Source organism: Manacus candei, unplaced genomic scaffold, assembly GCF_025592945.1.
Source record: "Manacus candei isolate 608988 ecotype Guabito, Panama unplaced genomic scaffold, ASM2559294v1 h1tg000037l, whole genome shotgun sequence".
NCBI lineage: Eukaryota > Metazoa > Chordata > Aves > Passeriformes > Pipridae > Manacus > Manacus candei.
Window position 1 is genome coordinate 18,332,908 of NW_026138085.1, and position 67,360 is coordinate 18,400,267.

The window sequence follows — 67,360 nt, forward strand, 5'->3', positions numbered from 1 at the left end:
GACCTTCAGGGAAGAATCTAGCTATTTGCTCAATCACATCAAGTCATTTTGACAATTTATGAAGACCTGACATCTTTTAAAGAAACACTGTTAAGAAAAACACCAAACAATATTTCCTATACTTTATCAGGAGCCTAATTAGGTAGAAAAAAACCTAGAAGATAAATCTTGAGCTTTCATCAAACTTACAAAATTAGTAGAACTAAAGTTAATTAAAAAGATTCTAATCATCTTCACCCACATTGTTTTGAACATTACAATTATCAATGCTTTTCACTGTTGACATCTTTTGCCAGCGCTTCCCAAAAGATACAAGATTTCACGTTTTATCTCCCCAAAAATACCCCACTTCATGTCAGATGTTTCATGACTTCTTTTTGTTCGCTATATCCAATAACTACGTTTAAGATAGACCACGCAAAGGAGATAACACTCTAGTCCTTTGGAGATAAGATATAAGATACATTGCTTTCTTTCTCTCAACTGACAAACAGCAACAAATTGAACCTTCAACTATCTGCTATTAAAGTTGTTATTTTTGACAAATTCTAAAAGAAAATAGGAATAAAATTTATCTACAAGGAGTCTGTATATCATAGAATCATTAAAGTTTGAAAAGACCTCCAGGATCACGTCCAACCTTTGACCAAAATGATGATCCACTCCACGTACGTTTCTATTTATAAAAGCCTGAGCGTGCCTTCCGGCACATTACAATAAACACGAGACAACTGACAGAGGGTGTAACACCCCACAGCAGAGCACTAGAGGAAGGGCATTGTCCGGGTCAAGGAGCTTGGGATGACAAGACTTTAAGCAAGTTCTCCAAATGGCCCCAATGGCCCAAGTTCAAAATGCCACAGAGAAAGATAAAAAGCATTCACAATCACATACAAATGGAAAAGAAACGTAGTCTGTTAACCTCAGAATATACTTTCAAATGAACTTACAGCTTGAGCCCAGAAACTTGCCCAGAGTCATGAAGAGCACATGAGGTAAAAGTTCTTTAAGTCCTATAAAAAGCCTTGCCACAAGCCTAACCTCCTTTCCTTCCGTCTCCTTTTTTTTCCTTCCTTTACGCACTGAGACATGATCTGAACTTCAATTCAAACTTTAAAATACTTGAGGCAAGAAAATTATAAACTTGCAGTTAAGGCTGCATTAAAATGGTTATACTTGACTTAAAGCCTTATTAGTTGAACTGGCCAAAACCTAGGGAGAGAAAGTAGAACAAGAAGGTACAATCATCATATACAGTTTCTTAGAGCCATCTAAAAAACTGAAGATACAGGATCTAAACAGAGAAGGAAGAATATAGCACCAGAGGTTTTCTTTGCCATGCAGAATTAGAGTCAACTTCTAAAACAAAGCCTTCTAACACATGAACAGTTGTTTTACTTGAACCCATTGTTCTCGATGCTATAAGAACACACAGCAATACAGGAGAACTGAAACAGGGTAATATGATTGACAGAATTCTGCAGGAGCTGCTTGTAAAGAAAAATATAGAAGAATTTTGCATTGCAAAGGCCATTGAAAAGCTGATAAATGGCTATTAGGTTCCAGACAATAATCAAAAATTTCACAAGACAGAAGTGATAGCACAATGAGGATAAGTTAACAAGTTCTTAAGGCAAACCCAAATAATCTTACTAGATTGTTAAGATAGCACATGTTAATCACTTCCATCGATGTGACCAATCCAAAGAGCAACCACACATCTCAGAAAATATAGATAGTATTATGAAGTTTGAATTCAGGTTAAATAGAAGACGCCTACCAATAGAAGATTCCTACTTAAGGACCGTAAAGTCCTTATGCAGGAATAGTTGAAACTATCAAAAAGAAAAGGGAAACTATTCCAGAACTTCAGCTATAAGAAGAGTATCATCGATATAGATAATTCATGAAGTAAATCACCTTAGTAAACTGTTTATTGCTTACCAGCTTCAGTTAAAACAATTTTCTACATCTTGAGCTTCCATGCTCAAGCCTTATCACCAAGAATCAGAAAATATTTATAAAAACCTACCACATCCATTTATAAGGAAAACACTGATACATAATTAGACAAAACCGTGATTTAAACAGGAATGTACCAAGTAACATGGACTGGAAATAAAATATAGCTCCATCGTATCTCTTCATAGCAGCTCAAGTTCTACAGATGCTTCAAACAGAAGCAAGAAGACTTGTGCACACACCCTCTTCTAGTTCCCTTGGCAGGCACACTGACTACCCCAGCAGCTGCCAGTTTGGCTTTCTGATCTCTAACAGATCAGTCTGAAGCCCATTTGCCCTTTTAATCGCAAGCCACTTTGTATCCCTGTAGAAAGGCTTATTCTTCCAATAGTGAGGGAAGTTATAATCATCTCTTCTACATGAGAGGATGAGTAGAGCAAAAACCAAATTGGCTTCTGTCGCTCAGAGCTTTGGATTTATTTAAAAGCAAAAGGGCTGAGTGCAGATCCTGGTCTCCCCAGGCCAGGAAGTTTGCAGGTGCATCTTTTCATCAATCCAGACCTCGACTCCTTCCTTTCCTGTAATGTCAGCAGTTTCATCTACAGGTGACCAGTACTAAGCCAAGATGAAAGCTTGCATCTGAAAGCAGCAATCCGTGTAACAGCCAACTACAGCCAAACAATCTCTACTCTAACCTTCAGCCTACCAAAAGGAAGGGAAATTACTAATGCTATAACAACTTTCAGACACAGGAAGCCACCCTTCAGTCCACAAAGAAACCTTTTTTTCATAAGAAAAGCAAGTGCCATAGCACCTCTCCAACAAGGCAAAGCATAGCTAGAGAAGAGAATAAAGCCCTTGATTTAGCAAGGTTTTAGATTTCAAGTGTAAAAGCTGTTCAATGTATGCAAGATAACTCATGACTCGCATGTTTCCACCTGGGCTTTACAGCTGCCTTCCTTGAGAAAGGGAATTCCATTTTTTCATATTTTATACTGCCTTTGATCTTCCACGAGATACTCAGATCCAACAAAAGACGACTACCAATCAAGGGCAACTAAACTCATTATTGATACTGTATTATCCACAGATGCCCAACACTGTCCCAAACTAAACAGTTCTCACTGAGATGTAGTTAGGATTTAGATGAAAGGTTTACTGCCAAGTCCTCTCAAAAGGTCAACCACACAAAGAAACTTGAAGAAAACAAGGCAATGGTAACCCACCCCTTGGGTACCCCTCTAAGACACTGCAGAAATAGCTGTCATTGAAATACAGTGACTGCATCTTGAGGTGATGCCTGTCCTTTCTAAATGACTACATGCTCTGAGCAACTAACCAGTATGGGGAACTTAAATTAGCCCTTTCCTTCATCTAAAAATTTCAGGCTCCTATTTCCTGACTAGATAGCATCATAGTGAACTATAGCAGTTAACTAGTTTCAAACAGTTCTTAGAACTGTAATTTTAATTTCCAGTTCATGGACAGTTGCCTGAAATTTGGTTAGTTCATTGCCCTTCATTTGATCTGGACTGTAATTTTTCTTTAGCTTGCATTTAGTGTAGTTCCTTGCATTATGAGGAATAATGCCATTTCCATGCTGGGCATAGATGCATTTGGACTACAAACACAGAGGGGCTCTGTAACTTCCCAGTCTAAAAGATGTGACCGTACTTCCCTCCTAGAGATCTGTGTGAAAACTGTTCCAGTTGTGTTTTGCAAGACATTCCAGCCCCAGAATAATAGAGGTAGTACTAGTCCACACAATAAAAAGTACATTTTTCTGTGTTTATTCACTAACAAGGCAGAATTCTCTTTTCATCATTCAGAGATATGAACTGACGGAATAAAGTAAAAAAGTCATCTATATGTTCTGGTGGAAACATTCTTACACAGAATATTTTTTAAAAAACACAGAAGAATTTCATAAGGAAAGAAAGAAACAATTTAGTAAAGAACAGCTATGAAGGAAAACCCAGTTAAGAACTGTTTCAGCTTTAAGCTGCTTAGCATAGCGCAAACTGCCTGCTGTGGCACACAAAGTGAAGCCCAACTTGACTTCCCAATCATTTCTTTTGCTCATTTCCTATGAAGAGAAAACCAAATCCATACAGAGTGATTGCAGAGGTCTTCTAGGAAAACATGATTCTTCAATGGTTTTATTTGGACTTGCCTGTTGAGCTCTCCTCTAGAACATAGTTTATTACAGAAGCTGAAGTTCTGTTGCAGAAGAAGAAAAGGATTAAGAATGTCAAGCTTCACTAACACTTTAATGAAAAATTACCTAGGCAGGCTTGTTAGATCTTTTTCCCTTCAATTGAGCTGTGCATTAGGATAATTCATTGCATAGTTTCCAAAAAACCTTTTAGTCAGAAGCACTTCTGCCTTAGGGTAAGAAAAGCCTCCTGCCTTCATCTCCCACAGAGCTTTAAAAGCAGGTCTGATTACCCTTCATGTGAAGAGTTGCCATCTAACTTTCACTAAAGGCTAGATTAGGTTTAGATCTGAATCTGTGGCTAGTGAAGGGAAAAAAAACCAACACAGGAATGAATGGTGTCAGCTTGAGGGAAAATCTAAACATAAAAATACTGCATCATGCAGCTTGCTTTCCTTCTTCCTAGTGCACCAGTCTCTATGACTCTGCAGTTCACTACACTGCAGATCTTTGTTACCGCATCAATTCTTTCCATACTCTCATTCAAGGGGTTATCTGTAAGTTTAGAAGAAAGTGACCACAGGTTATCACTTGTGTTGCTCTAATGCACGAGAGCAAAGCATAACATGTATTGCCGTTAACAGTCCATTCAACAAGTGCTCCACTCTCCCTCTCTCAATAGAAGAGAGATTTGTATGACTTGGCAACAAGCAGCTCAGGGAGCTGCTCAGCTGAAAACTAATCACTAGAGACAAAATCCAAAGTCGTGGCTTAGATCAGTTAAATCAGATCACCTTTGGGTCATATGCACACTGAAGCCAAAAAGAACATTTGACAGGGAAAAGCAGACCTTCAACCACACAAAATTAAAACTGGCTTAAATCCCTGCAAATTCATACTGTCAGATTCCCTTTGCATGCCTAGATCAACTAAAGATTAATGCTGCATTGATTATGCAAGATGATTGACTAGATGCTGATTTCATTCTGAAATTACATCCCTATTTTATCTCAAAATGCAGCCAGGCCCATGCTTACACCCTTCAGGTTTTAAAATTCTTTAAGTGAAATACTGATATGAGGAGCAGGGCTGATGATATTTTACTGCATAATTTACATTGAGATAGGACTTCTGAGCTCTGAATTCACTCATTTTCCTGCAGCCACATAAATCGCATTCCCTGTACCAAAGTGAAGGGAGTTACTGTTCTGCAGTTCCTGGTCACAGGTTTCTCTCTCCAATTTCCCTGGTGCATTTGAGTGTTCCGCTGAAATACAGAGCATGAAGCAAACACATATCTTGCAGAGTACAAATTCAAGAGAAGGATTTTTGGGATCTTGAAGGGTTTCATCCACCTCTCCTCCCCCCGTGTGACTGGGAAATAAAGACTGTCCATGGATGTGAAGTTTTAGATGCAGGAAAGTCTTAGATCCAATCACATCTGCTAAGATTTTAATCCTAGTGTAAACTCCTTATATAAATAAAAAAAAAAAAAAGGAAATTACTTATATAACTTCAGTAGTTCATAAAAACCAGCAAAGTCTATTGTATTGTAAAGTAAAATAGGCAGGAAATTACTTGTGTATACAGTGTTAAATTATCAGTTTAGTCTTGCTTCTCTTAAGAACCGGTCACCAGAAGTTTTTCTTTTCTCAGCTTCATCCAGAAAATGCTTACATTTTCCAGAGTGTACTCTAGATTTCAGACCCTTACTATTTTACATCCTTCTGATAAAGGCTGGAAGATGAATAATCATGAAACCCAAGAACTAGGATAGCTCACTTCTTCCTCAGCCATTCTCCCATGAAAAAAATTTTGTTTGGCAGAGCTGTTAAAAGAAGTTGTTTGTACTGCGAGAAACTGGTTTCCAAACTTAGTGAACACTAGGGTCATGTCCCATAAAGGGAAAAGAAAGTTAGGACTCCTTTAGTGATCCCACTCAAGCCCTGAAAACCTATAGGAGGGAGGATCTGTGTGCTCAGGCAGGAACAGAGAGAGCATCGCTTCTGCAGCTTTGCTACTTGGGACTCACTTAGCGGCATCGCTCCAGTTGTGGCACAGCCACTGCCTCACTTCCTCACCAGCTAATTGCTACGCTAAGTCCTGGGATTAAGGAGTTGTGAGGAAATATTGAGGGACACAAGTCTTAAAAACTGAAGAAAAGAAGAGAAAAAATAAATTTTCTTTTCAGCTGGTGCCATCCCCTGTCTCTTCCCCTTAATCCAGACATTCCCAGCTGAAGTTTGAAAGGGTTGGGATTTGCCTCTCCAAGACAACACAAGATTGCCACCTGCAGGACTTGGGAGCCAGAAGGACAGCACTCAGCAGCATGATACTGAAGAAAAATAAGAACAAAATGGTTGTATTTTCCATATAAATTCAGTCCGTTCTTTTTTTTTTTTTTCATTCTCAATACTTTGACTTGGAACACTAATCTACAGTTCTCAAGTAGAGAAAAAAGTTAAGACCTTTTTGCTATGGCACAGAGAGATTAAGTAGATGTGATAAAATTCTTTTACATATTCATGCCCCGGTTCTTACCATTTTCTTATTGCTTCTGGAGATTGTGATATGCTTTTGCCTTTTAGGTTTTTTTATACCTTTACTTTCCCTGTTCATATTTTGGTAATAAAGCAGAAGCTTTATTACCCAGTCCACCAGGACTCTCATGCACAGCAGACAAGATAATCATAAAATTGACTTGGTCCACACTGACTTTCAGAAGAAAAAGAGTTTTTTATTACTATTTTTATCCTGGACTGACACTGAAATGATTATTATCAGCAGGCCCGTCTCTGCAGACAAAAGCCTGTATCCTGGTACGCCCACAGTGAATACCAATTACACATAATATTATCGAAAAGTAGGAAAAGACAGCAGAGATTTGCTTCATATATGCTCTGTTTACTTTGAGTGAACTTAAGTTTTGAAACATCTTTTTATTGTTACACTTTTCTCTGTAAGACATGGTAGAAGAACATGGTTGGCAAAACAATGACCAATATGCCACTAAGTAGGAAGCACATAGGAATCAAAATGGTCAATTCTACACACCACATACACAGGAAATAGTTACATGGTGAACACTTCTCTGCTTCAAGGACCAAGCAAGCTTGAAGAAAAGCCCTTCACAGCAGTAATTCCAATCCTTAAGACAAAGAGCTGCATTAAGTCATGGCTCAGAGCATATACTGTGGCTCAAGAAAAACAAATGCTACAGGGATACCAATACCCCCTACAAACCAAGCACCACAAATACAAGATTTTCAAAACTAAATGCATCAAGAAATCTCAAACTCAGCCAGAAGCAAAAACAACAGCCGGTGCTTCTTAACTTACACCGGTACAGCGACTTTCTGGAGAACTGTATTTTCTGTATTTTTTTCTCTTTATGAAGAAAGGCCAACCAACCCACAGAACTTATCTAGCTACTCATCAAAAAGCCAGAAACTTAATAAATAAATGAAAGCATCTTCATACAGGACCATGCACTGTACATAGAAAGCACATTCAGACAAAGTGGAATGTCTACATGCTATTGAAGTGCCTTCAGCACGTGAAACTCTTTCTAAACATTTAGAGATGTGCAAATCTTCCCATTCTGAAAAAAATACAGCCACTATCACATTACAACTCAACAAGCACATCTTCTTCTGAAGTCATGAAACATGGGACAAAGAAATGTAACTGGGTTTATTTTCTATTTCCTTTTGCACTGTTTTTAAAACTTCTAACCAACCATTAGAGATTTCAAGAGCTTACCTGAAACACTGAAATCATCCTGCTAGATTTGGTCAACAGTGAATTGAGTACCAGAAACCAGTGATCCAAGTGTAACATGGTTAGTATCGCACCATCATTTTAAGAAAACAATGAAAATTCAAGAATATTTCAGCATAAAACTTTAAAAAACTTAGGCTCCAAGCTGTCTTTCCTGGGGAAAAGGGCTGTCATTCAGTTGCAGGAGCTCTACAGTGAAAATGCCAGTCTGAGCCCCCAAAAATCACCACTGCTGGAGATTCCTCCCAGCCAAAAGGTGCCAGGACAGAAAGCTCTTGCTGCCTATGGAGTGCCTGGGTTTCTCATCACCTGCACCTGAGACCCCAAGGGTGAAGGCTTTCTTTGCTGGTGGAAAGGGTTCTTATTCACTTGCAGGAGCTCTGGAATGAAATTGGCCATCTGAGCCCCCAAATTGAACATAGATGGAGATTTCTCCTAGAGAAAAGGTGCCAGAGCAAGAAGCTCTTGCTGCTTATGCAGTGCACAGGATGGCCCACCACCTGAACCTTTCACCTTCTCTGATAAATTACTTTTTTGCCTCTCTGCCCAACAAACAAGAAGTTTAATTTCTTACCTAGTCTCTGTTGTTTTGGTGGGTATAGCTGCAGAAAAAGTGTCTTCATTCTCATTAGCTGTCTTTTTCTGTATCAGGCCCTTCACCCATCCTGAAGTTAAGTCAGAGAGACAAAGCAGGCGCTGCTCCTTCCAGAGCCTTTATACTTCTGGTATTTGCCTCCTCCCTTTCCCCGGGGCCTCATGGGAAGGGAGGTGGGTGTGGCCAGGGGTATATTAGCCCCAGCCATTGGATTCAACAGAATGAGAGTTCTTTCTCTTTCAGTGAAGGGCATCTTTCAAATTTTTTCAGGTTTCCTAAACCACCAGCTTTGGTATCTAAAGGAGCAGAGGTGTATGTGGCCATAAAGAGGATTACAGGCTTTTTGAAATTATTAATTTTATGTCATTTGCTCAGGGATGGTAAGGTGCTTTTGTAATTTGCTCTTTTTTTTTTTTTTTCCCCCCCCTTAGGAGCATTGTGTCTTTTGGGATTTCTTGATCACTTCAACTGTAACTTGGCATTTTTTCAAGCTTTCTCTTGTGAAGCTAATGTGTGTTGAAGATGGCTCTAGGTTTTTGAATAATCAGGGGTTATAGCCTAGAGATGTAATGAGAGCTAGGGTATCGAGTTAGGAATTGCCAGGGATGTTTTGAAGGTAGTACAGGCGGAAAGCAGTATTTAGGAAGAGCCCCCTAAATGCCTGTGAAGGAATCTACTGACTTTTCAGATGTACCACTTGTTTGTCTCTTGTGCACCCAGATATTCCATGCGATGACAGCTGCAGTCTCCAGCTATGGCTGCAGGCAGTCACCCTGGGTGGTTTGCCTAAAGAAAAGTGACACTTTTTCAGCTCTCCCTGTGTATCTGGGTGACTTTGGTAAATGATTTCTTTGCAGCATCAGAGGGACAGGAGGTAAAGCAGAGATGACCAGAAGAGGTCAGAGGAGCACAGCAACAAACTGGTCAGTTACCTGACATCAGCACGAAGATGTGACTTTAGGCTCTATTTTGGGGGGGGGTTGGTTTGGTTTTCCGTTTTGTTTTTTTGTTTTTTTTTTTTTCTTAAGATGCAGAGCCTCTGGCCCAGCAGACAATAGGCACTGGAGGGGAGGGGAACCTGGTGAGTACCAGTGAGCGAGATGAGCATTGACTCCAGGACTGAAGTAGATGCTCTTTTACGGGTGTTGTGGTTTTGGTGAATCTGTGATCATCCTTTGTTTCTTGTGTTTTACAGGTAGTCTGCCAGCTTCTAACAGACGGTCCAACGCATCAGGGATTGTGCTGGTAAGAGGTCACTGTTGAGAAGAGGCAGGCAGGCAGGAGCTAACCCTGAGACACCATCATTTCGGGTAGTATCTCGGTATGGACATTTGCCTATGATTTTATTTTGCAGGGAATGTGTGCAGCCTCAGAGGGCCGAGGCCACATGCTGATTAAGTTTGATGGTCTTCAGCTGTCCTTGTGAGTAATCTCTTAGTACTACAAGGCTCAGCAATTAAGCCTTGACCTTTTCTGGTTGCAGGTGCCATCTGGCCTGCATTTAGTAAAGGAGGAGGATTTGTGCTTAGTTTGCAAGGTAGCGAGGAGGTGCTGGGGTCTCCCTTACTTTCAGAAACACCACGTAACTTTTTTTTTCACACAGTGACGGCAGCAGCCTCCGACTGGGGTCGGAGCTAGTGGCCCGAGAACCTCACAGCTTAGGGGATGGTGAGTAGCCAGTTGCGGGGTTATCTCCCACGTGCTGCTGAACTCTTGCATCAGTTTCAGTTTTCTTTCTCGTAGTTGACCGAGTCAGGGATCACAGGGCCCTCTGAGCCAGCCAGGTGTCCTTCCTTCACGGGGGAGGCCGTGCTGGGGCTGAGGGGCTGCTGCTCTCTGGGCCTCTCGGGGTTTGCCTTGGAATCCCAAAGCCTGGGCCTGCGCGGGGGGGAGGAGGCAAAGGTGACTTTAAATTGGTTTCTTGTGGAGTGTTTTGGGGCCGAGTTAATGCTCTTGGCTTGTTGTGTGTCAATTCCCAGCCTCGGTCAGGGAGGGCTTCGCAGGGAGCGTTGCTGCTGCTGCTGCTGCCGCCAGGAGAGAGAAATCCTTTGGGAAGCTGGGCTAGAAACAGCAACTCTGTGAATTGCTCAGCTTTTCCTAGGGAAGGGCAGGTTTTAGGGAAGAAAGGCCCGTCCTCGCGAAAGGCGCCGCGGGTCTCGCCAAGGGGGGGGGGGGGCGCGGCTGCAGTGCCGTTCCCGGCCGTGTCCGCCAGGCGGCGACCGCGAGGCAGCGCCCGGCGGTCGGGGCGGGCTTGGAAGCGGCGCCTGCGCAGAGCGAGGCGTTGGCCGGGCCGGGCCTGAAGCGCTCGGGGCCACCGCGCAGGGCAGTGGCGGCGACCGGCCGGGGCGGGGGGTGGGGGTAAGAGCAAGTTTTAGGGAAGAAACGCCTGTGGTGAGTAATCAGAAGAGAAGGGTGAAAGCCAAGAGCCTTTGACTTCCCCAGTGCACTTAATTTTCTTGTTCTCCTCTCTTTCGGGACAGGGAAAATCGTTGACTTGGGTCCAGCAATGCCGAATGTGTTGGGGTGTGAGCAGCCAAAGGCAACAGGCTCCAGCACCACCGACCGGTGCTGGGGGCACCTGGTGCAGCCCGTGGGGTGGGGTGGGGTAAGTCAGAGGGACACGTTTCTCTCCTCCTGGCTGTTGGCATTTGCTCCCTGGGCACTGGCTCTGTTTCCACTGCAGGTTGGTCCTTGCCGTGCTGGGAAGGGTGGAGAGGAAGGGGTGAAGGGCTGGGTGAGCGTGGGGTCCCCGAGCTGTGGGGTTGGGCTGTGCTGAGTGGGGCAGGTGGGTCCCCGTTGGTGAGCCTGAGCCTTGGCTTGGGGGTTCAGGAGCCCGGGGGGCTGAGCTTTGCAGCTCTGCCAGGGCTGGGGCTGACACAGCGCTGGGGGAGAGCCTGGAGCTGGGCTGGGCCGGGGGACAGACGCAGGGGAGCTGGGGGAGGGTTTGGGACTCCCTGGGGGAAAAGGAGGGATGGATGGGCTGGATGGAGCCACGGGCCTATGTTCCTGGGAATACACTTGTCCAGGGCACTGGGATCTGGGTCAAACTCTAGTTCCCCTCGTCTCCAGGGGTGCAGGGTCTGAGGGATTGGATTTCCCTGGGGGTTTGCAGGAGACCAGGAGTGAGAGGAAACGCGGTGCCAGAGCAGGCCGTGCTTGCCTCTGAGGACAGAGAGCCTGTGGGCTGAGGTGAGATTATTGCTGTGAGTGTTGGGATGAGCATTCCAGGGAATGGGGAGCTTGGAATTCCAGGTGCTGATGGAACCATCGCCTTAGGTGTGTTTAGTTTGTGTCTGTGGGAGCTGGGATTCAGGCTGGAGAGCTGTTGCTGGGAACAAAGGGTGGAGAAAACCTGCTCCCACGGATGTGTAAAGAAGGATGAAGTAGCAGAGAAGGGGAGTATTTCTATTCAGTATCAATATTCTCCATGTGGGATGGAGCAGCAATGGGGGTGGTTGGGTTTGGCCTGGACCAGTCGGGATCTGCCATAAATAACCCAACAGATCCTGGACCCTCACTGGACATGTCCAGCCCCTCAACAGAAACCCAAGTTGTTCATTAACTGTTACAGAGGAAAAATGATTGGTAATTGCTTCGGATCTGTGGAGAATCTCCTTTGGAATGATAAAGCAGAGAGCGTACCAAGGCAGGCAGAGCATTTCTTTTGGCTTTTTTTTTTTTTTTTTCTGGTTTGTCATTTTCTCTTTGGCTTCAATGCATTTTGTGTGCTCCTGTTCAGGAAGCAGCATATTTTTACCTTGAAATTCAGGGTGGTTTTGTTTGATTGTTTAGGGTTTTTTTCTTTCCCAGTTGAATCAGGCCTTCCATGCATAGTCCAGTGTTGTCCTACAGGACTGCTTTGGTGCTGGGTCAGAGAGAGAGAAGGGGAATGACTTTTCATTCTCTTCCAAGCACAAGTGGGAGGTTGTCTTGTCCCTCCCCAAAGCACTGCAGGCACATGGGAGTAGCTCAGTGCTGGCCCAGTTCTTTGAGAAACACCCGTGGGGGAGAGGTTTAAGTCTTAATGACAACGCTCTGGTCTCTTGATGGCAAAGACTGGGTCCTCCAGTCCCAGCCTGATGAGGGAGAACAGGAACCTCTGTTCTTCATGGCAAACCTTCTGTTACTCCTTGTGCAGTCTTTTCTTTCTGTTGTATGTGTTACTGTCCAGAATCTCTCTAAGGAAAGCTGTTAGAAATTTAGAGGTAGGACTGGAATTTGGGTCTGTTCCCTACAAACTCCTGCGACACCTGAAGGACCGGGCTGATGACTGCTCTTAACAAAGGTGGTTTATTAATATTCCGTCAGATTTCCCTCAGCTCTGGGCAGGGCAGGCAAGGGATAGGGTTGGGAATTGTGCAAGCAAGACCTGTTATTTCTCCTGTGCGTGTGTCAGTTTGGCAGGGCTGGGACAAAGAGGACTCGTGCGGGCACCTCCAGAGACAGCGGGAACGGGAGCGTGCTGCGGAGAAGGGAAATTCCAGGGGGTGGGTGCCGAGAAATTTGTCCTTCCCTTGCCCTGTGCTCTGCACTTAGCAATGGGTCGAGTGCAGAAGTTTCCTGGGGACCCTGGGAAATGATGCCGGGTCTGCTAAGAAAAGTGGGGCCAAAGGAGCAGGACCTGGGTCTGCCAGCGTGGGAGAAACAAGGGACGGGTCATCCTCTGCCTCCAGGAGGGAGGGCAGCAGGAAAGGCCACGGACTAAAGCACTGAAGTGCCATTCCCCAGGGAGCCCCTGCCCAGCACTGAACTTGCTTCTGCACTTGCTGTCCCTTTCCCAGCGGAGCCGAAGCGTCGGGTGCGGCTGCCGGGGGGATGGAGCTGCCAAGGACAAACTGGGAGGGTGTTTGCGAGGGAAGGGGGTAGAAGGAGCTCTTGATGTGCTTTTTTTACTTCTTCATCCCGCAGAATTGCCACGAGAGGAAATACTTCAGAGGGGCTTCCCTCCAGAGAAGCCCTGAATATGCCAGGAGGTTTCAGCCGGGAGGAAAGGAGCTGTGGAAGAAAAGCAGCCTAAAAATAGCCAGTGGGGATCATCAGGTTTTCCAGCCAAGGAGAGAGATGAGGGAATGGGGTTCCAACTCCTAATGATTTGGTGGGTGCAGGAATGATTTCTGTGTGTTTTCCAGTCCCTTTGGATTCCTGGGATGATTTTAAAATGATGGCTTTAGCAATCAACTAAATCGCAGATGTTGTTTATGAGAGGAAATGATGCCAAATAAATGCAGAGTTTTGGGTCAGTTTTTGGGATGATTTGGGTCAGTTTTTGGGGTCATTGTTTGGGGTGATTTGGGTCAGTTTTGGGTCAGCTTTTGGGATGATTGGGGTCAGTTTTGGGTCACTGTTGGGGGTGATTTGGGTCGGTTTTGGGTCAATTTTTGGGGACTTCTGGGTGTGACTGGGGGTTGTTGGGGAGCACTGGGTGTGACTGGGGGTTGTTGGGGAGCACTGGGTGTGACTGGGGGTTGTTGGGGAGCACTGGGTGTGACTGAGGGTTGTTGGGGAGCACTGGGAGACCAAATGAAAAATAAAGAGAATAAAAAATAACCGAAATAAAAAAGGAAATAAAATACAAAAGAAAATAAAAAAAAAGGCAAAAAAACTAAAAAGGAAATAAAAGGGAAAGGAAATAAAAGAGAAAAAAAAAAAAGAAAGCCCTTCTTGGGCACCCCCTTTCCTCTCCTCCCCCCTCCCGAACCGTAAATTGCGGGGTCATCACCCCTAAAATGTGAGACGGGGACCCCAAAATGTGGGTGGGGGAACCCCAGGGAGCCGAAAAAGTGGAGGGGGAGCCGCAGTAAGAAAGCGAAGCCGGGCGGTCGGGCGGCAGGGTGGGGCGGGAAGCCAAGGTGGCGACGCCAGCGCATGCGCAGTCGTCGGCAAGACGCCGGCGATCACGTGGTAAGTACGGGCAGGGGGGGGAGAGGGACCGGCGACGCATGCGCAGTGGCTCTCGTGCCAGGGCAACGCTCCCTGCTCGAGTTAAGGGCCGGTTCCGGCGGCAGGGCGGGACTCGCGGCCTCCCGTCTCTCCCGGGGTGTGTGTGGGGGGAATAACATGAAGATTTTTTGGGGTGAAAGCGCAGAAATTAGCGAGGAGGGACGCTAATTTGGGTAAAGTCGGTCACCGAAAGTAGAGAGCGACCGGAAGTCCTCCAAGGCCCCGGCCCGGAAGTCCGCCAAGACCACAGTAAAGATGGCGCCACCAGGACCGGAACGACCACACTACAGACGCCGGGCCCGGCCCAGAAGTCCGCCAAGCCCACAGTAAAGATGGCGCCGCCAGGACCGGAACGACCACACTAAAGATGGCGGCCGCGGTCCGGAAGTTCGCCCCGACGCCACACTCAAGATAGCGCCGCCAGGACCGGAACTTAGCCCAGGCCACACTAAAGATGGCGGCGAGAGGCCCCCTCGCCTCAGAGAGGCGTCTATCCTGTTGCCTGACCTCCGCCGCGACCCGGACCCCCGCCCCGCGCCCACAGCGCCGTCTCTCCGCGCCGCTTCCCGCTGCGGGGACAGGGCGGGGCGCTCGGCGGCGCCGGGCGCGGGCGGCAGGTTCGTGGGCGGCGGCAGGCACTGGCGCGGGCAGCCCCCGTCTCAGGACCCCACGCGCCCACGCCGCGCCGCGCCGCGCCGCCCGCTCGTCCCGCTCCGCTCCGCTCCCGCTCCCGCCCCCGCTCCCGCTCCCACCGTGCCCTGGAGATGCTATCGGGGCTGCGCCGCCGCCTTCCCCCCCCGGAAGCGACCCACGCCGGCAGATCCGACGGAGATCGGCCCCGGGGTAAGCTGGGCGCGTCGGAGGGGGGGGCGCGGCCGCTCTTCTGCCTCCCCCGCGGCCATCGGGGACTGCAGGCCGGGGAAGCGACAGGCAAGTTGCTCGCCTCTGCGGAGAAACTTGCACCTGCGTGCCGCCGCAGGGGAGGGTTCGGATGTGCCCTGGCATTGCACACGCACCACACCCCCCCGCGGGGAGGGTCTCCGCTGCCTCGGGGACCCCGTCTGTGCTGCCGGGAGAGAGAAATCCTTTGGGAAGCTGGGCTGGAAACAGCAACTCTGTGAATTGCTCAGCTTTTTCTAGGCAAGGGCAGGTTTTAGGGAAGAAAGGCCCGTACGCGCGAAAGGCGCCGCGGGTCTCGCCAAGGGGGGGGGCGCGGCTGCAGCGCCGCGCGCGGCTGCAGTGCCGCTCCCGGCCGTGTCCGCCAGGCGGCGACTGTGAGGCAGGGCCCGGCGCTCGGCGGCGCTCTTGCAAGCGACGCCCCTGGCAAAGCGGCGCTGCTTGGGCACTGCCGGCCTTCCCCCGGAGTGCCCGGGCTGGCCCAGCACCTGGCCAAACCTCTTAGGGAAGAGGCAAGGAACAACTGCGCTTCTTCTACCCTTTCTTTAGCCAGGGACTGGAACACAGACAAAATCAAGGGGCTCTTTGACCTGTGCAGGCTCCGAGCATTTCTCAGCCTTCCTTAGCAGGGCATTCTCACCCTCCGAAAAGCTGAAAGGCTTTAACATCTGGAGACGCGCCTGCAGCTGTGCAGATTAATGTAGTTTCTTTTAGGAAACGAATGGGAAGTTTTCCTGTTGTGAGCCTAAATACCGAGTCTACTCTGCTTTTTCAATCAGGTGGCGAAGCTTATGGAAAAAAAGACCAAAGGCCTCGAGGTGAGTACATTCTACCGAGTTCTGCTTTTCTGGCATCGGTTTGGGAAAATCACATGAAATTCTAAAAAGCTTCTCTCCCTGTTTTCTAGTTGTTTTTTCAGCCTTGGTGTAAGTTTCATGTAGAAAAGGGCATAGAATTATTAGAACAGACAAACTAGACTTCCTCGGGAGAGATGGAAGAAAAGTCTGCTGATTCCAGTTCTGCTTTTCTTGTCTGCCCTTCGACTGTCATTTTCTCTCCCCTGCTGTTCAAATAGGCAGCAGTTAATTGCTCTGCTGAAGAGTTTGCTGTCCTAAGTGTCTGTCAAATTGATGCCTTCAACTCAAGATAGCACCTGCTCCTTAGTTACAAAAAGTTCCTCACAGGAAATTTTCAGGCGTGCCCATAAATCTCCTCACTGTTTGTCTGGGAGAACAGGCTTTTCTCGTCTGTAACAGAACAGTCGTGGCATTTGCTATGGAATGCTGGTGGCAATCTAGTCAGAAGAGGACCCCGTGCTTCACTAATTTTCCCTTTTTGTTGTTGGGGGTGACTTCTTCCCAGGCATGTTATTCTTGACCCCCCGGGGCAAACGGAGGTGTCAGCGTCAGGAGCCATCCTAACTGAGGCCCTGGGAGGTCAGTGCTTTTTGTGTGACTGGACGGTGAAGCCGTCTGTGGGAATGACCTGGCTATGGCTCAGTGTAGTCCTAATTAAGGTGTCTTTTACTCCATGTTCCCAGGCTCCCTCTTTCCCTTCGGTCGCCGTGGGTGTACCGGACGCCTCTGGCAGGACTAACCCTGTGGCTTTTATGTCCAACGTGCTGTGCTGTGTGCCTGCAGGTAAGAAAAGCTGGGAGTGTAGTCCCTCTGCTTTGATTGCTGTGTCTCTTTGGGAGTGCTTTTGGAAGCGGCGCCTGCGCAGAGCGAGGCGTTGGCCGGGCCTGAAGCGCTCGGGGCCGCCGGGCAGGGCAGTGCCCGGCTGGTGGGTGCCCCGCAGAGAGAAGAGCCCGGCCCTGGGAAGGCAGGAGCCTGGGCTCGAGCTGCTCTGGACCGCTGTGGGGATGGGTTTGAAGTTTTGGGATCGCTTGTTTCTGTCCCTACCTTCCCACTGAAAACAATAACTTAAGAAGTCCTCATCTGGACTGGTCCAGAGAAACTGTGGAGTCTCCATCCCCAGAGATGCTTAAAACACTTTTGCTCAGGCAGAGTCGTGAGCAACCTATTCTACCTAATCCCTCTTTTTGAGCAGCAGAGATTGGACTAGATGATCTCCAGAGGTATTGTCCAACCCCCACCATTCTGTCCTTCTGTAAAGGGGCTTTGCACTGCCCTTTTGAACTGTAATCTGTTGATGACCTGTGTTGAGGTCACACTGCAGCTTGTTACACTGCAGCTTGTCACACTGAATGGCAGCCTGAATAATTTAATATTGAACTGAGATTAATCACAAGATGAAAGCTAAGATAGGCTGGTAAGAGGCAGTGTTCTTTGCTGCAGCATTTCCCACCTGAGGTAATTTTCCTTGTTCCGAAAGTGTCAAGTACAGTTGGGCAATGTACTACATAGGAAGAAGGGAAAGAATCTCAAAAACAAATAAATGAACAAAAACCCCCTTTATATTTGCTTGTGCAAGAAGAAGATTGTTCTTCCACTCAACCAGGTTTTGAGAGGACAAATTAATTGTTTCTCTGACAACACTATATGTTGGAGGCTGTTAATGATCCCATAGTCTGTGCTAAAGGTTTTAGCTGATTGTGTTTGTCATCAGCTTTTACTAAGAAAAAGCAAGCCTTCTCAGCTGTGTGGATATTACAGGAACGAAATTATTCCATTCATGTAGATAATGATAACAGAGCCAAAACAAAAATATTGTAAGTGTCCTGTGTGGAACAATATACAGAATTTCAAAAGGGATTGTAGTGGTCCCATATACAGAACTAACATACTTCCTGTTCCTTATTTGCTGATCAGGTCATATTTATCTGCCTATTAGAACTCTTGGAGCACTGGATGGAGAGCAGGTCCTATGAAGAGGATTACGGAGTAAAAGGCAGCTTGTACTTAAGTGCAGGGAAAGTATAAATATTTTATATATATATATATATATAAATATTTATATATATACAGTGCCTGGCCTTAATGCTTAAAATTCTTTGGAGAGCTGTCTGCATATTTTCTGTATTAATGATCAAATGCAAGGCTGTGTTGGGAAAGGTCTTCTATTTGGAAGTCAGTAGTTGAGACTGTCTTGCCTATGAAAAAGAGGGAGAATTTTCATTAGAGGATGTAGGATTCTGGCTGGTAATAGTCTTAATTCAAGGTATTTTTAGAGAATTGATTTAATACAAGCAGAACAAATGGCCAGAAGTGTAATGAGAGACAAGTTGAAATTAGAAAGTAGATGAGCATTTTGAATGTATTGTCATAGCAACAGATTAAATTCTCCCTCTCTTGCTGTTCTGGGGAACTTTTAAATGTGCTTTGGCTAAATAAAAAGTATTAGACTATTTCAGAGCCAAAAGGTCAGTTCTTGTTGTCTCTTTTGCACTTTAATTCTAGTACACTGATACTTGCTAACCACTTACAACCCTAGATGCAGAATGAGAACTTGGGTTATTAACAATAAACAAGTAAACAGCAGAAAGACTTGACCTTTCTTTTGAATTGCCCTACAGTGTTAAAAAATACCAAACAAACCTCCTTCCCCAAAGAAACACCCCCCAAAATACCCCAACAACTCACCAAACAGAAAATCACCGACAACCAAAAAGCAGAAGTAACAAACATGAACAGCAAATGGAGGAAGAGTTTGAAAGTGGGCTGGACAGAAGCAGAAGTGTTACTGCCCACTCTTAGGCCACTGTGCTGATTAGATGGGTATTGTTAGGTTTAGATTAGTAGTTATTTGTTGTTGAGTTTTTCGGTGGTGTTGTTTTTTTTGTTGTCATTGTGGGGGATTGTTTGTTTGTTTGTTTTTATTTTGTTTTTTTTCTGTATTAAAAATCTGGCTCAGTTACTCTCTAGTTCTGGTGTGTTTTCTTTTCCAGGTGGTTGGTGTTTCTGCAGTGTTTGGCACAGGACTGGGTGAGTTTTTTACCCAGCTTTCTAAAGCTGTAGATGAATAGGAGAGGTAAGGGGATAACTTCTGGTCCGTGACCCAGTGACCACTTCCTGAAGGTCCTGATTCATGAGTCTGCTCCTTTGATTTGAAGGAGTGTACAGTTGCCATAGCCAAGGTAGCTTAGGGTGTCCAGTATCAGCATAAAAAGCAGCAGTAAAAAGGAACAATTCAGAGATGAATTTTTGTGCTGTTCTGTGAAAAAGTAAAAGCTATCTGTGCCAGCAAGTCTGTGAAGTAATTTTTTTCTTGTAATTCCATACCAAGTTTTGAATTGTTGCTGTTTTAATGAAGTATGTTCATTGATTTTGCATCCATTGGTTTCAGAATCCAAATCTGGGGAAAAAAGTACTGTTAGTCTTTCTGAAATGTCTCTCAAACATGAAAGCCTAGAGAAAACTTTTTTTTTGAGTAAAAAGAAGCCTCCAGGATGATCCTTATGCAATACAAATCATGTGTTTTTCAGACTGAATGCACTCCCTTTATTCACCTTTTCAGAGAGTATCGTCCAGAATACGAGCGCCTGAGAAAAACACTGGTAAGTGTTTTTAGCTGTTTTACACCTGAACAGTGTATCTTGGGTCACTTTTATGCACACAATTGCCTTTATGTTGAGAGGGTCTAACATTTCATTTACTAGTCGTACTCACTGTGGGAAAACTCCTGTCCTGAAGGAGTCCACCATTTGCCTTTTTTTTTGTAAAACAGATGTTGCTCACTGGTTTAGTGCTAATATTTGAGCTAATTGTGTGAAAATGATTGGGAAATAAGATTGTGTCTTCCATTCAGATGGATAGAGAGTTCTTAAAAATAAATTTCCAAAGGGATTTGTTGAGACTATCCCTGTATCTTCCTGCACCAGTGAAGAGTACTAGTTTGACTTAGTAAGAAAGACTGAATTGCAGTGCCAAAATCAGTAGCTCTGCTCACCTTGAGTTCTGGCTGTCCAAAGGACAGTTCTCTGCAGGCACAGCTACACAGAGTTTGGCTTCCCGGCGCTGCTGAAAATGCCACCTAGATGTCCTAGAAAATGTCCTAGAATCCCACCTGACTGGAGGTTGCTTTCCATGCTTAGTCAGAAGTTCTGTGTAACCTTAGTTGAAATGTAAGACCTGCATAGTGACTTCTGCTCTCTGACTGGGGGACAGGCTGCTGGGTTTGGGTGAGGTTTCTCTTCTCCTGATGTTTTAAATGTTCTCAGAATCCACATGTAAATCTTTGTCTTCGGGAGAAAGCTCAAAATAAACAAAAGAGAGAGCAGCTGGAACACTTGTGGAAGGACATGGGCAGCATGTGTGTGCAGGGCAGCACACTGGCAGGTACCTCCCCAGGAAGATAAAGTTTACTGCAGAAGTTTTCTGAAGAGTTTGCCTTGTGAAGTAGTGCAGTGCTTCTTTGTCCTCACAGCAGACGTGTGAAAGCAGCTCCATGTTAGAGGAGAGGGGCTTTAGTTCCTGTGGGATTGGTCACACTCAGCTCTTCTGTGTCAGTCACAGGTTTGGAAGAAACCCCACTGTGTAGCTAAAGCAGTGGACCTACTAGAAATAATGAAATACTTTAGAAAAGGCGAAACAGTCAGATCAGAATATGAGAAAGCTCTGCTGTTGGCTGCACTGTTCCTTAGATAAGGCGAGTAGGTGCTGATGGAGTCTGTCCTGTGTCTGGGATCCACAAGCAGCTTTCTGTCTCCTTAGAGCAGGTGTTCATTGCTGGGTTTCTGTGCAGACAGAAGTTGTCAGTGCACACGCTCCCTTACCTTCAGCAAGCTGGTTTGTGTACAACCGTTTCTGTTCCCTTCAAGGACCTGATGCTTCTGCAATGGGTCCCTCTGAGCTAATACTAACACGAGGAACTCTCGATGAAGAGCAAGAAGAGAGGGAGAGTGACGCTGATGGCATTGACCATGAAGGTAAGGGAATGAGGTCTAAAAGCTGCCTCTCAAGAAATCCCCTCTATTTCATGACCTGGATGGACTGTAAGGAGAGCTTAGAAAACAAGCAAACATTCAGTCACCTGACGTGTCAGAATCTGTAGCAGAAGCTCAGCTGCAATGGTCAGTGCAGGGATATCACTCTGTAACCTTTGTGAAAGTTCAATTGTAAATTTTCTATTCAAGTAATTAATAGGTGTATAACACACATAAACCAGAGAACTTGTTAGGCTTGGGGCATGCAGTGACCTCTGAACCTGTTTGATGCACAGATGTGTCCATCATCTTTTTGGCCTTACAGTTTCTGCCCCTGGCTCTCTTCCCTTTTCCTGTGACTGTGGTCTTGGAGCAATGTTCTAAGTTGTTACAGTGTGATTTTTCTCTTATATAGCTCACAGACTTAATCTTCATTCTTTCCCTGTTTCACTGATGGGTAGGATCACTTATTTCCTTTGCCCTATAATGTAGTTGAAGATGGAATAGACTTTCTATGTTGCTTTGGCTATCCTGATTCTAGCTTTTTTTCAGAAGCACAAGTAGAACAAGTACTGAAATAGCGCTGAACTTCAACAGCAACGGGGACTGCGCAGGAGAAGGAGGGTGGGCAGCGGGCCTGGGGCGGGCAGGGGGATGGGGGTGGGGGCGGGCACTTAAAAGATTTCGGCCGGGGAGCTGATCTCAGCCAGCACCCAGTCGGGGCAGTCTAAGTCCCCGTAGAAGCAGAACTGCTGCGTGGGGAGAGGCGCACTGCCGCTCTGCGTCCTCCCCGCTCCCCGCCGCCGACTCCCGGCCCACCACATCGCCGCTGCTCCCCGGTCCCCCATGCCGCACAGTCCGCCTTCGAGACCCGGAACCGCCCCGTGTGCCGGTGCGGGGCTCCCCGAGGGGCTCTGCAGGAGCCTTGGGGCCGGGACCCCGGGGGTGCAGCCCGACCAAGGAGCGGGGCAGGGGACGGGGTCCCGGAAGCGGGACCCGGGACGGCCACGGAGCCGCGGGAAGGGCCCCTCCGACACGGCCCTAGTCCCTCCTCCCGACCACCCGAGCACCTCCCGCCACCCGCGGCCGCGGCCCCGCGGGCTCCAAGCCCCGCCAATCCGGGCCCGAGGCAGGGTCTGGCCCGCCAATCCCGGCCCGCCTTTCTCGGCGCCGTCCAATCACAGCCCGCCTTTTCAATCCAGCCGCGGTCCCACAAGCTCTGCCCGCTCAGCCGCGGCGCGGCCCCTCCGCGCGACACCGTTCCCCCGTTCCCCTCAGGCGCTGCTGGGACCAGGGAAGGGCGGTGGGAGCTCCGCGGTCACGTCCCGTCCGGGAGCTCTCCCAGGAGAAGGGGAGGGAGGCGGGGAGCGGGCGGGAGGGGCTCCGGGAGCGGGCCCGGCGGGGATTGGCGGGGCTGGCACGGGGGGCGGGGCTATGCGGGCCGCGGGCTATAAATAGCGGGGGAGGAGGCGCGGGGAGGGCAGTTCGGCGGCGGAGGTGGAAGCGGAGGTGGAAGCGGCGCTGGAGCTGCAGGAGCCGGGGCGAGATCGGCGGTGAGCTGGGGCGGGACTCCCGCGGCTGCCGCTCCAGGCACGTGGCCTGTCTTGGGCACAGGGGCCGCTCTCTCCGGGAGGTTGTGGCTCCCGACGTGCAGGTCCGATCCCGGCCCGCCACTCCCAGCCAGCTGTTCTCCGCTCCGTCCAATCGTAGCCCGCCCTTTCAATGGGGCCGCGGTCGCGTAAGCTGTGCCCGCTCAGCCGCGTCGCGGCGCCGCCCCCCTTCCCCACGTTCTCCTCAGGCGCTGTAGGTGCCGGCGCCTTTGGTTCCGGAGCCGCGCCTGCGCTGCCGCAGCCCCCGACAGGCCCTGTTGGGACCAGGGAGGGCGGGTGGCACAGCTCCGCGCTCACGTCCCGTCTGGGAGTTCTTCCGGGAGGCGGGGAGGGGGCGGGAGCGGCGGCGGCTCTTTCAATGGGGCCGCGGTCGAACAAGCTCTGCCCGCTCAGCCGCGGCGCGGAGCCCCCCCCTCTCCACCTCGGCCCCCGCGTTCCCCTCAGGCGCCGCTCTCGGCGCCTTTGCTTCGGGATCCGGCGGAGCCGCGCCTGCGCTGCCGCGGTGCCCGCAGGCGCTGTTGAAAGGGCTGGTGGGAGGTCCGCGGTCCCGTCCCGTCCCGTAGCTCTCCCGGGAGAAGGGGAGGGAGGTGGGCAGCGGGCGGGAGCGGAGCAGCCCCTGGGAGCGGGGCCTGAGGGGACAGCGGGGTTCTTGGGGACTGGCAGGGCGGGAACGGGCAGGCGGCGATTGGCGGGGCCGGACGCTGCCGGACGCTGGGATTGGCTGGGCTGGCACGAGGGGGGCGGGGCTGTGCGGGCCGCGGGCTATAAACGGCGTGGGCGGGGGGCCTGGAGGGCAGTTCGGCGGCGGGGCTGGGGCGGCGTTGGAGCGGCGGGAGCGGCCCGGGATCGGCGCGGCCGCTGGGCCGAGGAGCGGCGGTGAGCCGGGGTGGGACCCTCGCGGCTGCCGCTCCAGGGAGCGGGGGGGAGCCATGGGGCAGCACCCCCTCGGCTGCCGATCCAGGGGGAGCCGGGGTCGGTCCCCCACAGCTGCCGAGGCAGGGCGTTGGGCAGGCGGTATCCCGGGCAGCTGTGCCGGCCAGCTTTGGTCAGTGCTCAGTGGGGGAGCAACCCGTGCTCAGGGGTGCTCCCCCGAACCAGAAAGACTAGGATACAGCCTCTCGGTGGGGCTGGTATTGAAAGTATTGTTACAAAGAAAAGTAATAAAAGATGTTTCATTCTATTATAATTTTATTTTATTTTTATTTTCATCTTTGACTACTTGACTGTTTATTCTATTGTTTTGTTGCTGTTCCCGTTGGGATGGGTGGGACAGCTCCTAGAGATATTTAAGTGAACGACAAAGACTGATTTGTGATCTTGTCAACAGCTCCGGGCTGCAGAGATACCCAGGAGCAGATTTAGGCAGAGACAGCAGAAAGCTGAGGCAGAGACAGCAGAAAGCTGAGGCAGAGACAGCAGAAAGCTGAGGCAGAGGCAGCAGAAAGCTGAGGCAGAGACAGCAGAAAGCTGAGGCAGAGGCAGCAGAAAGCTGAGGCAGAGGCAGCAGAAAGCTGAGGCAGAGGCAGCAGAAAGCTGAGGCAGAGGCAGCAGAAAGCTGAGGCAGAGGCAGCAGAAAGCTGAGAACCTGGAGCTCAGGCAGCGGAGCTGGTGGAGACATAAAAACGGTAGGACTGTGGGCAGAACAAGAGTGGGGCTGACTTAGGGAGCATGGACCTGGCATAAGTACTGCAGGGATGGAGCTGGGATAAAAATAGTCAGACCTGGCCTGGAATGTGGGCTTGAGAGCTGGGGTGGAAAGCTCAGACCTTTAAAAAAAGGAAGATGCTAGGATTGGGACGTGCAGCAGCTTTACCAGGAGCTGACAGCAGAGCTGGCAGAGAAATAAAGGTTGTGGGTCTGGGTATGGGATAGGGAGAGTGGTGCTCGGAAAGGGACTGTGGAGCAGGGATAGGGACTGTGGCACTGCAGCAGATATCACTGTAGGATTGAGACAGGGACTGGCACCGTCGCTGAAACATCTGTGTGTCTGTGGAATAGGGATTGATGGGCAGGAACATGGACTGGGGGGCAAGAACTGAAATCAGTCTAGGGCAGGGATCTGGACTTTGGAGTTGGAATCGGGTTTGTGGGGATGGAGGAGTACCTGGGGGACTGGGATTGGGAATGTAAAGTTGGAGATGGAAAGTGGCAGAGCTGGAGGCAAGCTGAAGATCCTGCAGTGAGAACCTGGAGCAGCTTCCTGTGGCGGCACTGGCAAGATGCAGAGCTACTGCTGAGAGAGCAGAGCTGGCAGTGCAATAAAGCTTGTGGGTCTCGAGCTGAAATCACTGAGGGGCTGGGATAGGGATGGGTTCTGGGCTTGGGACTGTAACACTTGGGCAGGAATCAGTGTGGGGCGGAGATAGGGCCTGTGGCACTGTCGCTGAAATCCCTGTGTGTCTTTGGAATTGGGATTATAATTGGGAATGTGGACTGCGAGGCTGGGGCTGAAATCAGCATAGTGCTAGGATTGCATCTGTGGAGCTGGGAGGGTGTCTGGAGCTCAGATAGGACCTGTGGCACCGTCGCTGAAATCCCTGTGTGGCTGTGGAATAGGGATTGATGGGCAGGAATGTGGATTGGGTGGGAGAGCTGAAATCAGTCTAGTGCTGGGCTTGTGTCTTTGGTATTGGGATAGGAATTTTGGGGCTGGAGGAGCACCTGGAGGACTGGGACTGGGAGTGTGAGGTTGGAGCTGGAAAGTGGCGGAGCTGGAGGCAAGATGAAGATCCTGCAGTGAGAACCTGGAGCAGCTTCCCATGGTGGTGCTGGCAAGATGCAGAGCTACTGCTGAGAGAGCAGAGCTGGCAGTGCAATAAAGCTTGTGGGTCTCGAGCTGAAATCACTGAGGGGCTGGGATAGGGATGGGCTCTGGGCTGGGGACAGTAACACTTGGGCAGTAATCAGAGCAATCACTGTGAGATAGGGCCTGTGGCACCGTCGCTGAAATCCCTGTGTGGTTGGAATTGGGATTGTAAATTGGGAATGCGGACTGGGAGGCTGGGTCTGAAGTCAGTATAGTGCTAGGATTGCATCTCTGGAGCTGGGAGAGTTGTGTGGAGTTCAGATAGGGACTTGCACCGTTGCTTAAAAACCTGTGCGGCTGTGGACTAGTGATTGATGGGCAGGAACATGGACTGGGTGAGGAGAGCTGAAATTAGTCTAGTGCTGGGTTTGTGAGTTTTGAATTGGGCTGGGGTTTGTGGGGATGGAGGAGTAATCGGGGGACTGGGATTGGGAGTGTGAGGTTGGAGCTGGAAAGTCTCAGAGCTAGAGCTGAGATGAAGATCCTGCAGTGAGAACCTGGAGCAGCTTCCTGTGGCGGCGCTGGCAAGATGCAGAGCTGTTAGTGAGAGAGCAGAGCTGGCAGTGCAATAAAGCTTGTGGGTCTCGAGCTGAAATCACTAAGGGGCTGGGATAGAGTTGGGGGCTAGAATATGGACTGGATGTTTTGGTCAGGGACTGTTGGTTTTGAGTAGAAATTAGTGTGAGATTGGGATTTTATTTTTGTGCACTCTGGGGAGTCTAGTAATTCTATTGCAAGCCATTGGAGGGAACTGGGAGTGCTGGGTAGAATCAGCTGTTCTATGGAGAAGGCCCAGGTGTTAACAATGAGGGGGAGGAGGGGCCAGAGTTTGGGCTGAGGCCCCTCGGCTGTTGTTCGGGCTCAGGAGCTGTAGCAGGACTTCTTAGACCATGACTCAGGTGAGTCTGTTTCAATTTCACCTTTCCAGTCTCTTCCCACTGTCCCCAGTCCCTCCTGAGTCCCTCCCAGTTTCTCCCAAGTGCCCCAAACCCCATCCCAGTGCAGTCAGTCCCCTCCCTATTCCTTCGCCAGTGCCTCCACTCCTTCCCAATTGCTCCCACTGCACTCCAGTCCCTCCCAGTCCATCCCTAGTGCCCTCAGTCCAACCAAGCTCCCTGCGCAGTTCCCTCCAAAAACTCCCCAGTGCTCCCAGTCCTTCCCAAGTTGCCTCAACCACATTGCAGTACCTCCCCAGTGCCTTCAGTCCCATCCCAGTTCCCTCCCCATTGATCCAACTTGCTCGCAAGTGCCCCCAGTGCAGCCCAGTCCCAACCCAGTGCCCCTGGTACGTCCCCAGTACCCTCAGTGCCATCCTAGTTCTCTCAGTCCCATCCAAGTGCCTCCAGTCCTTCCCCACTGCATCCCAGTGCTACTAGTCCTTCCCAAGCACAGTCAAGAGACATCATCAGTGCCCCCAGTCCCTCCCCAGTCCCATCCCAGTCCCTCCTAAATGATTCCTAGTCCCTCCCCAGTGCTTCGAATCAAATCCCAGTCCCTTCCCAGTACATCTGCGCCCCATCCCAGTACTCTCAGTCCCATCCAAGTCCCATCCCAGTTCCCTCCCCAGTGCCCCTGACCCATCCCCAGCCCTCCCGTGACCTCAGTCCCTCCCCAGGGCATCCCGGGTCTTTTCCCCTGTGCATCCCAGGCCCATCCCAGGCCCACTCCCCAGTCCTGCCACAGTCCCCTTGCAGTCCCACCCCAGTCCAATGCCAGTCCCTGCAGTGGCTTTCCCGTTGCTCCCAGTCCCTCCCCAGTGCATTCCGCTCCTTTCTCCCATGCATCCCATTCCCATCCCAGTACCATCCCAGGTCCCTTCCCAGCCCCCTCGCAGTCCCTCCCTGCTCCCTCCCCAGTTCCCCCAGTCCTAGCCCAGTGTCACCTGTGCTCCCAGTCCCACCCCAGTGTCCCCTCTCTCATCCCCCCAGTCTCTCCCCACTTCCCCCAGTGCAACCCACCACCTCCTTGCCCTCCCAAGTGTGCTCTCGCAGCGCAACCCAGTCCTTCCCCAGTTTGCCTAGTCCCATCCCAGGCCCTCCTAAGTCATTCCCAGGCCCTCCCCAGTCCCTTCCCAGTACAACTGAGGGCACTGGAGAGGCCCTGGGGGCACTTGGGGGAACTGGACTGCGACTGGGATTCTCTGGGGAGGGACTGGAGGCACTGGGATAGGACTGAGAGGCACTGGAGAGGCACTACGACACACTGGGCCACCACTGGGATAGGACTGGGATCACCAGGGAGGGAATTGGAATGGGACTGGGGGCAGTGGGATGGGACTGGGCGAACTGGGGAAGGACTGAGTTGCACTGTAGGAAGACACTTGGGAAGGAATGGGTGTGCTGGCTTGCACTGAGAGAAGTGGGAAGGGACTGGGATGAGGATGGGGGTACTGGGGTGGGACTGGGAGCATCTCCAGTGCCCTCAGTCCCATCCCAGTGCCCCCACTCTCATCCCAGTCCCATCCCACTTCTCTCAGTGCAAGCCAGCACAACCATTCCTTCCCAAGTGTCCTACTGCAGTGCAACCCAGTCCTTCCCCAGTTCGCCCAGTCCCAACCCAGTCCCTTCCCACTGCCCCCAGTCCCATCCCAATTCCCTCCCCAGTCCCATCCCAGTCCCATCCCAGTGGTGACGCAGTGTGTCCTAGTGCCTCCCAATTGCCCCTCAGTCCTATCCCAGTGCCTCCAGTCCCTCCCCAGAGAATCCCAGTCCCAGCCCAGTTCCCCCAAGTGCCCCCAGGACCTCTCCAGTGCCTTCAGTCCCGGCCCAGTCCCTCCCCAGTGCATCTCACTCCCATCCCAGTGCTCCCAGTCCCCCCCCGCCCCCCGAAAATCTCAGTCCCACCCCTGTGTCCCCACTCCCAGCCCAAATCCCCCCAGTGCCCCCAGTCCCTCTCCAGTGTCCCCAGTCCCAGTCCCATCCCTCCCCACTGCCCGCAGTCCCTCCCAGTGCATGCCAGTCCTTTTCCCCGATGCATCCCGCTCCCTCCCTAGAACATCCAAGTCCCATCCCAGTTCCCTCCCCAGTGCCCCTGACCCATCCCCAGCCCTCCCGTGACCTCAGTCCCTCCCCAGGGCATCCCGGGTCTTTTCCCCTGTGCATCCCATTCCCATCCCAGTACCATCCCAGGTCCCTTCCCAGCCCCCTCGCAGTCCCTCCCTGCTCCCTCCCCAGTTCCCCCAGTCCTAGCCCAGTGTCACCTGTGCTCCCAGTCCCACCCCAGTGCCCCCACTCTCATCCCCCCAGTCTCTCCCCACTTCCCCCAGTGCAACCCACCACCTCCTTGCCCTCCCAAGTGTGCTCTCGCAGTGCAACCCACTCCTTCCCCAGTTTGCCTAGTCCCATCCCAGGCCCTCCTAAGTCATTCCCAGTCCCTCCCTAGTCCCTCCCCAGTACAACTGCATCCCATCCCAGTGGCAGCAGTACCATCCCAGTGCTCCCAGTCCCTCCCCAGAGATTCTCAGCCCCATCCCAGGCACACTCTCCAGTCCCCTCCCCAGTGCTGTCACAGTCCCTGCCCAGTCCCTTCCCAGTCCTATCCCAGTCCCTGCAGTCCCTTTCCCAGAGCTTCCAGTCCCATCCCAGTGCCTGTAGACCCACTGTCCCCAATCCCTCCCCAATGACTCCTGTCCCATCCTAGTTCCCCCAGTCCGTCCCCTGAGAATCCCAGTTGCAGTCCAGTGCCCCCAGTGCCAGCCCAGTTCTCCCCAGTCCATCTCCAGTGCCCTCAGTCCCATCCCAGTCCCTCCCTACTACCCCAATCCCGCCCCAGTGCCTCTAGTCTCAGCCCAATGCCCCCAGTCGCCCCCAGTGCATCCAACTCCCTTGAAGTGTCTCCACTCCCTCCCCACTGCCCCCAGTCCCTCCCCAGTGTGTTGTGCTCCTTTTCCCTGTGCATCCCATTCCCATCCCAGTCACTTTGCAGTCCCTCCCTGATCCCTCCCCAGTTCTCCCAGTCCTAGCCCAGTGCCACCAGTGCTCCCAGTCCCACCCCAGTGCCCCCACTCTCATCCCAGTCCCTTCCCACTTCTCTCAGTGCAAGCCAGCGCACCTATTACTTCCAAAGTGTCCTCTTGCAGTGCAACCCAGTCCTTCCCCAGTTCGCCCAGTCCCAACCCAGTCCCTTCCCACTGCCCCCAGTCCCATCCCAATTCCCTCCCCGGTGATCCCAGTCCCGTCGCAGTGGTGACGCAGTGTGTCCTAGTGACTCCCAATTGCCCCTCAGTCCTATCCCAGTGCCCCCAGTCCCTCCCCAGAGAATCCCAGTCCCAGCCCAGTTCCCCCAAGTGCCCCCAGGACCTCTCCAGTGTCCCCAGTCCCATCCCCATCCCTCCCCACTGCCCGCAGTCCCTCCCAGTGCATGCCAGTCCTTTTCCCCGATGCATCCCGCTCCCTCCCTAGAACATCCAAGTCCCATCCCAGTTCCCTCCCCAGTGCCCCTGACCCATCCCCAGCCCTCCCGTGACCTCAGTCCCTCCCCAGGGCATCCCGGGTCTTTTCCCCTGTGCATCCCATTCCCATCCCAGTACCATCCCAGGTCCCTTCCCAGCCCCCTCGCAGTCCCTCCCTGCTCCCTCCCCAGTTCTCCCAGTCCTAGCCCAGTGTCACCTGTGCTCCCAGTCCCACCCCAGTCCCATCCCCATCCCTCCCCACTGCCCGCAGTCCCTCCCAGTGCATGCCAGTCCTTTTCCCCAATGCATCCCGCTCCCTCCCTAGAACATCCAAGTCCCATCCCAGTTCCCTCCCCAGTGCCCCTGACCCATCCCCAGCCCTCCCGTGACCTCAGTCCCTCCCCAGGGCATCCCGGGTCTTTTCCCCTGTGCATCCCAGGCCCATCCCAGGCCCACTCCCCAGTCCTGCCACAGTCCCCTTGCAGTCCCACCCCAGTCCAATGCCAGTCCCTGCAGTGGCTTTCCCGTTGCTCCCAGTCCCTCCCCAGTGCATTCCGCTCCTTTCTCCCATGCATCCCATTCCCATCCCAGTACCATCCCAGGTCCCTTCCCAGCCCCCTCGCAGTCCCTCCCTGCTCCCTCCCCAGTTCCCCCAGTCCTAGCCCAGTGTCACCTGTGCTCCCAGTCCCACCCCAGTGTCCCCTCTCTCATCCCCCCAGTCTCTCCCCACTTCCCCCAGTGCAACCCACCACCTCCTTGCCCTCCCAAGTGTGCTCTCGCAGCGCAACCCAGTCCTTCCCCAGTTTGCCTAGTCCCATCCCAGGCCCTCCTAAGTCATTCCCAGGCCCTCCCCAGTCCCTTCCCAGTACAACTGAGGGCACTGGAGAGGCCCTGGGGGCACTTGGGGGAACTGGACTGCGACTGGGATTCTCTGGGGAGGGACTGGAGGCACTGGGATAGGACTGAGAGGCACTGGAGAGGCACTACGACACACTGGGCCACCACTGGGATAGGACTGGGATCACCAGGGAGGGAATTGGAATGGGACTGGGGGCAGTGGGATGGGACTGGGCGAACTGGGGAAGGACTGAGTTGCACTGTAGGAAGACACTTGGGAAGGAATGGGTGTGCTGGCTTGCACTGAGAGAAGTGGGAAGGGACTGGGATGAGGATGGGGGTACTGGGGTGGGACTGGGAGCATCTCCAGTGCCCTCAGTCCCATCCCAGTGCCCCCACTCTCATCCCAGTCCCATCCCACTTCTCTCAGTGCAAGCCAGCACAACCATTCCTTCCCAAGTGTCCTACTGCAGTGCAACCCAGTCCTTCCCCAGTTCGCCCAGTCCCAACCCAGTCCCTTCCCACTGCCCCCAGTCCCATCCCAATTCCCTCCCCAGTCCCATCCCAGTCCCATCCCAGTGGTGACGCAGTGTGTCCTAGTGCCTCCCAATTGCCCCTCAGTCCTATCCCAGTGCCTCCAGTCCCTCCCCAGAGAATCCCAGTCCCAGCCCAGTTCCCCCAAGTGCCCCCAGGACCTCTCCAGTGCCTTCAGTCCCGGCCCAGTCCCTCCCCAGTGCATCTCACTCCCATCCCAGTGCTCCCAGTCCCCCCCCGCCCCCCGAAAATCTCAGTCCCACCCCTGTGTCCCCACTCCCAGCCCAAATCCCCCCAGTGCCCCCAGTCCCTCTCCAGTGTCCCCAGTCCCAGTCCCATCCCTCCCCACTGCCCGCAGTCCCTCCCAGTGCATGCCAGTCCTTTTCCCCGATGCATCCCGCTCCCTCCCTAGAACATCCAAGTCCCATCCCAGTTCCCTCCCCAGTGCCCCTGACCCATCCCCAGCCCTCCCGTGACCTCAGTCCCTCCCCAGGGCATCCCGGGTCTTTTCCCCTGTGCATCCCATTCCCATCCCAGTACCATCCCAGGTCCCTTCCCAGCCCCCTCGCAGTCCCTCCCTGCTCCCTCCCCAGTTCCCCCAGTCCTAGCCCAGTGTCACCTGTGCTCCCAGTCCCACCCCAGTGCCCCCACTCTCATCCCCCCAGTCTCTCCCCACTTCCCCCAGTGCAACCCACCACCTCCTTGCCCTCCCAAGTGTGCTCTCGCAGTGCAACCCACTCCTTCCCCAGTTTGCCTAGTCCCATCCCAGGCCCTCCTAAGTCATTCCCAGTCCCTCCCTAGTCCCTCCCCAGTACAACTGCATCCCATCCCAGTGGCAGCAGTACCATCCCAGTGCTCCCAGTCCCTCCCCAGAGATTCTCAGCCCCATCCCAGGCACACTCTCCAGTCCCCTCCCCAGTGCTGTCACAGTCCCTGCCCAGTCCCTTCCCAGTCCTATCCCAGTCCCTGCAGTCCCTTTCCCAGAGCTTCCAGTCCCATCCCAGTGCCTGTAGACCCACTGTCCCCAATCCCTCCCCAATGACTCCTGTCCCATCCTAGTTCCCCCAGTCCGTCCCCTGAGAATCCCAGTTGCAGTCCAGTGCCCCCAGTGCCAGCCCAGTTCTCCCCAGTCCATCTCCAGTGCCCTCAGTCCCATCCCAGTCCCTCCCTACTACCCCAATCCCGCCCCAGTGCCTCTAGTCTCAGCCCAATGCCCCCAGTCGCCCCCAGTGCATCCAACTCCCTTGAAGTGTCTCCACTCCCTCCCCACTGCCCCCAGTCCCTCCCCAGTGTGTTGTGCTCCTTTTCCCTGTGCATCCCATTCCCATCCCAGTCACTTTGCAGTCCCTCCCTGATCCCTCCCCAGTTCTCCCAGTCCTAGCCCAGTGCCACCAGTGCTCCCAGTCCCACCCCAGTGCCCCCACTCTCATCCCAGTCCCTTCCCACTTCTCTCAGTGCAAGCCAGCGCACCTATTACTTCCAAAGTGTCCTCTTGCAGTGCAACCCAGTCCTTCCCCAGTTCGCCCAGTCCCAACCCAGTCCCTTCCCACTGCCCCCAGTCCCATCCCAATTCCCTCCCCGGTGATCCCAGTCCCGTCGCAGTGGTGACGCAGTGTGTCCTAGTGACTCCCAATTGCCCCTCAGTCCTATCCCAGTGCCCCCAGTCCCTCCCCAGAGAATCCCAGTCCCAGCCCAGTTCCCCCAAGTGCCCCCAGGACCTCTCCAGTGTCCCCAGTCCCATCCCCATCCCTCCCCACTGCCCGCAGTCCCTCCCAGTGCATGCCAGTCCTTTTCCCCGATGCATCCCGCTCCCTCCCTAGAACATCCAAGTCCCATCCCAGTTCCCTCCCCAGTGCCCCTGACCCATCCCCAGCCCTCCCGTGACCTCAGTCCCTCCCCAGGGCATCCCGGGTCTTTTCCCCTGTGCATCCCATTCCCATCCCAGTACCATCCCAGGTCCCTTCCCAGCCCCCTCGCAGTCCCTCCCTGCTCCCTCCCCAGTTCTCCCAGTCCTAGCCCAGTGTCACCTGTGCTCCCAGTCCCACCCCAGTCCCATCCCCATCCCTCCCCACTGCCCGCAGTCCCTCCCAGTGCATGCCAGTCCTTTTCCCCAATGCATCCCGCTCCCTCCCTAGAACATCCAAGTCCCATCCCAGTTCCCTCCCCAGTGCCCCTGACCCATCCCCAGCCCTCCCGTGACCTCAGTCCCTCCCCAGGGCATCCCGGGTCTTTTCCCCTGTGCATCCCAGGCCCATCCCAGGCCCACTCCCCAGTCCTGCCACAGTCCCCTTGCAGTCCCACCCCAGTCCAATGCCAGTCCCTGCAGTGGCTTTCCCGTTGCTCCCAGTCCCTCCCCAGTGCATTCCGCTCCTTTCTCCCATGCATCCCATTCCCATCCCAGTACCATCCCAGGTCCCTTCCCAGCCCCCTCGCAGTCCCTCCCTGCTCCCTCCCCAGTTCCCCCAGTCCTAGCCCAGTGTCACCTGTGCTCCCAGTCCCACCCCAGTGTCCCCTCTCTCATCCCCCCAGTCTCTCCCCACTTCCCCCAGTGCAACCCACCACCTCCTTGCCCTCCCAAGTGTGCTCTCGCAGCGCAACCCAGTCCTTCCCCAGTTTGCCTAGTCCCATCCCAGGCCCTCCTAAGTCATTCCCAGGCCCTCCCCAGTCCCTTCCCAGTACAACTGAGGGCACTGGAGAGGCCCTGGGGGCACTTGGGGGAACTGGACTGCGACTGGGATTCTCTGGGGAGGGACTGGAGGCACTGGGATAGGACTGAGAGGCACTGGAGAGGCACTACGACACACTGGGCCACCACTGGGATAGGACTGGGATCACCAGGGAGGGAATTGGAATGGGACTGGGGGCAGTGGGATGGGACTGGGCGAACTGGGGAAGGACTGAGTTGCACTGTAGGAAGACACTTGGGAAGGAATGGGTGCGCTGGCTTGCACTGAGAGAAGTGGGAAGGGACTGGGATGAGGATGGGGGTACTGGGGTGGGACTGGGAGCATCTCCAGTGCCCTCAGTCCCATCCCAGTGCCCCCACTCTCATCCCAGTCCCATCCCACTTCTCTCAGTGCAAGCCAGCACAACCATTCCTTCCCAAGTGTCCTACTGCAGTGCAACCCAGTCCTTCCCCAGTTCGCCCAGTCCCAACCCAGTCCCTTCCCACTGCCCCCAGTCCCATCCCAATTCCCTCCCCAGTCCCATCCCAGTCCCATCCCAGTGGTGACGCAGTGTGTCCTAGTGCCTCCCAATTGCCCCTCAGTCCTATCCCAGTGCCTCCAGTCCCTCCCCAGAGAATCCCAGTCCCAGCCCAGTTCCCCCAAGTGCCCCCAGGACCTCTCCAGTGCCTTCAGTCCCGGCCCAGTCCCTCCCCAGTGCATCTCACTCCCATCCCAGTGCTCCCAGTCCCCCCCCGCCCCCCGAAAATCTCAGTCCCACCCCTGTGTCCCCACTCCCAGCCCAAATCCCCCCAGTGCCCCCAGTCCCTCTCCAGTGTCCCCAGTCCCATCCCCATCCCTCCCCACTGCCCGCAGTCCCTCCCAGTGCATGCCAGTCCTTTTCCCCGATGCATCCCGCTCCCTCCCTAGAACATCCAAGTCCCATCCCAGTTCCCTCCCCAGTGCCCCTGACCCATCCCCAGCCCTCCCGTGACCTCAGTCCCTCCCCAGGGCATCCCGGGTCTTTTCCCCTGTGCATCCCATTCCCATCCCAGTACCATCCCAGGTCCCTTCCCAGCCCCCTCGCAGTCCCTCCCTGCTCCCTCCCCAGTTCTCCCAGTCCTAGCCCAGTGTCACCTGTGCTCCCAGTCCCATCCCAGTGCCCCCACTCTCATCCCCCCAGTCTCTCCCCACTTCCCCCAGTGCAACCCACCACCTCCTTGCCCTCCCAAGTGTGCTCTCGCAGTGCAACCCACTCCTTCCCCAGTTTGCCTAGTCCCATCCCAGGCCCTCCTAAGTCATTCCCAGTCCCTCCCTAGTCCCTCCCCAGTACAACTGCATCCCATCCCAGTGGCAGCAGTACCATCCCAGTGCTCCCAGTCCCTCCCCAGAGATTCTCAGCCCCATCCCAGGCACACTCTCCAGTCCCCTCCCCAGTGCTGTCACAGTCCCTGCCCAGTCCCTTCCCAGTCCTATCCCAGTCCCTGCAGTCCCTTTCCCAGAGCTTCCAGTCCCATCCCAGTGCCTGTAGACCCACTGTCCCCAATCCCTCCCCAATGACTCCTGTCCCATCCTAGTTCCCCCAGTCCGTCCCCTGAGAATCCCAGTTGCAGTCCAGTGCCCCCAGTGCCAGCCCAGTTCTCCCCAGTCCATCTCCAGTGCCCTCAGTCCCATCCCAGTCCCTCCCTACTACCCCAATCCCGCCCCAGTGCCTCTAGTCTCAGCCCAATGCCCCCAGTCGCCCCCAGTGCATCCAACTCCCTTGAAGTGTCTCCACTCCCTCCCCACTGCCCCCAGTCCCTCCCCAGTGTGTTGTGCTCCTTTTCCCTGTGCATCCCATTCCCATCCCAGTCACTTTGCAGTCCCTCCCTGATCCCTCCCCAGTTCTCCCAGTCCTAGCCCAGTGCCACCAGTGCTCCCAGTCCCACCCCAGTGCCCCCACTCTCATCCCAGTCCCTTCCCACTTCTCTCAGTGCAAGCCAGCGCACCTATTACTTCCAAAGTGTCCTCTTGCAGTGCAACCCAGTCCTTCCCCAGTTCGCCCAGTCCCAACCCAGTCCCTTCCCACTGCCCCCAGTCCCATCCCAATTCCCTCCCCGGTGATCCCAGTCCCGTCGCAGTGGTGACGCAGTGTGTCCTAGTGACTCCCAATTGCCCCTCAGTCCTATCCCAGTGCCCCCAGTCCCTCCCCAGAGAATCCCAGTCCCAGCCCAGTTCCCCCAAGTGCCCCCAGGACCTCTCCAGTGTCCCCAGTCCCATCCCCATCCCTCCCCACTGCCCGCAGTCCCTCCCAGTGCATGCCAGTCCTTTTCCCCGATGCATCCCGCTCCCTCCCTAGAACATCCAAGTCCCATCCCAGTTCCCTCCCCAGTGCCCCTGACCCATCCCCAGCCCTCCCGTGACCTCAGTCCCTCCCCAGGGCATCCCGGGTCTTTTCCCCTGTGCATCCCATTCCCATCCCAGTACCATCCCAGGTCCCTTCCCAGCCCCCTCGCAGTCCCTCCCTGCTCCCTCCCCAGTTCTCCCAGTCCTAGCCCAGTGTCACCTGTGCTCCCAGTCCCACCCCAGTCCCATCCCCATCCCTCCCCACTGCCCGCAGTCCCTCCCAGTGCATGCCAGTCCTTTTCCCCGATGCATCCCGCTCCCTCCCTAGAACATCCAAGTCCCATCCCAGTTCCCTCCCCAGTGCCCCTGACCCATCCCCAGCCCTCCCGTGACCTCAGTCCCTCCCCAGGGCATCCCGGGTCTTTTCCCCTGTGCATCCCATTCCCATCCCAGTACCATCCCAGGTCCCTTCCCAGCCCCCTCGCAGTCCCTCCCTGCTCCCTCCCCAGTTCTCCCAGTCCTAGCCCAGTGTCACCTGTGCTCCCAGTCCCACCCCAGTGCCCCCACTCTCATCCCCCCAGTCTCTCCCCACTTCCCCCAGTGCAACCCACCACCTCCTTGCCCTCCCAAGTGTGCTCTCGCAGTGCAACCCACTCCTTCCCCAGTTTGCCTAGTCCCATCCCAGGCCCTCCTAAGTCATTCCCAGTCCCTCCCTAGTCCCTCCCCAGTACAACTGCATCCCATCCCAGTGGCAGCAGTACCATCCCAGTGCTCCCAGTCCCTCCCCAGAGATTCTCAGCCCCATCCCAGGCACACTCTCCAGTCCCCTCCCCAGTGCTGTCACAGTCCCTGCCCAGTCCCTTCCCAGTCCTATCCCAGTCCCTGCAGTCCCTTTCCCAGAGCTTCCAGTCCCATCCCAGTGCCTGTAGACCCACTGTCCCCAATCCCTCCCCAATGACTCCTGTCCCATCCTAGTTCCCCCAGTCCGTCCCCTGAGAATCCCAGTTGCAGTCCAGTGCCCCCAGTGCCAGCCCAGTTCTCCCCAGTCCATCTCCAGTGCCCTCAGTCCCATCCCAGTCCCTCCCTACTACCCCAATCCCGCCCCAGTGCCTCTAGTCTCAGCCCAATGCCCCCAGTCGCCCCCAGTGCATCCAACTCCCTTGAAGTGTCTCCACTCCCTCCCCACTGCCCCCAGTCCCTCCCCAGTGTGTTGTGCTCCTTTTCCCTGTGCATCCCATTCCCATCCCAGTCACTTTGCAGTCCCTCCCTGATCCCTCCCCAGTTCTCCCAGTCCTAGCCCAGTGCCACCAGTGCTCCCAGTCCCACCCCAGTGCCCCCACTCTCATCCCAGTCCCTTCCCACTTCTCTCAGTGCAAGCCAGCGCACCTATTACTTCCAAAGTGTCCTCTTGCAGTGCAACCCAGTCCTTCCCCAGTTCGCCCAGTCCCAACCCAGTCCCTTCCCACTGCCCCCAGTCCCATCCCAATTCCCTCCCCGGTGATCCCAGTCCCATCGCAGTGGTGACGCAGTGTGTCCTAGTGACTCCCAATTGCCCCTCAGTCCTATCCCAGTGCCTCCAGTCCCTCCCCAGAGAATCCCAGTCCCAGCCCAGTTCCCCCAAGTGCCCCCAGGACCTCTCCAGTGTCCCCAGTCCCATCCCCATCCCTCCCCACTGCCCGCAGTCCCTCCCAGTGCATGCCAGTCCTTTTCCCCGATGCATCCCGCTCCCTCCCTAGAACATCCAAGTCCCATCCCAGTTCCCTCCCCAGTGCCCCTGACCCATCCCCAGCCCTCCCGTGACCTCAGTCCCTCCCCAGGGCATCCCGGGTCTTTTCCCCTGTGCATCCCATTCCCATCCCAGTACCATCCCAGGTCCCTTCCCAGCCCCCTCGCAGTCCCTCCCTGCTCCCTCCCCAGTTCTCCCAGTCCTAGCCCAGTGTCACCTGTGCTCCCAGTCCCACCCCAGTCCCATCCCCATCCCTCCCCACTGCCCGCAGTCCCTCCCAGTGCATGCCAGTCCTTTTCCCCAATGCATCCCGCTCCCTCCCTAGAACATCCAAGTCCCATCCCAGTTCCCTCCCCAGTGCCCCTGACCCATCCCCAGCCCTCCCGTGACCTCAGTCCCTCCCCAGGGCATCCCGGGTCTTTTCCCCTGTGCATCCCAGGCCCATCCCAGGCCCACTCCCCAGTCCTGCCACAGTCCCCTTGCAGTCCCACCCCAGTCCAATGCCAGTCCCTGCAGTGGCTTTCCCGTTGCTCCCAGTCCCTCCCCAGTGCATTCCGCTCCTTTCTCCCATGCATCCCATTCCCATCCCAGTACCATCCCAGGTCCCTTCCCAGCCCCCTCGCAGTCCCTCCCTGCTCCCTCCCCAGTTCCCCCAGTCCTAGCCCAGTGTCACCTGTGCTCCCAGTCCCACCCCAGTGTCCCCTCTCTCATCCCCCCAGTCTCTCCCCACTTCCCCCAGTGCAACCCACCACCTCCTTGCCCTCCCAAGTGTGCTCTCGCAGCGCAACCCAGTCCTTCCCCAGTTTGCCTAGTCCCATCCCAGGCCCTCCTAAGTCATTCCCAGGCCCTCCCCAGTCCCTTCCCAGTACAACTGAGGGCACTGGAGAGGCCCTGGGGGCACTTGGGGGAACTGGACTGCGACTGGGATTCTCTGGGGAGGGACTGGAGGCACTGGGATAGGACTGAGAGGCACTGGAGAGGCACTACGACACACTGGGCCACCACTGGGATAGGACTGGGATCACCAGGGAGGGAATTGGAATGGGACTGGGGGCAGTGGGATGGGACTGGGCGAACTGGGGAAGGACTGAGTTGCACTGTAGGAAGACACTTGGGAAGGAATGGGTGCGCTGGCTTGCACTGAGAGAAGTGGGAAGGGACTGGGATGAGGATGGGGGTACTGGGGTGGGACTGGGAGCATCTCCAGTGCCCTCAGTCCCATCCCAGTGCCCCCACTCTCATCCCAGTCCCATCCCACTTCTCTCAGTGCAAGCCAGCACAACCATTCCTTCCCAAGTGTCCTACTGCAGTGCAACCCAGTCCTTCCCCAGTTCGCCCAGTCCCAACCCAGTCCCTTCCCACTGCCCCCAGTCCCATCCCAATTCCCTCCCCAGTCCCATCCCAGTCCCATCCCAGTGGTGACGCAGTGTGTCCTAGTGCCTCCCAATTGCCCCTCAGTCCTATCCCAGTGCCTCCAGTCCCTCCCGAGAGAATCCCAGTCCCAGCCCAGTTCCCCCAAGTGCCCCCAGGACCTCTCCAGTGCCTTCAGTCCCGGCCCAGTCCCTCCCCAGTGCATCTCACTCCCATCCCAGTGCTCCCAGTCCCCCCCCGCCCCCCGAAAATCTCAGTCCCACCCCTGTGTCCCCACTCCCAGCCCAAATCCCCCCAGTGCCCCCAGTCCCTCTCCAGTGTCCCCAGTCCCATCCCCATCCCTCCCCACTGCCCGCAGTCCCTCCCAGTGCATGCCAGTCCTTTTCCCCGATGCATCCTGCTCCCTCCCTAGAACATCCAAGTCCCATCCCAGTTCCCTCCCCAGTGCCCCTGACCCATCCCCAGCCCTCCCGTGACCTCAGTCCCTCCCCAGGGCATCCCGGGTCTTTTCCCCTGTGCATCCCATTCCCATCCCAGTACCATCCCAGGTCCCTTCCCAGCCCCCTCGCAGTCCCTCCCTGCTCCCTCCCCAGTTCTCCCAGTCCTAGCCCAGTGTCACCTGTGCTCCCAGTCCCACCCCAGTGCCCCCACTCTCATCCCCCCAGTCTCTCCCCACTTCCCCCAGTGCAACCCACCACCTCCTTGCCCTCCCAAGTGTGCTCTCGCAGTGCAACCCACTCCTTCCCCAGTTTGCCTAGTCCCATCCCAGGCCCTCCTAAGTCATTCCCAGGCCCTCCCTAGTCCCTCCCCAGTACAACTGCATCCCATCCCAGTGGCAGCAGTACCATCCCAGTGCTCCCAGTCCCTCCCCAGAGATTCTCAGCCCCATCCCAGGCACACTCTCCAGTCCCCTCCCCAGTGCTGTCACAGTCCCTGCCCAGTCCCTTCCCAGTCCTATCCCAGTCCCTGCAGTCCCTTTCCCAGAGCTTCCAGTCCCATCCCAGTGCCTGTAGACCCACTGTCCCCAATCCCTCCCCAATGACTCCTGTCCCATCCTAGTTCCCCCAGTCCGTCCCCTGAGAATCCCAGTTGCAGTCCAGTGCCCCCAGTGCCAGCCCAGTTCTCCCCAGTCCATCTCCAGTGCCCTCAGTCCCATCCCAGTCCCTCCCTACTACCCCAATCCCGCCCCAGTGCCTCTAGTCTCAGCCCAATGCCCCCAGTCGCCCCCAGTGCATCCAACTCCCTTGAAGTGTCTCCACTCCCTCCCCACTGCCCCCAGTCCCTCCCCAGTGTGTTGTGCTCCTTTTCCCTGTGCATCCCATTCCCATCCCAGTCACTTTGCAGTCCCTCCCTGATCCCTCCCCAGTTCTCCCAGTCCTAGCCCAGTGCCACCAGTGCTCCCAGTCCCACCCCAGTGCCCCCACTCTCATCCCAGTCCCTTCCCACTTCTCTCAGTGCAAGCCAGCGCACCTATTACTTCCAAAGTGTCCTCTTGCAGTGCAACCCAGTCCTTCCCCAGTTCGCCCAGTCCCAACCCAGTCCCTTCCCACTGCCCCCAGTCCCATCCCAATTCCCTCCCCGGTGATCCCAGTCCCATCGCAGTGGTGACGCAGTGTGTCCTAGTGACTCCCAATTGCCCCTCAGTCCTATCCCAGTGCCCCCAGTCCCTCCCCAGAGAATCCCAGTCCCAGCCCAGTTCCCCCAAGTGCCCCCAGGACCTCTCCAGTGTCCCCAGTCCCATCCCCATCCCTCCCCACTGCCCGCAGTCCCTCCCAGTGCATGCCAGTCCTTTTCCCCGATGCATCCCGCTCCCTCCCTAGAACATCCAAGTCCCATCCCAGTTCCCTCCCCAGTGCCCCTGACCCATCCCCAGCCCTCCCGTGACCTCAGTCCCTCCCCAGGGCATCCCGGGTCTTTTCCCCTGTGCATCCCATTCCCATCCCAGTACCATCCCAGGTCCCTTCCCAGCCCCCTCGCAGTCCCTCCCTGCTCCCTCCCCAGTTCTCCCAGTCCTAGCCCAGTGTCACCTGTGCTCCCAGTCCCACCCCAGTCCCATCCCCATCCCTCCCCACTGCCCGCAGTCCCTCCCAGTGCATGCCAGTCCTTTTCCCCAATGCATCCCGCTCCCTCCCTAGAACATCCAAGTCCCATCCCAGTTCCCTCCCCAGTGCCCCTGACCCATCCCCAGCCCTCCCGTGACCTCAGTCCCTCCCCAGGGCATCCCGGGTCTTTTCCCCTGTGCATCCCAGGCCCATCCCAGGCCCACTCCCCAGTCCTGCCACAGTCCCCTTGCAGTCCCACCCCAGTCCAATGCCAGTCCCTGCAGTGGCTTTCCCGTTGCTCCCAGTCCCTCCCCAGTGCATTCCGCTCCTTTCTCCCATGCATCCCATTCCCATCCCAGTACCATCCCAGGTCCCTTCCCAGCCCCCTCGCAGTCCCTCCCTGCTCCCTCCCCAGTTCCCCCAGTCCTAGCCCAGTGTCACCTGTGCTCCCAGTCCCACCCCAGTGTCCCCTCTCTCATCCCCCCAGTCTCTCCCCACTTCCCCCAGTGCAACCCACCACCTCCTTGCCCTCCCAAGTGTGCTCTCGCAGCGCAACCCAGTCCTTCCCCAGTTTGCCTAGTCCCATCCCAGGCCCTCCTAAGTCATTCCCAGGCCCTCCCCAGTCCCTTCCCAGTACAACTGAGGGCACTGGAGAGGCCCTGGGGGCACTTGGGGGAACTGGACTGCGACTGGGATTCTCTGGGGAGGGACTGGAGGCACTGGGATAGGACTGAGAGGCACTGGAGAGGCACTACGACACACTGGGCCACCACTGGGATAGGACTGGGATCACCAGGGAGGGAATTGGAATGGGACTGGGGGCAGTGGGATGGGACTGGGCGAACTGGGGAAGGACTGAGTTGCACTGTAGGAAGACACTTGGGAAGGAATGGGTGCGCTGGCTTGCACTGAGAGAAGTGGGAAGGGACTGGGATGAGGATGGGGGTACTGGGGTGGGACTGGGAGCATCTCCAGTGCCCTCAGTCCCATCCCAGTCCCTCCCTACTACCCCCAGTTCCGCTCCAGTGCCCCTAGTTGCACCCAGTGCATCCAACTCCCTTGAAGTGTCTCCAGTCCCATCCCAGTCCCTCCCCAGTGCGTCGTGCTACTTTTCCCTGTGCATCCCAGGAGAGGGACCGGCGACGCATGCGCAGTGGCTCTCGTGCCGGTGCAGCGCTCCCTGCTCGAGTCAAGGGCCGGTTCCGGCGGCAGAGCGGGACTCGCGGTCTCCCGTCTCTTCCGGGGTGTTTGGGGGGGGAATAACGTGAAGATTTCTTGGGGTGAAAGCGCAGAAATTAGCGAGGAGGGACGCTAATTTGGGTAAAATCGGTCACCGGAAGTAGAGAGCGACCGGAAGTCCTCCAAGGCCCCGGCCCAGAAGTCCGCCAAGCCCACAGTAAAGATGGCGCCGCCAGGACCGCAACGACCACACTAAAGATGGCGGCCCCTGCCCGAAAGTCCGCCAAGCCCACAGTAAAGATGGCGCCGCCAGGACCGGAGTGACCACACTAAAGATGGCGGCGAGAGGCCCCCTCGCCTCAGAGAGGTTGCCTGACCTCCGCCGCGACCCGGACCCCCGCCCCGCGCCCGCAGCGCCGTCTCGCCGCGCCGCTTCCCGCTGCGGGGACAGGGCAGGGCGCTCGGCGGCGCCGGGCGCGGGCGGCAGGTTCGTGGGCGGCGGCAGGCACTGGCGCGGGCAGCCCCCGTCTCAGGACCCCACGCGCCCACGCCGCGCCGCGCCGCGCCGCGCCGCCCGCTCGTCCCGCTCCGCTCCGCTCCCGCTCCCGCTCCCGCTCCCGCTCCCGCCCCCGCTCCCGCCGTGCCCTGGAGATGCTATCGGGGCTGCGCCGCCGCCTTCCCCTCCCCGGAAGCGACCCACGCCGGCAGATCCGACGGAGATCGGCCCCGGGGTAAGCTGGGCGCGTCGGAGGGGGGGGCGCGGCCGCTCTTCTGCCTCCCCCGCGGCCATCGGGGACTGCAGGCCGGGGAAGCGACAGGCAAGTTGCTCGCCTCTGCGGAGAAACTTGCACCTGCGTGCCGCCGCAGGGGAGGGTTCGGATGTGCCCTGGCATTGCACACGCACCACACCCCCCGCGGGGAGGGTCTCCGCTGCCTCGGGGACCCTGTCTGTGCTGCCGGGAGAGAGAAATCCTTTGGGAAGCTGGGCTGGAAACAGCAACTCTGTGAATTGCTCAGCTTTTTCTAGGCAAGGGCAGGTTTTAGGGAAGAAAGGCCCGTACGCGCGAAAGGCGCCGCGGGTCTCGCCAAGGGGGGGGGCGCGGCTGCAGCGCCGCGCGCGGCTGCAGTGCCGCTCCCGGCCGTGTCCGCCAGGCGGCGACTGTGAGGCAGGGCCCGGCGCTCGGCGGCGCTCTTGCAAGCGACGCCCCTGGCAAAGCGGCGCTGCTTGGGCACTGCCGGCCTTCCCCCGGAGTGCCCGGGCTGGCCCAGCACCTGGCCAAACCTCTTAGGGAAGAGGCAAGGAACAACTGCGCTTCTTCTACCCTTTCTTTAGCCAGGGACTGGAACACAGACAAAATCAAGGGGCTCTTTGACCTGTGCAGGCTCCGAGCATTTTGCAGCCTTCCTTAGCAGGGCATTCTCACCCTCTGAAAAGCTGAAAGGCTTTAACATCTGGAGACACGCCTGCAGCTGTGCAGATTAATGTAGTTTCTTTTAGGAAACGAAGGGGAGGTTTTCCTGTTGTGAGCCTAAATACCGAGTCTACTCTGCTTTTTCAATCAGGTGACGAAGCTTATGGAAGAAAAGACCAAAGGCCTCGAGGTGAGTACATTCTACCGAGTTCTGCTTTTCTGGCATCGGTTTGGGAAAATCACGTGAAATTCTAAAAAGCTTCTCTCCCTGTTTTCTAGTTGTTTTTTTCAGCCTTGGTGTAAGTTTCATGTAGAAAAGGGCATAGAATTATTAGAACAGACAAACTAGACTTTCTCGGGAGAGATGGAAGAAAAGTCTGCTGATTCCAGTTCTGCTTTTCTTGTCTGCCCTTCGACTGTCATTTTCTCTCCCCTGCTGTTCAAATAGGCAGCAGTTAATTGCTCTGCTGAAGAGTTTGCTGTCCTAAGTGTCTGTCAAATTGATGCCTTCAACTCAAGATAGCACCTGCTCCTTAGTTACAAAAAGTTCCTCACAGGAAATTTTCAGGCGTGCCCATAAATCTCCTCGCTGTTTGTTTGGGAGAACAGGGTTTTCTCGTCTGTAACAGAATAGTCGTGGCATTTGCTACGGAATGCTGGTGGCAATCTAGTCAGAAGAGGACCCCGTGCTTCACTAATTTTCCCTTTTTGTTGTTGGGGGTGACTTCTTCCCAGGCATGTTATTCTTGACCCCCCGGGGCAAACGGAGGTGTCAGCGTCAGGAGCCATCCTAACTGAGGCCCTGGGAGGTCAGTGCTTTTTGTGTGACTGGACGGTGAAGCCGTCTGTGGGAATGACCTGGCTATGGCTCAGTGTAGTCCTAATTAAGGTGTCTTTTACTCCGTGTTCCCAGGCTCCCTCTTTCCCTTCGGTCACCGTGGGTGTGCCGGACGCCTCTGGCAGGACTAACCCTGTGGCTTTTATGTCCAACGTGCTGTGCTGTGTGTGCCTGCAGGTAAGAAAAGCTGGGAGTGCAGTCCCTCTGCTTTGATTGCTGTGTCTCTTTGGGAGTGATTTTGGAGGGGAATCCCAGAGCGGTTTGGTTTGAAGGGGACCTTCAAAGGCCAGCCTGTCTTCCGTGGGCAGGGACACCTTCCCCTCTCATCCCCGGTTGGATGCTCCAAGTCCCATCCAGCCTGGCCTGGAACACTTGCAGGGATCCAGGGGCAGCCTCGGGTTCCCTGTGCGGTGTGCTCTGATATCTCTCCACTGGCATCGTGAAAAATTTTGTCAGCACGTTTTGTGTGACGATGGTAAGCGGGACCTGGGTGAAAATTGGGGGTCTCTGAGGTGCAGAGGGAAATAATTCTCCTTTGAAGTCCAATGTAATTCAGTTTTGCACGAGTCTTGTCTGCCTTATGTTTGAATTGCTTTCTATTCTAGGCAGTTCTTTTAAATTAAACTTTTGTGTCTCCCCCCCCCCCAGTATCTTGTACAAGACAAAGCTACCTTTCCTCGTGGGAACGGACTGGCCGGGCTTTGGCAATCTGGCCCCTCGAAAGACTAAAGTGACCTCTTCCAACAGGGGAAGACTTTCTGGCCAGCGGTGCCAGAAAGAACTGGAGTTTCTGGAGCATAAAAGCTGGAAGCGTGCCCCTGAAAATCCCCAGCCCTGGGTGGTCAGTGGTCTGACTTGCACGGACCGGTGGCCTTGGCCAGGAGCGGTCCTGCGGGAAGCGCCTTTGCCCAGGCTGTAATTTTAATTTCCCTTGGATGCTTGGCAGAGCCCCTCTGGGTGAGCCCCAGTGCCTGGCAGGAGCAGAGCGGGCTTCCAGGGAGGTATTCACCTGGTCAGCGTCAGGAACCGTCCTACCTGAGGCCTCGGTGAGTGCTTTTTGGACGACTGGACGGTGAAGCTGTCTGTGGGAATGACCTGGCTATGGCTCAGTGTAGTCCTAATTAAGGTGTCTTTTACTCCGTGTTCCCAGGCTCCCTCTTTCCCTTCGGTCACCGTGGGTGTGCCGGACGCCTCTGGCAGGACTAACCCTGTGGCTTTTATGTCCAACGTGCTGTGCTGTGTGTGCCTGCAGGTAAGAAAAGCTGGGAGTGCAGTCCCTCTGCTTTGATTGCTGTGTCTCTTTGGGAGTGATTTTGGAGGGGAATCCCAGAGCGGTTTGGTTTGAAGGGGACCTTCAAAGGCCAGCCTGTCTTCCGTGGGCAGGGACACCTTCCACTGTCCCCGGTTGCTGCGAGTCCCGTCCAGCCTGGCCTGGAACACTTGCAGGGATGGGGCAGGCTCAGCTTCCCTGTGCAGTGTGCTCTAATATCTCTCCACTGGCATCGTGAAAAATGTTGTCAGCGTGTTTTGTTGGACGACGGTAAGCGGGACCTGGGTGAAAAGGACATTCTCTTAGGTGCTGGGAGAAGGAGGACTCGTGCAGGCGCCTCCAGAGACAGCGGGAACGGGAGCGTGCTGCGGAGAAGGAAAATTTTAGGGGTTGGGTGCCGAGAAATTTGTCCTTCCCTCGCCCTGTGCTCTGCACTTAGCAATGGGTCGAGTGCAGAAGTTTCCTGGGGACCCTGGGAAATGATGCCGGGTCTGCTAAGAAAAGTGGGGCCAAAGGAGCAGGACCTGGGTCTGCCAGCGTGGGAGAAACAAGGGACGGGTCATCCTCTGCCTCCAGGAGGGAGGGCAGCAGGAAAGGCCACGGACTAAAGCACTGAAGTGCCGTTCCCCAGGGAGCCCCTGCCCAGCACTGAACTTGCTTCTGCACTTGCTGTCCCTTTCCCAGCGGAGCCGAAGCGTCGGGTGCGGCTGCCGGGGGGATGGAGCTGCCAAGGACAAACTGGGAGGGTGTTTGCGAGGGAAGGGGGTAGAAGGAGCTCTTGATGTGCTTTTTTTACTTCTTCATCCCGCAGAATTGCCACGAGAGGAAATACTTCAGAGGGGCTTCCCTCCAGATAAGCCCTGAATATGCCAGGAGGTTTCAACCGGGAGGAAAGGAGCTGTGGAAGAAAAGCAGCCTAAAAATAGCCAGTGGGGATCATCAGGTTTTCCAGCCAAGAAGAACAAGGAGAGAGATGAGGGAATCGGGTTCCAATTCCTAATGATTTGGTGGGTGCAGGAATGATTTCTGTGTGTTTTCCAGTCCCTTTGGATTCCTGGGATGATTTTAAAATGATGGCTTTAGCAATCAACTAAATCGCAGATGTTGTTTATGAGAGGAAATGATGCCAAATAAATGCAGAGTTTTGGGTCAGTTTTGGGGATGATTTGGGTCAGTTTTTGGGGTCAGTTTGGGGTGATTTGGGTCAGCTTTTGGGATGATTGAGGTCAGTTTTGGGTCAGCTTTTGGGATGATTTGGTTCAGGTTTTGGGGTCAGTTTTGGGTCAGCTTTTGGGGTGATTTGGGTCGGTTTTGGGTCAATTTTTGGGGAGCACTGGGTGTTACTGGGGGTTGTTGGGGAGCACTGGGTGTTACTGGGGTGTACTGGGGAGCACTGGGTGTTACTGAGGGTTGTTGGGGAGCACTGGGTGTTACTGGGGAGCACTGGGAGAGAAAATGAAAAATAAAGAGAATAAAAAAATAAACGAAATAAAGAAGGAAATATGAAAAAGAAATGAAAAATTAAAAAAAAAAAGGCAAAAAAACTAAAAAGGAAATAAAATGAAAATGAAATAAAAGAGAAAAAAAAAAAAAGAAACCCCTTCTTTCAAAATGATGGCTTTAGCAATCAACTAAATCGCAGATGTTGTTTTTGAGAGGAAATGATGCCAAATAAATGCAGAGAGAGAGCATGGAATCATCCTGGGATCCTGGAGTGGTTTGGGTTGGAAAGGATCTCAGGGATCATCTGCTTCCACCCCCTACCACAGGCAGGGACACCTTCTAATAGACATCCAGCCTGGCCTTGGCCACTTCCAGGGATGGGGCAGCCACAACTTCTCTGTGCCAGGACACCTCCCCACCCTCCCAGGGAAGAATGTCTCCCTTATGTGCAATCTTTCCCTTTCTTCTCTGCAGGAAGTGGGCTGGGACAAGGGAATTGGCTCCCACGAGGCCGAGGATCAGAGCGGGCTCTGCACAGGGGACGACTTCCACTTCCGAACGGGGAAGGGCACCTTCGTGCCCACCCCTGGCAAACTGGGACAGAGTAACATCTGCCTGCAGCTGGCTGGAGTTCCCGTTGGCTCTGGGCTTTCTGTCCACGGGCCGGGGATCATGGCTAGAGTCCTTCAAACCTGGGGCACAGTGGCCTTCACACCATCCCTGCAGCCCGTCCAGGCCAGGATGCTGCCCATCGGCCCCTGATCGCAGGTGGATGTAGAAGTGATGGTGTTTAAGGAATGCTGATTGTATTTCCCTGACTTTAGCCATGTGGTCATTAAAAAGAGAAAAATAACAAGTCTATGGAAATGCCCTGCACTTGGGAGCTTGCAGCGCTCTGGATTAAACTTGGCTCTCTAACGTTAAAACTGTGGGCGAGGGGCGGTGGCCGAGCAGGGCCAGCGGCGGGGCCGGACGGGGCCGGCCCGGGGGTCCCTTCCCCGCGGGGTCGCAGCCGCGGGACCCGCCCCCGCCCCGCGCGGCCCCTCCCGGCGTGCCCCGCCCGTCCTTGGGGGCTGCGGCCGCTCCCGGCGCTGCCGAGGCTGCCGGGGAGGGACCGGCCTGTGCTGGGGGCACGGGGGTTCGTTCCTTGTGTTCGAGGGCGGCAGCGGGAGCGGCGCTGCGGGGCGGGACGTGCGGGAGGTGCCGGGTGAGGGCGGGGAAGCCGCGGCGGGGCCCGGGGGCTGCAGCTCTCTGGCTTCCCGACTGGCTTTGCAGACATTTGCCACCTTCACGGGAGGCACAAATCCCCGCGGAGCTGAGCAAGGGGTGCGGGGAGTGCAGCGAGCTGGGGCGGGGCTGTGACCAGGGCAGCGTGTGCGCAGTGCCCCAAAACCAGCCCGGAACAGCCCCAGAGCCCAGAGCGAAGCGCCGCGGGATCGCGCCGGCCCCGCCCCTAGACTCGCCCAGGCCCGCCCCCCGGCTCGCGCCGGCCCCGCCGCCCGGCCCCGCCCTGCCCGCCCCCAAGAACCCCGCCGTCCCCGCTGCCCGCCTCGCTCCCCTTGTCCTGGGAGAGCTCCCGGCCGGGTCGTGACCGCGGAGCTCCCACCCGCCCTTCCCCGGCCCCAGCAGCGCCTGCCGGGGCTGCGGCGGGAGGCGCGCTGAGGGAATGGGGAGCGGGGCCGCGCGGAGGGGCGGGGTCGGGCTGAGCGGGCGGGGCGGGGCCGCAGGGCCAGGCGGGCTGGGATTGGGCGGAGGCGCTCGAGTGCTGATTGGGCAGCGCTGCTGGCCCGCGGTATAGAAGGGTCGGCGGGGCAGGTGGGGGCGGTTGCGTGTGAGGGCTGAGGGTGTGGCCCAGCTGCTGCCCGGGCTGCGGAGGTGAGAGCGCCTTGTCCGCTGGGTTTATGGACCGGGGGAGCTGGGGGGCGTTTTGGTGCGCGTTGTGCTGGGCAGCGGGGGCCGGGTAAGCCCGTTACCTGCCGGGTAACCCCGGGGAGAGCCGTGGCATGGCTGTGGGGCCTGTGCTCTCTGGGTGTCTCAGGTTTTGCTTTGAAATTCCAAACCCTTTCCCCGTGCAGGGTTATGAGGCAAAGACTGCTTTAACTTGGTTTTTTTGTGCTGCGTTAATGCTTTTTGCTCGTTCTGTGTCCATTTGCAGCCTCGCTCGTGGTTTCCCCTGGTGTGGAGGCGAGTTGTGCTTCCTGCTGGGAGAGAGAACAGCCTTGGGAAGCTGCTCCATGACCCACAGCTGTGCTGAGCCCGGTCTGTCCAGGTAAGAGCAGGGCTTATACTCCCAGTGAGGAGCTGGGGTTTGCTGTTGGAAGATAGAATGTGCCCATGCCTTTAAATGCAAGGACAGGCAGAAGCTGGGAGGGACCCTGAGCAGGTTTGGTGGAGGTTTTGGCCTCCAAACCTCCAGGTTTTGAGGCCGCCATCTTAAGTGTGGCCTTGGCTAAGTTCCGGTCCTGGTGGCGCCATCTTGAGTGTGGCCTCGGGGCGGACTTCTGGGCCACGGCCGCCATCTTTGGTGGGGTCTCGGCACAGTTTGAAAAGACCTTGACTGTGGGGGAAGTGTCCAGGAAAAATGATTCCTTTTTTGCAGGGAGGCAGTTTGCAAGGACAGGTGAGTTGCTGTGCTCTCTAGCAAAAATACTCCCCTTGGGATGTCCAGGGTGAGGAAATGTTGCCACGTGTGGGCTGGAGAAAAGGTGTGTGGGTGCCTGAGTGTGACACCCATGGGTGTGCAGGAAGGGGGTTCTAGTGCCATTGGAGCTGCCAGGGAGCCAAAAAGGGCACAGTTGTCTGAAAAAGGCAAAATGTTTTAGCCTCTGTTGACACCTGTACCAAAGGAGTTGCAAATTTTCCCTTTCTCATCTGCAGACTTCACAATGCTCCCCAGGAAAGGAAGCTTTAGATTCCTCCCCAGCTTTATGCTAAAGGTTTCCTTCCTCCTGTCTCAGTACCCTTTCTGCTATTGGGAGAGCACAAGGTGGATGGAGAGGATCCCCAGGCATCTGCAGGCACAAGGGACTCATACAACTGCGATTTTCCTATGCCCCTTGTGAAAGGGACTTTCAGGATACTCTTGGGAATGTGCCAGCTCTCCTGCTGAAGCTTTTCTATGGAATATTTGAACACAAAGAGTAAAACTAAAATCAGGTCTGTTCTGGAGTATGTTACACTTGTGCAAAGCTCCTTTCCTCTGTTTATTTTCTGTTCTGGAAAGAACAATCTGGGGTTCCTGGGCACTTCCTATTGAGTCAATCCATGAAAATAATTTTATCCTGAAAGCGGAAAGGAGCTGTCTGTGGAAGGTCAGATGTGCATGATAAAAGCTTTATGCTTTTCAGACAGTAAAGTCTTAAAATATATAGCAGAGCTATATATGGCAATGAAGAGGATTACACTCAAATGCAAGGTTTTTAAATTTAATAATTTTGTGTGCTGTGTCGGTAAGGTACTTTTGTAATTTGTTATCTTGTTTTCTTTTCCTTAGGAGCCTTGTGTCTTTTGAGATCTCCTGATCATTTCAACTGCAGCTTGGTATTTTTCCACAAGTGTTATCCCATCCTGAGGTGAAGCTGCTCTGTGTTGAGGATGGCTACAGACACCTAGGTTTGCAAGTAGTCAGTGGGGGGTTACAGCCCAGAGATGGAGCAAGGGCTTGGGTGTCAGCTTAGGAATTGCCAGGGGTATTTTGAAGGTAGTATGGGTAGAAAGCAGTGTCCAGGAGACCCCTAAATGCCTGTGAAGGCATCCACTGAGTTTTCAGATGTGCCACTTAAGTTTTCCTCTCGTTCACCCAGATATTCTGCGCGATTACAGCTGCAGTCTTTGGCTGCAGGCAGTGACCCTGGGTGGTTTGCCTGAAGAGAAGGGAGACTCTTTCAGCTCTCCCCAGCTGTCTGGGTGACTTTGGTTAGGGTTTCTTTACCGTCTCAGGGGAACAGGATGTAAAACAGAGTTGAACAGAACAGAGGCCAGAGGAGCAGAGCAAGAAGGTGGGTCATCACCTGACATCAGCACAAAGATGTGGCTTTTGACTCCATGTTTACTGGATCTGTTAAGGATTTTCTTGTTCTGTTTTTTTTTTCTTTGTTTTCAGATGCAGAGCCCTGGCCCCAGGAGGCTCTAGGCACCGGAGGGGAGGTGATCTGGGTGAGTCCTGGTGAGCAAGGTGAGCATTGACTCCAGGACAGAAGTAAATGGTCTTTTACAGGTGTTGTGGTGAATCTGTGCACATGCTTTGTTTGTTGTGTTTTCCAGAGGTTCTGCCACCTTCTAACAGACAGTCCAGTGCTTCAGGGCCCCTGCTGGTAAGAGGTCACTGTGGAGGAGAGGTAGGTAGGAGCTACCCCAGGAAAGCCATCCTTTCAGGCAGTATCTCAGTGTGTACATTTGCCTTTGGCTTTTTTACTTAGCAGAGAATGTGTGCAGCCTCAGAGGGCCGCAGCCACCTGTCAGTTAGGTTTGATGGTCTTCAGCTGTCCTTGTGAGTAATCTCCTAATACTACGAGGGTCATCAATTAAGGCTGGACCTTTTCCAGTTACAGGTGCCATCCAGCCTGTGTTTGGCAATGGAGGAGCATTGAGGTTGAGTCAGGGAGGTAGTGAGGAGGTGCTGGGGTCTCCCTTACTTTCAAACACACCACGTGACTTATTTTCTCACTCCCCTAGGTACGGCACACGGTGACGGCAGCAGCCTCCGACTGGGGTCGGAGCCAGTGGCCTGAGAACCTCTCAGCTCAGGGGATGGTGAGTAGCCAATTGCAGGGTTATCTCCCACGTGCTGCTGAACTCTTGTCTCAATTCCAGTTTTCTTTCTCGTAGCTGACTGAGTCAGGGATCACAGGACCCTCTGAGCCAGCCAGGTGTCCTTCCTTTACATGGAAGATGGATTCACATCCCCAGCTGTGGGAAAGATAAGTGGAGGACTAGCACCTGGAGAGGGGATGAGAACTGGGTCCAGTTTTATGGTTAGGAGGGAGGGATTTTCAAATGAGCACAGGGGAAAGGGTCTGCCCTAAGAGGCCCTTGGCACACATAGGAGGAGCAGTTTACTTTTCATCACTGGAGTAGAATGTGCAGGGCAGAGGTGTTCAGGTCTGTGTCGTGTCCTTTGTTCAGTCTGTGTTTTGTGTCTTAAAATTCACTATCACAGTGTCCTTTCTCAGAGTTCTCTCTCCTCGTTGCACCAGAGCACTTGTCGGGAAATGTGTCCTTGGAGTTTGTGTTGGACCTGGAACTGCTCTACCCTGCAGTGCAGACTTGGGGGTAGGTGGAGTAGAAAGGAGACTTTCCAGTTAACCTGTGGATAGGCTTAGCCACTGAGGGCAGGACCTTAAAGTTAGGTCAGTATTTGTTTGTGCAGGCTGTGTTTGGACCCCAGATGGCTTGTCTAAGGAGAAATTAGAATTGCACAGCAGTTAAGGTCCCTCCATCTATATGACTGACTTTGGTAACTCATTTCTATGCAGCGTCAGAGGGGCTGGATGTAAAGCAGAGATAAACAGAAGAGGCTGGAGGAGCAGAGTCAGAAGGTGGGTTCTCATGTGAGGTCAGAGCCAAGACATGACTTTTGGCCCTAGGTTTACTTGATCATTTGGATGGTTTGGTGGTTTAGTTTTGTTTTGTTTTGTTTTTTTTTTTTCCAAGATGCAGAGCCACCGGCCCAGCAGATGATAGGCACTAGAGGGAAGGTGAACCTGGTGAGGAAGGTGAGCAGGGACTGCAGGACAAAATTAGATGCTTTTTTGCAGGCGGTGTACTTGTGGTGAATCTGTGTACATACTTGTTTTTTTGTTTTCCAGGCAGTGCACCGACTTCTGACGTACAGTCCAACGTGATGGGGACCCTGCCTGTAAGAGGTCACGGGCAAGGGGTGTCAGACAGAAACTGCCATGGGGGCAGCAAACTCTTGGGCAGTATCTCAGTACTCACATTTGCCTCTGGGGTTTTTTTTGCAGGAGATGTAGACAGCCTGACAGGGCCGAAGCCAACTCACAATGAGGAGATGGACACGGTTTGGTCCCCTGGAGCTGTCCTTGTAGGTAATCTCTGAGTATTAAAAGGATCAGCAATGAAGCACTGAGCTTTTCTGATTGCAGGTGCCATCTGGGTAACCTTTGGGAGCAGATGAGCATTGGAGGTGAGTCAGGGAGGCAGCAGGAGGAGCGGGGATCCACTGCAGCTTTAGAAATGCCCTCTAATTGTTTCTCTCTCTCGCTCAGGTATCCCAGAAGATGACAGCACATTGTCCAAGTCTGGTCAGAGCCAGTGACATGAGGACCTGCCTCGGTGCCAGTGAGTAGAGGAATCGTCGGGGCTGGGGCCATGTGCCACACCACTCAGATATGGTGTCTGGTTTTGTTTCTTGCAGTTGACTCCGAGTACTCTCCGGATGACAGGAACCTCTGAGCCAGCCCAGGTGCCCCTCCTCTGCATCAAAGATGGATTCACATCCCCGGTTCTCGAAAGATAAGTGCAGGGCAAAGACCCAGAGAGGGGCTGGGAGTCGGGGCAAGTATGTGCATCGCCTGGAGGGATTTTTGCAATTAGTATGGTGCAATGGGTGTCCTGTAGCAGGTTATTTAGAGACCTCAAATGAAGGGCTTACTTTGTATCATTGGATTCCCATGTGCAGGGCAGAGCAGTTCCGGTCTGTGTCACGTCCTTTGTCTCCTCCATGTTTGTGTCCTTCGTCTCTTAATTGTGTCACATGGTGTGTGTCATCACAGGTATGGGGTGTCTCACTTGGGGTCAGCCTGGAACTGCTCTGCCCTGCTACATGGATCAGTGGGTAGATGGAATATTGCTCAGGGTCCCACATCAACATGTCAGCTGCCTTAGTCAGTCGAGCCAATGGCTGTACTGTCCTGCTGGATGGAGCAGGTGTCCATAACTCGTGTGCAATCATTATAGCTGAGTGTTGTGGAGCTGATGGTACTTGGATAGCAGGGCCTTGAAGCTGGGTTGTCACTTGTATTCTTGTATGCTGCGGTCAGAGTTCTCACTCGCTCAGTGGAAATGAGTTCTTTGAAGTGGTTAAGGTCTCAGTGACCATGTGGGTGACCTGATTAACCCTTTGTTTGTTTTTTTTTTTCTTTTCAGATAAGTGGACACAGTGTACCCCAGACCGAGACGAGTTGAAGCAGCCTGGGAAGAAGGTTGTCTTGGGTGTTGGATGAAGGATGTCAGTTTGAGCCATAGGAGTCCTTTATCTTGTGCCTTTTTTTTCTTTATTTTCCAGATGGGGCCCAATCGGTCTCGAGGTGTAGCGGCTCAGCAGGGAGACGAGCGAGGTTAGAATTTTACTCCCCAGTCGAATTTGGAGTTAGTTTTAGGATGTCATCTATGTGGTCAATCTCTGCATATATGTTGTAACTGTTTAATTTTTTTTCTAGGCGATGCACAACCCTTTGCCCGTCTGCTGAAGGTGCCGAAGGTCCATCCGATCAGAGGTCAAGCTAAAGGAACCCGAGATAGCCAGTATGAGGCAGTACATCAGCACAAGCCTCCATGTCTGGGTTGTCTTGCAACGACCGTCTGTCCACTTCACAGTGTGCAGCAACGCTTCGGCGTGCAGTCTGATGGGGTTTAGAGGTTTTTGACTTTCCTTGTGAACCATCCCTAAATGTTTGAGAGCTCAGTGTTTGAGCATTTGCCCATTTCATTTGCAGGGGCGATCTTGGGAGCAGCTGAAGAGAGAGGAGCCTTCTAGGTGATTTGGGGAGGCAGCAGGAGAGGAGTGGGGATCCACTGCAGCTTTAGAGATGCCTTCGAATTTTGTGTCTCACTCACTCAGGTATCCCGGAAGGTGACAGCCACAGTGTTGGACTCCAGTCAGGGCCTCGGTGATGGTGAGTAGGGGGATCACTGGGGTTCCAGCCCCGTGCCACACTACTCAGATATTGTGTATGGTTTTCTTTTTCACAGTTGACTTCGAGTACTCTCATGACAACAGGAACCTCTGAGCCAGCCCAGGTGCCCCTCCTGTGCATTGAAGATGGATTCACAGCCCCGGCTCTCGGAAAGATAAGTGCAGGGCAAAGACCCAGAGAGGGGTTGGGAGTCGGGGCAAGTATGTGCATCGCCTGGAGGGATTTTTGCAATTAGTATGGTGCAATGGGTGTCCTGTAGCAGGTTATTTAGAGACCTCAAAGGAAGGGCTTACTTTGTATCATTGGATTCCCATGTGCAGGGCAGAGCAGTTCCGGTCTGTGTCACGTCCTTTGTCTCCTCCATGTTTGTGTCCTTCGTCTCTTAATTGTGTCACATAGTGTGTGTCATCACAGGTATGGGGTGTCTCACTTGGGGTCAGCCTGGAACTGCTCTGCCCTGCTACGTGGATCAGTGGGTAGATAGAATATTGCTCAGGGTCCCACATCAACATGTCAGCTGCCTTAGTCAGTCGAGCCAATGGCTGTACTGTCCTGCTGGATGGAGCAGGTGTCCATAACTCGTTTGCAATCATTATAGCTGAGTGTTGTGGAGCTGATGGTACTTGGATAGCAGGGCCTTGAAGCTGGGTTGTCACTTGTATTCTTGTATGCTGCAGTCAGAGTTCTCACTCGCTCAATGGAAATGAGTTCTTTGAAGTGGTTAAGGTCTCAGTGACCATGTGGGTGACCTGATTAACCCTTTGTTTGTTTGTTTGTTTTTTTCTTTTCAGATAAGTGGACACAGTGTACCCCAGACCGAGACGAGTTGAAGCAGCCTGGGAAGAAGGTTGTCTTGGGTGTTGGATGAAGGATGTCAGTTTGAGCCATAGGAGTCCTTTATCTTGTGCCTTTTTTTTCTTTATTTTCCAGATGGGGCCCAATCGGTCTCAAGGCGTAGTGGCTCAGCAGGGAGACGAGCGAGGTGAGAATTTTACTCCCCAGTCGAATTTGGAGTTAGTTTTAGGATGTCATCTATGTGGTCAATCTATGCATATATGTCGTAACTGTTTAATTTTTTTTCTAGGTGATACACAACCCTTTACCCGTCTGCTGAAGGTGCTGGAGGTCCATCCTATAAGAGGTCAAGCTAAAGGAGCCCGAGATAGCCAGTATGAGGCAGTACATCAGCACAAGCCTCCATGTCTGGGTTGTCTTGCAACGACCGTCTGTCCACTTCACAGTGTGTAGCAACGCTTCGGCGTGCAGTCTGATGGGGTTTAGAGGTTTTTGACTTTCCTTGTGAACCATCCCTAATGTTTGAGAGCTCAGTGTTTGAGCATTTACTCATTTCATTTGCAGGGGCGATCTTGGGAGCAGCTGAAGAGAGAGGAGCCTTCTAGGTGATTTGGGGAGGCAGCAGGAGGAGCGGGAATCCACTGCAGCTTTAGAGATGCCTTCGAATTTTGTGTCTCACTCACTCAGGTATCCTGGAAGATGACAGCATATTGTCCAAGTCTGGTCAGAGCCAGCGACACGAGGACCTGCCTCGGTGCCGGTGAGTAGAGGGATCATCGGGGCTGGGGCCATGTGCCGCACTACTCAGATATGGTGTCTGGTTTTGTTTCTTGCAGTTGACTCCGAGTACTCTCCGGATGACAGGAACCTCTGAGCCAGCCCAGGTGCCCCTCCTCTGCATCAAAGATGGATTCACATCCCCGGTTCTCGAAAGATAAGTGCAGGGCAAAGACCCAGAGAGGGGCTGGGAGTCGGTGCAAGTATGTGCATCGCCTGGAGGGATTTTTGCAATTAGTATGGTGCAATGGGTGTCCTGTAGCAGGTTATTTAGAGACCTCAAAGGAAGGGCTTACTTTGTATCATTGGATTCCCATGTGCAGGGCAGAGCAGTTCCGGTCTGTGTCACGTCCTTTGTCTCCTCCATGTTTGTGTCCTTCGTCTCTTAATTGTGTCACATGGTGTGTGTCATCACAGGTATGGGGTGTCTCACTTGGGGTCAGCCTGGAACTACTCTGCCCTGCTACGTGGATCAGTGGGTAGATAGAATATTACTCAGTCTCACATCAACAGGTCAGTTCCCTCAGACAGTCGAACCGATGGCTGTACGGTCCTGCCGGATGGAGCAGGTGTCCACAACTCATGTGCAATCATTATAGCTGAGTGTTGTGGAGCTGATGGTACTTGGATAGCAGGGCCTTGAAGCTGGGTTGTCATTTGTATTCTTGTATGCTGCGGTCAGAGTTCTCACTCGCTCAGTGGAAATGAGTTCTTTGAAGTGGTTAAGGTCTCAGTGACCATGTGGGTGACCTGAATAACCCTTTGTTTGTTTTTCTTTTTTCTTTTCAGATAAGTGGACACAGTGTACCCCAGACCGAGACGAGTTGAAGCAGCCTGGGAAGAAGGTTGTCTTGGGTGTTGGATGAAGGATGTCAGTTTGAGCCATAGGAGTCCTTTATCTTGTGCCTTTTTTTTCTTTATTTTCCAGATGGGGCCCAATCGGTCTCGAGGTGTAGCGGCTCAGCAGGGAGACGAGCGAGGTGAGAATTTTACTCCCCAGTCGAATTTGGAGTTAGTTTTAGGATGTCATCTATGTGGTCAATCTCTGCATATATGTTGTAACTGTTTAATTTTTTTTCTAGGCGATGCACAACCCTTTACCCGTCTGCTGAAGGTGCTGGAGGTCCATCCTATAAGAGGTCAAGCTAAAGGAGCCCGAGATAGCCAGTATGAGGCAGTACATCAGCACAAGCCTCCATGTCTGGGTTGTCTTGCAACGACCGTCTGTCCACTTCACAGTGTGCAGCAACGCTTCGGCGTGCAGTCTGATGGGGTTTAGAGGTTTTTGACTTTCCTTGTGAACCATCCCTAATGTTTGAGAGCTCAGTGTTTGAGCATTTGCCCATTTCATTTGCAGGGGCGATCTTGGGAGCAGCTGAAGAGAGAGGAGCCTTCTAGGTGATTTGGGGAGGCAGCAGGAGGAGCGGGAATCCACTGCAGCTTTAGAGATGCCTTCGAATTTTGTGTCTCACTCACTCAGGTATCCCGGAAGGTGACAGCCACAGTGTTGGACTCCGGTCAGGGCCTCGGTGATGGTGAGTAGGGGGATCACTGGGATTCCAGCCCTGTGCCACACTACTCAGATATTGTGTATGGTTTTCTTTTTCACAGTTGACTTCGAGTACTCTCATGACAACAGGAACCTCTGAGCCAGCCCAGGTGCCCCTCCTGTGCATTGAAGATGGATTCACAGCCCCGGCTCTCAGAAAGATAAGTGCAGGGCAAAGACCCAGAGAGGGGCTGGGAGTTGGGGCAAGTATGTGCATTGCCTGGAGGGATTTTTGCAATTAGTATGGTGCAATGGGTGTCCTGTAGCAGGTTATTTAGAGACCTCAAATGAAGGGCTTACTTTGTATCATTGGATTCCCGTGTGCAGGGCAGAGCAGTTCCGGTCTGTGTCACGTCCTTTGTCTCCTCCATGTTTGTGTCCTTTTTCTCTTAATTGTGTCACATGGTGTATGTCATCACAGGTATGGGGTGTCTCACTTGGGGTCAGCCTGGAACTGCTCTGCCCTGCTATGTGGATCAGTGGGTAGATAGAATATTGCTCAGTCTCACATCAACATGTCAGTTCCCTTAGACAGTTGAGCCTACGGCTGTACAGTCTGTGAGCAGGATTGTCTTGCGATGCCCTGCTTGGGTGTATAGAGTCACAGCTAGGTAGAGTAGCAAACAGTGTCTATGGTATGGGCATTTGTCAGGGGTCTTTGGGCTTATAAAATGTATAGACTCAGTTTGGGGGTAAATCCAAGGTCACAGAAGGCACACTTCAGAGTCCCTTCCCTTTTGTCTTACAGCCACCCAAAGGAGACTCAGGTTCCTGGGGTGAAAGACGGCATCGGTTTTCCCGGAACTTCCGGCGACTGGGGAGAGATCGTCCGAGTGATCATCGATGGAAACTTCTGAGAGCCACCGGGAGTCCCTGCCCAATGACTTCTGGACTGCATCGTGTAGCATCATATATGTTTATTTAGTGTTGCAGGTTGCTTCTTAGGCGTAGTTATTGTATTTTACAACTAGAATAGGAAAAGTCCAGCCGCCGTTTATGTTGTCATTTGTATTGCCTTGTACCACTCTGTATCATACACTTGTATAGTTGTAGTCGTATCGGTCCGTATCTGAACGTCACAGCGTTGCGTTCCGTGTGTCAGGAATTGTATATCATTGCGCCTTTGTTTGTAGCAGTTTTTATGTCGTGTCACTTGTATTGCCATGTAATGTTCTGTCTGGTATACTTCTATATTTGCAATTGTATTGCTCTGTATGTGAATGTCATAGTGTTGTATTGCTGTGCATCAGTTAGGAATTGTATAGCTTTGTACCTTACTTTGTTTTGCTTTTGATATTCTGCCATTGATACTGTCTTGTAATGCTGTGAGGGGTGTGCTCGGGCATGAGCGGCATGCGTGTTTTGTCAGGCTTGGCAATTTGTTTCTTTTTGGAGTTTTTTTTTGAGGCTCCACGGGAACCACATTCCCAAGGGAGCGTTTTGAGCGTGTGCCGATATTCAGGGTTGGCTTGCGGCTTTGGGGTATGGTGGAGGTGTGGCAATGCAGGGGATGGGTGTGTGTGATGTAGTATTCTAACCTTGTGTTTGTTTCTCTTTCAGGATTTTTTCCACCATTTTAGCTTTAGAATAAAAAAACCCCAACCGGGGTGGGTTTTTTTTCCCCCCCCTGCTGGGGTTTTTTTTCCTAGGTCCCAGCCAGTCTGCGAGGCGATGTTCATCGCCAATGTTTGGGCGCAGGCCGACCCGGGACCTGGGTTTTGTCAGGCAGGATGATTTTTTGATTTTTGAGGCTTCCCAGGAACCCCGTTCCCAAGGCAGCATTTTGAGCGTACGCCGATATTCAGGGCTGGCTTGCGGCTTAAGGGAGTGGTGGAGGGGTTGGATGTGTGTAATGTAGTATTCTAACCTTGTGTTTGTGTTGTTTCTCTTTCAGGTTGTTGTTAGATAATTTTAGCTTTAGAATAAAAAAACCCCAGCCGGGGGATTTTTTTTTTTTCCCCCCCTCTGGGGTTTTTTTCCCAGGTCCCAGCTGGTCTGCGAGGCAATGTTCATCACCAAGGTTTGGGCACAGGCCGACCCGGGACCTGGTTTCAGGCAGGCCAACTTTTTCATTTTTGAGGCTTCCCAGGAACCAGCGTGTTCCCAAAGCAGCATTTTGAGTGTGCACCGATATTCAGGGTTGGCTTGCGGCTCAAGGGAGGGGTGAGGGTGTGGTGATGGAGGGGTTGGGTGCGTGTAATGTAGTACTCTAACCTTGTGTTTGTTTCTCTTTCAGGATTTTTTCCACCATTTTAACTTTAGAATAAAAAAGCCCAAGCTGGGGAATTTTTTTTTTTTCCTCCCAGCTGGGGTTTTTTTTCCTAGGTCCCGGTCGGTCTGCGAGGCAATGTTCATCGCCAATGTTTGGGCACAGGCCGACTTGGGACCTGGGTTTTGTCAGGCAGGATGATATTTTCATTTTTGAGGCTTCCCGGGAACCCCGTTCCCGAGGCAGCATTTTGAGCGTACGCCGATATTCAGGGCTGACTTGCAGCTTAAGGGAGGGGTGGAGGTGTGGGGATGGAGGGGCTGGGTCCCTGTAATGTAGTATTCTAACCCGCTGTTTGTGCTGTTTCTCTTTCAGGATTTTTTACACCATTTTAGCTTTAGAATAAAAAAAAACCCCAACTGGGGGATTTTTTTTTTTTTTACCCCCCGACTGGGGTATTTTTTCCTAGGTCCCTGCCGGTCTGCGAGGCGATGTTCATCGCCCAAGTTTGGGTGCAGGCCATCCCGGGACCCGGGTTTTGCCAGGCAGGATGATTTTTTGATTTTTGAGCCTTCCCAGGAACCACGTTCCTGAGGGAGTGCTGTAACTTGGATACTAACCTGTGTTGTAAACTGTATTGTAACTTGTATGCTGTCCTGTGTTGTAACTTGGATACTAACCTGTGTTGTAAACTGTATTGTAACTTGTATGCTGTCCTGTGTTGTAACTTGGATACTAACCTGTGTTGTAAACTGTATTGTAACGTGTATGCTGTCCTGTGTTGTACCTTGGATACTAACCTGTGTTGTAACTTCTGTACTAGCCTTGTGTATTTCACAAGGTCACAACAAGTCATTCAATAAAGTTGCAATAAAGGTTTGGGGACTTTTCCCCTCTTTGGGGGTTTTCCCCCTCTTTGGCTCCTGTCTTTATTTTCTGTCATGTAGTGTTTTCTGTTTTTCTCTTCCCTTCTTTCCCTTGCTCATCTTCATCTCTCTTCTCTCTCTTCTCTTGCCTTCATTTCTCTTAGTCACTTCTCTTAATCTCTTCTCTTAGTCACTTGTCTTGCTTTTAATTCTCTTGCTCTCTTCTCCTCCTTTTAATTCTCTTGCTCTCCTGCTTTTATTTCTCTTACTCTTTTATCCTGCTTTTATTTCTCTTGCTTCTCTTATTCTGCTTTTGATTCTTAGTCTCTTATTCTGCTTTTCATTCTCTTAGTCACTTCTCCTGCTTTTCATTCTCTTAGTCACTTCTCCTGCTTTTCATTCTCTTAGTCACTTCTCCTGCTTTTCATTCTCTTAGTCACTTCTCCTGCTTTTCATTCTCTTAGTCTCTTCTGCTTTTATTTTACTTAGTCTCGTCCCCTGCTTTTACTTCTCTCACTCTCATCCCCTGCTTGTAAGTCTTAGTCTCTTCTCCAACTTTTAATTCTCTTGCTCCCTTCTCCTACTTTTAATTCTCTTGCTCTCTTCTCAGGTTCCTCTCCTGATTTTATTTCTCTTAGGCTCTTCTCCTGATTTTAATTTTTTTAGGCTCCTCTCCTGTTTTTAATTTTCTTAGGCTCTTCTCCTGATTTCAATTCTCTTAGGCTCTTCTCCTGATTATATTTTTTTATGTTCTTCTCCTGATTTTAAATTTTTAGGCTCCTCTCCTGTTTTTAAATTTTTTAAGCTCCTCTCCTGGTTTTATTACTCTTAGGCTCTTCTCCTGCTTTTAATTTTTTAGGATCCTCTCCTGATTTTAATTACTCTTAGGCTCTTCTCCTGTTTTTAATTTTTTAGGCTCTTCTCCTGTTTTTAATTTTTTAGGCTCTTCTCCTGTTTTTAGTTTTTTTAGGCTCTTGTCCTGTTTTTAATTTTTTTAGGCTCCTCTCCTGACTTAATTTTTTTAGGCTCCTCTCCTGATTTTATTTCTCTTAGGCTCCTTTCCTCGTTTTAATGTTTTTAGGCTCTTCTCCTGTTTTTAATTTTTTTAGGCTCTTCTCCTGTTTTTTTTTTTTTATGCTCTTCTCCTGATTTTTATTTTTTAGGCTCTTCTCCTGATTTTAATTCTCCTAGGCTTTTCTCCTGCTTTTAATTCTCTTAGGCTCTTCTCCTGATTTTAATTTTCTTAGGCTCTTCTCCTGATTTTAATTTTTTTAGGCTCCTCTCCTGATTTTAATTTTTTTAGGCTCCTCTCCTGATTTTAATTCTCTTAGACTCTTCTCCTGATTTTAATTTTTTAAGGCTCCTCTCCTGTTTTTAATTTCTTTAGGCTCCTCTCCTTATTTTAATTCTCTTAGACTCTTCTCCTGTTTTGAATTTTTTTTAGGCTCCTCTCCTGATTTTATTTTTCTTAGGCTCCTCTCCTGATTTTAATTCTCTTAGCCTCTTCTCCTGATTTTATTTTTTTTAGGCTCTTCTCCTGATTTTAATTTTTTATCCTCCTCTCCTGATTTCAATTTTTTTAGACTCCTCTCCTAGTATTATTTCTCTTAGGCTCTTCTCCTGTTTTTAATTCTCTTAGACTCTTCTCCTGATTTTAATTTCTCTTAGACTCTTCTCCTGATTTTAATTTTTTTTAGGCTCTTCTGATTTTAATTGTTCCTCGGTTCTTCTCCTGATTTTCATTTTTCCTTAGCCTCTTCTCCTGATTTTAATATTTTTGGGCTCTTCTCCTGATATTAATTTTTCTTGGGGTCTTCTCCTGATTTTAATTTTCTTAGGCTCTTGTCCTGTTTTTAATTCTCTTAGGCTCTTCTCCTGATTTTAATTCCTTTAGGCTCTTCTCCTGATTTTATTTCTTAGGGTCTTCTCCTCATTTTAATTTTTTATCCTCCTCTCCAGATTATAATTTTGTTAGCCTCCTCTCCTGATTTCAATTCTTTTAGTCTCTTCTCCTGTTTTTAATTCTCTTAGGCTCTTCTCCTGATTTTATTTCTCGTAGGCTCTTCTCCTGTTTTTAGTTTTTTTAGGTTCCTCTCCTGATTTTATTTTCTCTTAGGTTCTTCTCCTGTTTTTAATTTTTTTGAGCTCCTCTCCTGGTTTTATTTCTCTTAGGCTCTTCTCCTGTTTTTAATTCTCTTAGACTCTTTACCTGTTTTTATTTTTTTTAGACTCTTCTCCTGATTTTAATTTTTTATCCTTCTCTCCTGATTTTAATTTTTTTAGGCTCCTCTCCTTTTTTAAATTTTTTTAAACTCCTGTCCTGGTTTTATTTCTCATAGGCTCTTCTCCTGTTTTTAATTCTCTTAGACTCTTTACCTGTTTTTATTTTTTTAGGCTCTTCTCCTGATTTTAATTTCTCTTAAGTTCTTCTCCTCATTTTAATTTTTTTAGACTCCTCTCCTGGTTTTATTTCTCTTAGGCTCTTTTCCTGTTTTTCATTCTCTTAGACTCTCCTGATTTTAATTTTTTTAGGCTCTTCTCCTAAATTTTTATTTTTTTGGGCACTTCTCCTGTTTTAAATTTTTTTTAGGCTCTTCTCCTGATTTTAATTCTCCTAGGCTCTTCTCCTCCTTTTAATTCTCCTAGGCTCTTCTCCTGCTTTTAATTCTCTTAGGCTCTTCTCCTGATTTTAATTTTTTTAAGCTCCTCTCCTTATTTTAATTCCCATAGGCTCTTCTGCTGTTTTGAATTTTTTTAGACTCTTCTCCTGATTTTAATCTTTTTAGGCTCTTCTCCTGATTTTAATTTTTTTAGGCTCCTCTCCTGATTTTAATTTTTTTAGGCTCCTCTCCTGATTTCCATTGTCTTAGGCTCTTCTCCAGTTTTTAATTCTCTTAGACCCTTCTCCTGATTTTATTTTTTTTAGGCTCTTCTCCTGTTTTTAATTTTTTTAGGCTTCTCTCCTGATTTTCTTTTCTCTTGGGTTCTTTTCCTCATTTTAATTTTTTTAGACTCCTCTCCTGGTTTTATTACTCTTAGGCTCTTCTCCTGTTTTTAATTTTTTTATGCTCTTCTCCTGTTTTGAATTTTTTTTAGGCTCTTCTCCTGGTTTTAATTTTCTTAGGCTCTTCTTTCCTGATTTTATTTCTTAGGGTCTTCTCCTGATTTTAATTTTTTAGGCTCCTCTCCTGATTTTAATTTTTTTAGACTCCTCCCCTGATTTTAATTTTTTTAAACTCCTCTCCTGGTTTTAATTCTTTTAGACTCTTCTCCTGATTTTAATTCTCTTAGACTCTTCTGATTTTATTTCTCTTAGACTCTTTTCCTGTTTTTAAGTTTTTTAGGGCCTTCTCCTGATTTTAATTTCTTTTAGGTTCTTCTCCTGATTTTAACTTTTTTAGGTTCTTCTCCTGATTTTATTTCTCTTAGGCTCTTTACCTGTTTTTATTTTTTTTAGGCTCCTCTCCTGATTTTGATTTCTCTTAGGTTCTTCTCCTCCTTTTAATTTTTTTAGACTCCTCTACTGGTTTTATTTCTCTTAGGCTTTTTTCCTGTTTTTCATTCTCTTAGACTCTTCTGATTTTAATTTTTTTAAGACTCTTCTTTTGATTTTAATTTTTTTAGGCTCTTCTCCTGATTTTAATTCTCTTAGGCTCTTCTCCTGATTTTATTTCTTAGGTTCTTCTCCTGATATTAATTTTTCTTAGGGTCTTCTCCTGATTTTAGTTTTTTTAGGCTCCCCTCCTGATTTTAATTTTTTAGGCTCCTCTCCTTATTTTATTTCTTAGGTTATTCTCCTGATATTAATTTTTCTTACGGTCTTCTCCTGATTTTAATTCTCTTAGGCTCTTCTCCTGATTTTAATTTTTTTAGACTCCTCTCCTTATTTTAATTCTCTTAGACTCTTCTCCTGATTTTAATTTTTTTAGGCTCCACTCCTTATTTTAATTCCCATAGGCTCTTCTTCTGTTTTTAATTTTTTTAGGCTCTTCTCCTGATTTTAATTTTTTTTGGCTCTTCTCCTGATTTTAATTTGTTAAGACTCTTCTGATTTTAATTCTCTTAGGCTCTTCTCCTGTTTTTAATTTTTTAGGCTCCTCTCCTGATTTTAATTCTCTTAGGCTGTTCTCCAGTTTTTAATTCTCTTAGGCCCTTCTCCTGATTTGATTTTTTTAGGCTCTTCTCCTGGTTTTAATTTTTTTAGACTTCTCTCCTGATTTTCTTTTCTCTTAGGTTCTTTTCCTCATTTTAATTTTTTTAGGCTCTTCTCCTGGTTTTAGTACTCTTAGGCTCTTCCACTGTTTTTAATTTTTTTAGGCTCTTCTCCTGTTTTTAATTTTTTTTAGGCTCTTCTCCTGGTTTTAATTTTTTTTAGGCTCTTCTCCTGATTTTATTTCTTAGGGTCTTCTTCTGATTTAAATTTTTTAGGCTCCTCTCCTGATTTTAATTTTTTTATGCTCCTCTCCTGATTTTTATTTTTTTAGGCTCCTCTCCTGATTTTATTTCTCTTAGGGTCTTCTCCTGTTTTTAGTTTTTTTCGGCTCTTCTCCTAATTTTTATTTTTTTAGGCTCTTTTCCTGTTTGTAATTTTTGTTGGCTCATCTCCTGATTTTAATTCTCTTAGGCTCTTCTCCTGATTTTATTTCTTAGGGTCTTCTCCTGATTTTATTTTTTAACCTCCTCTCCTGTTTTTAACTTTTTTACGTTCTTCTCCTGGTTTTATTTCTCTTAGGCCCTTCTCCTGATTTTAATTCTTTTAGTCTCTTCTCCTGATTTTATTTCTTAGGCTCTTCTCCTGATATTAATTTTTCTTAGGGTCTTCTCCTGATTTAAATTCTCTTGGGCTCTTCTCCTGATTTTAATTTTTTTAGGCTCCTCTCCTTTTTTTAATTCTTTCAGGCTCTTCTCCTGTTTTCAATTTTTTTAGCCTCTTCTCCTGATTTTAATTTTTTTATGCTCTTCTCCTGATTTTAATTTTTTTAGGCTCCACTCCTGTTTTTAATTTTTTTAGGCTCTTCTCGTGATTTTATCTCTCTTAGGCTCTTCTCCTGTTTTTAATTTTTTTTAGGCTCTTCTCCTGATTTTAATTCTTTTAGGCTCTTCTCCTGATTTTATTTCTTAAGGTCTTCTCCTCATTTTAATTTTTTAGACTCCTCTCCTGATTTTAATTTTTTTAGGCTCCTCTCCTGATTTCAATTCTCTTAGGCTTTTCTCCTGTTTTTAATTCTCTTAGGCTCTTCTTCTGATTTTATTTCTCTTAGGCTCTTCTCCTGTTTTTAATTTTTTATGCTCCTCTCCTGATTTTAATTTCTCTTAGGTTGTTTTCCTGTTTTTTGTTTTTTTTTTTAAACTCCTCTCCTGGTTTTATTTCTCTTAGACTCTTCTCCTGTTTTTAATTCTCTTAGGCCCTTCTCCTGATTTTAATTTCTCTTAGGCTCTTCTCCTGATTCTAATTTCTTTAGACTCTTCTCCTGTTTTTAATATTTTTAGGCTCCTCTCCTGATTTTAATTCTCTGAGGCTCTTCTCCTGATTTTAATTCTCTTAGGCTCTTCTCCTGATTTTATTTCTTAGGCTCTTCTCCTTTTTTTAATTTTTTAGGCTCCTCTCCTGATTTTATTTTTTTTTGGTTCCTCTCCTGATTTTTATTTTTTCAGGCTTCTCTCCTGATTTTAATTATTTTAGACTCC

At 51.9% G+C, this 67,360-nt stretch overlaps 3 protein-coding genes and 3 long non-coding RNA genes across 21 annotated transcripts; all 6 read left to right on the plus strand.

Moving 5' to 3' along the window:
• Positions 1-12,784: 12,784 nt before the first annotated feature.
• LOC127473617 (uncharacterized) lies at positions 12,785-13,732 on the plus strand. The gene is made up of 2 exons (XR_007905533.1): positions 12,785-12,979; positions 13,401-13,732. It is a non-coding gene; the product is annotated as an uncharacterized LOC127473617 (long non-coding RNA).
• An 8,915-nt stretch (positions 13,733-22,647) lies between these two features.
• Positions 22,648-24,421, plus strand: LOC127474002 (spidroin-1-like). The gene is made up of 3 exons (XM_051794289.1): positions 22,648-23,639; positions 24,091-24,185; positions 24,405-24,421. Exons 1-3 carry the CDS (start codon positions 22,876-22,878, stop codon positions 24,419-24,421), a joined length of 876 nt encoding a protein of 291 aa, XP_051650249.1. The 5' UTR covers positions 22,648-22,875.
• A 2,038-nt stretch (positions 24,422-26,459) lies between these two features.
• Positions 26,460-42,956, plus strand: LOC127474003 (uncharacterized). The gene is made up of 5 exons (XM_051794290.1): positions 26,460-26,468; positions 27,031-27,304; positions 33,580-33,666; positions 38,484-38,570; positions 41,665-42,956. Exons 1-5 carry the CDS (start codon positions 26,460-26,462, stop codon positions 42,183-42,185), a joined length of 978 nt encoding a protein of 325 aa, XP_051650250.1. The 3' UTR covers positions 42,186-42,956.
• A 10-nt stretch (positions 42,957-42,966) lies between these two features.
• Positions 42,967-48,455, plus strand: LOC127473616 (atherin-like). Of its 16 annotated transcripts, none has more exons than XR_007905528.1 (8): positions 43,190-43,367; positions 44,200-44,238; positions 44,784-44,857; positions 44,962-45,063; positions 45,634-45,932; positions 46,037-46,138; positions 46,968-47,163; positions 48,074-48,455. XR_007905528.1 is itself a non-coding variant. In XM_051793446.1 (5 exons), the coding sequence occupies exons 1-4, from the start codon at positions 42,972-42,974 to the stop codon at positions 47,154-47,156; spliced, it is 813 nt and encodes a 270-aa protein (XP_051649406.1). In that variant the 5' UTR covers positions 42,967-42,971; the 3' UTR covers positions 47,157-47,163; positions 48,074-48,455. The 16 variants fall into 16 exon arrangements, 3 of the variants coding, with proteins under 3 accessions (XP_051649406.1, XP_051649405.1, XP_051649407.1); XR_007905526.1 differs by having other exon boundaries at positions 43,192-43,367; positions 44,135-44,238; positions 45,535-45,932; XR_007905530.1 differs by having other exon boundaries at positions 43,193-43,367; positions 45,833-45,932.
• Positions 48,456-51,646: 3,191 nt separating this feature from the next.
• On the plus strand, positions 51,647-52,743 carry LOC127473786 (uncharacterized). Its single transcript, XR_007905598.1, has 3 exons — positions 51,647-51,936; positions 52,018-52,088; positions 52,274-52,743. It is a non-coding gene; the product is annotated as an uncharacterized LOC127473786 (long non-coding RNA).
• A 30-nt stretch (positions 52,744-52,773) lies between these two features.
• LOC127473787 (uncharacterized) lies at positions 52,774-60,074 on the plus strand. The gene is made up of 14 exons (XR_007905599.1): positions 52,774-52,870; positions 53,074-53,136; positions 53,252-53,313; positions 53,407-53,456; positions 53,563-53,618; positions 53,704-53,744; positions 53,827-53,899; positions 53,976-54,023; positions 54,707-54,897; positions 58,131-58,329; positions 58,406-58,446; positions 58,529-58,583; positions 58,660-58,804; positions 59,346-60,074. It is a non-coding gene; the product is annotated as an uncharacterized LOC127473787 (long non-coding RNA).
• Positions 60,075-67,360: the final 7,286 nt, after the last annotated feature.

Excerpts from the sequence above, each read along its gene's own strand:
- LOC127474002 (XM_051794289.1), top strand. The coding sequence starts at position 22,876 with ATGGGGCCGCGGTCGCGTAAGCTGTGCCCGCTCAGCCGCGTCGCGGCG. Across the intron at positions 23,640-24,090 it reads CGCTGGGCCGAGGAGCGGCG|CTCCGGGCTGCAGAGATACC; the intron begins GTGAGCCGGGGT and ends TCTTGTCAACAG.
- LOC127474003 (XM_051794290.1), top strand. Across the intron at positions 27,305-33,579 it reads GTCCCTGCAGTGGCTTTCCC|GCCCATCCCAGGCCCACTCC; the intron begins GTTGCTCCCAGT and ends TGTGCATCCCAG. Across the intron at positions 33,667-38,483 it reads GTCCCTGCAGTGGCTTTCCC|GCCCATCCCAGGCCCACTCC; the intron begins GTTGCTCCCAGT and ends TGTGCATCCCAG.
- LOC127473616 (XM_051793446.1), top strand. The coding sequence starts at position 42,972 with ATGGCGGCGAGAGGCCCCCTCGCCTCAGAGAGGTTGCCTGACCTCCGC. Across the intron at positions 44,239-44,961 it reads AAAAGACCAAAGGCCTCGAG|GCTCCCTCTTTCCCTTCGGT; the intron begins GTGAGTACATTC and ends CCGTGTTCCCAG. Across the intron at positions 45,064-46,967 it reads TGTGCTGTGTGTGCCTGCAG|AATTGCCACGAGAGGAAATA; the intron begins GTAAGAAAAGCT and ends TTCATCCCGCAG.